At 45.4% G+C, this 72,089-nt stretch overlaps 1 protein-coding gene across 1 annotated transcript; it reads right to left on the bottom strand.

The window, feature by feature from the left end:
• Positions 1-41,335: 41,335 nt before the first annotated feature.
• On the bottom strand, positions 41,336-70,438 carry WSB1 (WD repeat and SOCS box containing 1). The gene is made up of 9 exons (XM_082246727.1): positions 70,241-70,438; positions 64,166-64,334; positions 61,644-61,912; positions 53,945-54,076; positions 52,389-52,489; positions 50,133-50,305; positions 44,755-44,868; positions 43,202-43,309; positions 41,336-41,968 (listed from the first exon to the last, which is right to left on the bottom strand). Exons 1-9 carry the CDS (start codon positions 70,278-70,280, stop codon positions 41,806-41,808), a joined length of 1,269 nt encoding a protein of 422 aa, XP_082102853.1. The 5' UTR covers positions 70,281-70,438; the 3' UTR covers positions 41,336-41,805.
• Positions 70,439-72,089: the final 1,651 nt, after the last annotated feature.

The following is a 72,089-nucleotide window of genomic DNA, read 5'->3' as shown; positions in this document are numbered from 1 at the left end:
ACTCAAGTAGTCCAGCTTAGTGGACAGAGTCAGTGCCGATTTTAGAAAATTCAGTGTCCAGCTGAACTCCTGTAGAGTTTGCACTGTAATGTCCAAGTTGGCTTCTAGAGCCGAGGAACACTCTGCACGCAGTAGCAGATCATCCAGGTAACCCAGTACTGCAATCCCCTTCTGCCGTAGCAAGGCCAACACTGGGGCAAAAACCTTTGTGAACACCCGAGGAGCAGTGGCGGCCGGTCTATAGGGGCGCAGGGGCGCCCCCCCCCCAATTTGTGGCCCAATAAAAAAAAGGAAAAAAAAATACAATTTTAAGCCCACTAGGGGCGCCGGACTGACTGGTGGCTATGGGGGGGTGGGGTTTTGCACCCCATGTGTGTGCAGCAGAGGCGCCGATTGGCGGCCTTCTGGGGGTCATCGGGGGCGCAAAGCAATGCGCCCTGACACTCCCCACTTTACTGATGTCCTGGCTGTGATTGGTCCAGTCTCCAGGACATCCCGGGTGACGTCGCATGGGGGGCGGTGCGTGCATTAGTCACGCACCGTCCCGACGTCACCTTCCTGCCCGCCGTCAGAGAGGACGACAGCGGGCGGCGTGCATGGAGGAAGAAGACATTCGGTCCGACCGAGTCTCCCGAGTCGACTCCCGAGCAGCACGCTAGGCACGGTGACGGCGCGCATGCAGGTCGAGGAGGAAGAAGACATCCGACCGAGTCCTGAGCAGCACGCCAGGCACAGTGACGGCAGTGGCAGCAGTGTGAGGTAAGTGAAGTGATGCCTCGGGGGGGGGGGGGGCACACACTGCTTAGAAGGGGGCACGCACGCACACTGGTCTCTGCATTGAAAGGGGCATGTATACTGGTCACTACATTGAAGGGGGCATGTATACTGGTCACTACATTGAAGGGGGCATGTATACTGGTCACTAAATTGAAGGGGCCATGTATACTGGTCACTACATTGAAGGGGGCATGTATACTGGTCACTACATTGAAGGGGGCATGTATACTGGTCGCTACATTGAAGGGGGCATGTATACCGGTCGCTACATTGAAGGGGGCATGTATACTGGTCACTACATTGAAGGGGGCATGTATACTGGTCACTACATTGAAGGGGGCATGTATGCTGGTCACTACATTGAAGGGGGCATGTATGCTGGTCACTACATTGAAGGGGGCATGTACGCTGGTCACTGCATTGAAAGGGGGCCTGTACTGTGGGGTTTGTGCTAGGGGGCCTGTACTGTGGGGTTTGTGCTAGGGGGTCTGTACTCTGGGGTTAGTGCTAAGGGGCCTGTCCTGTGGGGTTTGTGATAGGGGGTTTGTGCTTGAGGGGTTTGTGGGGGTTTGTGCTTGAGGGGTTTGTTCTGGGGGGGTCTGTACTATGGGGTTTGTGCCACTCTCAATCAGTGTATCCCATAATAGGGTGTCTCTCACAGTATATCCCATAATAGGGCCCCTGCTCCCTATTATGGGATATACTAGTACTGATGGACCCCTTAATATGTGATATATTGGGAGAATTTGTTTACGCACAAAATGGGTGGAGTCTATAAGGGGTGGGGCTTCTGAGAAATGGGAGGGGTCAAAATGGAAGGGCAGGGTCTTGCGCCCCACAATCTTAAAACTTCACCAGGTGCCACTGCCGAGGAGCTGAGGCGAAAGACGAAACGGTAACGCCACGAATTGATAGTGCTCTTCGCACACGGCAAAACAAAGAAAACGCTGATGCCCGACATATATTGGAATATGAAGGTAAGCGTCCTTGAGATCAATAGAGGCCAGAAGATCTCCTTGTTGAAGGAAATATACTACCATTCAGATGGACTCCATCCAAAATTTTTGAACCCGCACAAAGTGGTTCAGATCCCTGAGATCCAAAATCAGATGAACCTTGCCTTCCTTCCTGGTAACTGTAAGCAGGTATGAATAAAAACCTTGAAACAATCACTCCTTGTGCTAACAGGTCCCGCACTGCTCCGTAGAGACCCTGTAGCCACTCTTGAGACAGGCGTAAGTTGGAAGGAAAGAATCTTGCCGGAGGCAAGGCCTGAAACTCGATCTTGTAACCGAACAGAATTAACTTGTGGACCCATTTGTCCTGAATAAGCAAGGTCCAGGGATCCGAACGAAGATGTCCCCCCACCCCAGATGCGGGTGGGGGAAGCAGAAAAAACAGTCCACAAGGCTAAAACTTAGCCAACCAGGAAACATAGGACAGAAAAGGGAAACACCTTAGTCACCCTGGAAGATTTGCGGGTGCCAAACTGCACCGGAGTCGCCAACTCTGCATCAGCTGAGTCCTCCGACTTTAAAGTTTCCAGCACTGACACAATTAGGGCCTCCACCAGCGCTTTTTCATGCATGGCTGCAGAGGAGGAGGACTCATCCTCACTATTGGAGCACTCTGCGTGTGTGGACACAGACCCAGTGGGCTGACTTTCGTCCGCGGCGGCCAGATACACCTCAGATTCTGAGGAAGCAGAGGATACAGGTGAAGGCGGGGGGCGCTTCTTGCTAGGCCTCCTTTGCAGGGCCATATCTACTTTGGATATAAGTGGCTGCAGGGCTGCCATCATGGGCACCAGAGCAGACTGAGACCCAGAGATTCATCCCCCAAGCTGGAAAGTGCCAGTCTGTCACACTGCGATGGAAAGAGGAAGAGCCGACACTGAGACAAGAGGCCCCCGCAGCACTCACACTACAAGAAAATGGCCGTCAATCTCTATGAGGAAACCAAAAACATGGCCGCTGGACTACACAAACACGGCTGCTAAAACCGGGAATACAGAATCCACAGCAACATGGCGGCAACACGTGGCGCTGCACAGGACCCCGGACCCCAGGAAGAAAAAAACTCCAGGAGGGGACCCCCCCACAGCACCCAGGTACGAACACCCCCAAAATGGGGGGCGACAGCGGCACCCACCCACTACTCTCCGGTCCAACACCAGACAAGCCCCCCTAACCAAATGCACTCATGCCCCCCAAAAAAAGGCTGGGGGGGACAGGGGGCAGGCGAGGGCACCTATGCAGGGGGAACCCTGCTGTGGAGAAGGGGGAAGACATGAGGGGTAGGAAGGACACAGGAGGGGCCTACCATCCCCAGGGAGGGCCCGCGACCACCCCAGCAATTCCATAAAGGAGGGGGGACACTACTCACCATACCACGGCACCAGGCGGGCGCTACTCCCAGCAGTCCACCGCACCATCTTGGAATGGGGGTGCTGTGGCCTGAGGTACGCTGCGACTCTGATCGTGACTGCTGTCGTGACAGGGGCTATGCGACCTCGCAAGGTGTTTAACTTGCTGGCCAGCCCCCGTCCAGTGGGGCTATGTCGCGGCCAACCTAGAGCAAAGCTCTATAATAGTTGGGTTGAGCTCGCAGGCCAGACTGGGAAGACCATAAGGATCTAGAATATCCAGTGCATCGCCCAGTCTGGCTGTTGATTGTAGTTTACACAGGAACAAAAATTAAAAAGAAAGTAAAAAACTGGATTTTTGACTTACCGTAAAATCCTTTTCTCTTAAGCTCATTGACAGACACATGACTCATATCTTGATATAACTAGGGTATTGCTGCCCCCTACAGGAGTAGGACACTAGGCAGAAAAAAAGTTCTGGCTACACCTATGGGCAGTCCCAGGGGGTATACCCTCTCTCTTCCTGCTATAGGATGTTGGTTATGTAACAAAGTAGAGTCAGAGAAACCACACCAACCCAACTCAAAAATAGAGGGACGGGTACTGCGTCTGTCAATGAGCTTAAGAGAAAAGGATTTTACGGTAAGTCAACAATCCAGTTTTCTCTGTCGCTCATTGACAGACGCAGGACTCATATCTTGATATCAGTAGGGACGTCCCAAAACAGTGCCATAATTGAGGGGTGGGACAGCAGAAAAAACAGTCCACAAGGCTAAAACTTAGCCAACCAGGAAACATAGGACTCATCGGAACAAGAAGATGAGACCCACCTGAAAACAAACAGAACCCCCAAGGTAGACCAAGGGTCCCCTCCAACAGCAGCCTGCAAAACCTTGCGGCCAAAAGAGGCATCCGCAGATGCCAGCACATCAACCTTATATAACTTCGTAAAGGTATGAACAGACGACCAGGTAGCCGCCTTGCAAACCTGAAGTACAGATGCCTGATGGCGAAAAGCCCAGGAAGCACTAAGTGCCCGAGTAGAATGCACCTTAACAGGGAAAGGAGGAACATGACCCTTAATCGAATAAGCCTGCACCACCATCTGCCTGATCCATCAGGAAATAGTCGCAGCAGACGCAGGCAACCCTTTTCTAGGGCCATCCGTGATCACAAAGAGCGAATTTACGAAAAGAGTCAGTAGTTGCCAGGTACACCCTGATTGCCCGAACCATATCCAAAGTGAGCAGTGCAAATTCCTTAGGATGAATTGGCTTAGGACACAAGGAAGGCAACACAATATCTTCATTTAAGTGAAAACTGTAAACCACCTTCGGAAGAAAGGTAAGCAGGGGAATTTCCCTAATATTTCCAAAGGGAGATTTCTAGAGAATCGACAGCACCAAATTGAGGTCCCAGGGTGGCAATGGAGGGGGCACCGGAGGTACCAGGTGCAGCACCCCCTGGATGAAATTTCGCACCAGGGAATGAATAATCAGTGGCAGAAAAACGCCAAGGCTGAGCCTGACCCTTGATAGGACTCAAAGCCATCTTCTGCTCTACTCCCCATTGAAGGAAGGCCAAGATCCGAGCCATCGAGTAAGAACGTGGAGGAACCCCAAGGGACTCACACCTTGCAATATACGACTTCCAAGTATGATGATAGATCTTCCTAGAAGTCGCTTTCCTCGCTTTAAGCAGAGTAGGAATAACTGAAGCAGACAATCCTCTGTCCTTCAGCACCTGGCTTTCAACAGCCAAGCTGTCAAAGCCAGCGACCGTAAAGCAGGATGGAAGATTGGCCCCTGAGACAGTGGATACTCCCTGAGAGGAAGTTGCCATGGAGCGTCTGCGACTAGCCTGACGTACCAGACCTGACGAGGCCAGTCCGGAGCCACAAGAATGACGAATTCCTTCCGCCTCTATCCTGCGAAGAAGCCTCGGTAGCAACTTGAGAGGAGGAAAGGCATACAGCAGCTGATACTGCCCCACACGGGGCCACCAGCGCGTCTGTGGCGTCTGCCAGAGGATCCCGCTCACCAACACACAGCAAGATGCACCAGAAGGCCCAAGGTGTACCAAGATGACCACCGCCATGCAGAGCACATGGAGGCTACAAGGAAATGGCGGCCCGCGGCGGTAAAGGGGATCCCCGGGAGGGCCCCCCCCCAGGCTGACAGACAAGCGAACAGCAGATGGGCCCTGGGAAGGCAGGTAGGATCCCCCCGCACAAACGTCCATCCGTTGCTGGCGGCACACCCCAGCCCCTGTTTGCGGTCCGTTATCCAGCTACATCCCCCTGTAGACATAACACATCCCAACATCCCCAGTAGTGATGGGGGGGGGACACATAGGTGGGGGTGCGAAATGGGACAGAGGGGAAACAGGGAAGTGAGAGTCTGACCGTCCCAGGGAGGGGCCTGAGTCCACCCCAAAAACTGATAGGAGGAAAAGGGGGAACAGTTACTCACCATACCGGAGCACGTGGGCGCCAAACTCCTGACAGAACCCCTTGCCGCCGAAGTGGGGGGGGCTGTCGGCAAAATAGGAACGCTGCGACTCGACCGCAGACCGGTCGTATGCGACCTGGCAAGACGTTTAACTCGCGGGCTAGTCCCCGTCCAGCGGGACTATGTCACGGCCGACCCAGCTAGGGCCTACATGCGCTCGTTGGCCGGCTGGGGTGACCACTGGATCTCAACATCCAGCCCGTCGCCCAGATCTGGCATAATTGCTTGTAGATCTCACAGGAACAATTCGGAGAAAACAACTAGGGCCAGAGATCCCAGCAAGGAACTTAGGTCCTCACTCCTGACTAGGCAGAAAAAAACTCACATCCTATAGCAGGAAGAGAGATGGTATACCCCCTGGGACTGCCCATAGGTGTAGCCAGAACTTTTTTTCTGCCTAGTGTCCTACTCCTGTAGGGGGGCAGCAATACCCTATTGATATCAAGATATGAGTCCTGCGTCTGTCAATGAGCGACAGAGAAAATTCCATTTAAAATGGAAAAAAATGCCAGGACCACAGATCCCAGCATAGAGCCAGGTCCTTACTAGGCAGAAAAAACTGAAGTCCTATAGCAGGAAAGTATGGCAAACCTTCTGGGACTGCCCAGAGGCATGACCAAAAAGGTTTCCGCCTAGTCCTACTCCTGAAAAAAGATCAGCACATAGCCCAATGGTTTTAAGACATGGAGCTGCGTCCGTCAGTCAACAAAAGAGAAAATGGTATTTTGGGCCTACCGTAAAATCCATTTCCCTAATGTTCATTGATGGACACAGCTCCGGGTATTCATAACCATTGGGTTATACTGCCCCTACAGGAGTAGAACACAAGGCAGAAAAGAATTCCAGCTACACCCATGGGCAATCCCAGGGGGTATACTCCTTCTCTCTCTGCTATAGCCTTTCAGTTTTGTTACAAGCCGTGTCAGTCAGGAGAATAATAACTCCACAGAGGGGAGGGTGCTGTGTCCGTCAATGAACATCAGAGAAATGGATTTTACGGTAAGTCAAAAGTCCCATTTTCTCGTTCGCTCATTGACGGACTCAGCTCCTGGTATTCATAACCATTGGGACGTCCCAAAACAGTGTTAAACATGAGGGGTGGGGAAAAAAAACCGAAGGCTAAACATTAGCCAACCAGGCAACAGGAGCTCAACCAAACAACTTGAGCCCACCTGAAAAAAAAAAAAAAAACAATACACCCTCAAAGAGGACCAGGTCATCTTAAACAGCAGCCTGCAAAACCTTATGGCCAAAGGAAGCATCCGCAGATGCCAACAAATCCACTTTCTAAAAGTTTGTAAAAGTGTGCACCGACGACCAGGTGATCGCCTTGCAAACCTGCGTCAGTAACGCCTGATAAAGAAAGGCCCAGGAGGCACCAAGCGCACTAGTAGAGTTCGCCATGACAGGTAAAAGAGGAACCTGACCCCTGATGAAATAGGCCTGAATCACTGTCTGTCTGATCCATCTGGAAATGGTCGCAGAGGAAGCGGACAACCGTTTTTGAGGTCCGTCCGTGCGCACAAATAGAGGGTCTGACTTTCTGAAAGACTCAGAGGCTGCCAGGCACACCCTAATTGCCCAGACCACATCCAAGGCATGCAAGGCAATTTCCTTCAGATGTTTAGGCCTAGGACACAAGGAAGGCAACACGTCTTCATAAAAATGAAAATCAGACAACCTTTGGAAGGACGGACAGACAGGGGCAAAGAACCACCTCATCTCTATGAATCACCAGATAGGGTGAACGACAGGATAACGTTGCCAGTTCTGACACTCTGCACGCAGAGGTAATAGCCACCAAAAAGGTCACCTTCTGGGACAGCATAAGCAGGGGAATCTCCCAAATATTTTCAAAGGGAGGCTTCTGTAGAGCTGAAAGCACCAAATTTTGATCCCAAGGTGGCAACGGAGCCCACACTGGAGGGACCAAATGTCGGACATCCTGAAGAAAGGTACACACCAGGGAGTGTGTGGCCAAAGGTTGTTGGCAGAGGACTGGCAAAGCCGACACCTGGCCCTTGATGGTACTCAAGGCCAACTTCTGTTCAACCCCCCGTTGAAGGAAGGTTAAGATCAGAGCCACTGAGAAGGAGCGAGGAAGAACCCCAAGCGACTCACACCAAGCAATGTATGTTTTCCACGTACGATGGTAGATCTTCCTAGAAGTAGATTTCCTAGCTTTCAACAGTGTAGGAATTACCAATCCAGATAAACCTCTATCCTTCAGCACCTGGTGTTCAACAGCCAAGCCGTCAAAGCCAGCGACTGTAAAGCAGGATGGAAGATCGGTCCTTGGGACAGCAGATCTGCCCTGAGAGGACGCCTCCAAGGAACGTCAGCAAGCAGCCGCACCACATCAGTGTACCAAGCCTGATTTGGCCAGTCCAGAGCCGCTAAAATGACTGGAATCCCATCTGCCTCGATCCTGCGTAGAAGTCTGGGCAGAATCTTGAGTGGAGGGAAGCCATAAATCAGACGATACTGACCTAACATGGCCACCAGCGTGCCTGTGGTGTCTGCCAAAGGATCCCTTGACCGAGCCACAAACCTCTGCACCTTTCAGTTGAGCTGAGATGCCAACAGATCCTCCTCAGGAGTACCCCACCGGAGACACAGCTGATGAAACACCTCAGGATGAAGGGACCATTCCCCTTGGTCCAACACCTGCCGACTGGGTTTATCCGCCTGCCAATTCCCCCCCCCCCGGAATGTGTACGGCAGAGAGGGCTGGAACCAACCGTTCTGCCCACCTTAATGCTGGCTACCTCCAGAGCCGCCAGGACACTTCTTGTGCCCCCTTGGTGATTAACATAAGCCACGGTCGTGGCAATGTCCGATTGAATGCGCACTGGAAATCCTGAAGACGATCCGTCCAATGATCCAGACACAGTCTGATCGCTTGGAGTTCCAAGACATTGATCGGAAATCTGGACTCTTCCACCGTTCAAATCCCCTGAGCAGAATGTTTGCTGAGGATGCCTCCCCAGCCAGACAGGCTGGCATCCATGTCCATGACTCCTGTCCAATACAAGGGGAGGAAGGATTTTCCCAGCCGAAGCGCCGGAGAAGGAAGCCACCATCTTAGGGACTCCCTTGTTCCCCGACTCTGATTGTCCAGAGACTGTGAAGTCTTGTCCCATTTGGTCAGAATCTCCCTTTGCAGGGACCTTGTATGGAACTTTGCAAACGGAACCACCCCGAAGGTAGACACCATCAGGCCCAGCACACACATGCAAGTCCGGAGGATGACCATCTGATGGACAGCAGGAGGCGAATTGCAGCCTGCAATTTCTGGAGTTTGTCCAGAGGAAGGAGCACTCTGGCTGAGGCCGAGTCTAGAGTCAGGCTGATAGTCCAGCTTTGTGGACTGAGCCAGAGCAGACTTCTGAAAATTCAGAATCCAGCTGAACTCCCGCAGAGTTCGTATTGTGATTGCCAGGTTTTCCACCAGAGCAGAGGAAGATTCCGCTCGTAGAAGGAGATCGCCAAAGTAGCCCAGTACCACGATTGCCCCGTTGGAGTAGCAAAGCTAGCACCGGGGCTAACACTTTTGTGAAGACCCGAGTAGCAGAGGCGAGACCAAAGGGTAACACCACAAACCAATAATGCTCCTCTCCCACAGCAAAGCGGAAAAAAAGCTGGTGACTGGCACATATTGGAATGTGAAGGTAGGCATCCTTGATATCGATAGAAGCAAGAAAATCCCCCTGATGCAGGGATGCCACAACGATGTGAATGGATTCCATTCTGAACTTCTGTACCCACACAAAGCAGTTGAGCGCCTTGAAATTCAGGATTGGACGCACTTTGCCTTCCTTCCTGGGGACTGTGAACAGGTTTGAGTAAAAACTCTGAAAACGTTTTGAAGTCAGAAACCGGGACAATCACCCTTTAAGGAACACATCTTGTACCGTTGGAAGGAAAAAACCTTGCCAGGAACAAGAGTGAAACTCAATCTTGTAGCCGGACCGAATGACTTTGTGGACTAACTTGTCTTGCACCAGGAAAGTCCATAGATCCGGAAACCAGTGAAGATGTCCCCCCACCCCCGATACAGGTGAAGGCACACTTTTATGCTGAAGGACCCTTATCCACGGGTCTTGAGAAGCCCGATCTTATCTTGCCAGACCAGGCTCATTTGGATCCTCCTGAAGAGGCCCTGAGGTTTCGAGCCCTTGTCAGTTGACCCTGAGGGACGAAAAAACGTATGAGCCGAGGAGGAAGGCCCACATCTATGACGAGGTTCCTTGCCCTTAGTCTGCGGAACAAGTGTAGCTCCAAACAGGCAATCTTCTTGGAAAGGAAGATCAGTCCAGGCCTTTTTTGAACTCTGATCTACAGACCAGCACTGGAGCCAAAAGACACAGCAAAGGGCCCCTGCTAAAACAGAGAGGTGAGCCATCAGGGGAACCGCATCCAAAGAGGCAGCACAGATAAACTGCAGCCCCTGGACCAGCTGGTCCGCTAGCTCGGCAAAGGCAGGGGGGAGCTGTTCCCCCTCCCGGACACAGCGTAAGAGCTTAGCTCACTCAGTCAGAGTTTGCGACACTAGGGCAATAGTGAATACCGGCCCCATTGCCAAACCATTCAGAGTGTACATATGGCGGACCACAGTCTCCCCCTTCCGGTCAGCCGGAAGCATGGTTGCCTTGTTCTATCTGGAAATCGGAGGGTCCATTACGGGTGGCACAGTCCACTTTTTAAGAAGGGACTCCTCATAGGGGGTAACGCCTAATAAAGCGCTTAGGAACATCAAGGGGGTTGTCCCCACTCTTTTGCGACAATTCTGTCAAAATAGGCGGGGAAAGGAAACACCTTTGCCGCTCTGGATGGCTTCTGAGTGTTAAAGGTTACCTGCGTCTCTGTCGCAGCTTCAGCTGCGTCATCCATCTTTAGGATCTCACGCACAGATACAATCAGTGCATCCACCAGCGCCTTTTCATGCGCGGTCACAGATGTGGAGGAATCATCCTCACTATCAGAGGATTCCAGGCGTGTGGTTGCAGACCCAGCAGGGTGACCCACATCTGCGATGGCCAAATCAGATTCAGGATCTGATGAGACAGATGAGGCAGGGGAAGGGGGAGGAGCTGCTTTTTGCTAGCTCATGGCCCGAAAGCCACCTCCACCCAGGACACAAGGGACTCCAGGACCGCCGTCAGTGCATGGATGGATGATTGGGACCTGGAGGGCCCCGCAGCCTCAGAGAGGGGATCAGGAGGAGAAATATGCTCCAAAGACTCCATGAGACACCAGGGGACCCCAGAAAACGTGTAAAACAATGCTAAGAGACAACCCCCACTGTGCTGGCAGCACCACACGGTCGCCAGGAGCAAGGCACCGATCGATCCTCAGCAGAGAGGGCAAGGACTCCACCAGACCCACCACCCACAGAAACAAGCGCCTGCAGCCGCTAGGATAATGCACTACACATGTGTCGATCAGGAAGTAAAATCATCCAGGAGTCAGCACCAGGGGATGAAGAGGACCTCACTGCCCACAGGGCAAACCACAGCAAAATGGCCACCGGACTACACAAACATGGCCCCCATGTATAGGAATACACAGGCTATAACAAAATAGTGGCCCTGCATGGCAAAACGAGGCATAAAGGGACCCAGGAGGGAGAGCAGGCTGGCCTCAGGGACAGATCCAGGCAGGATGGGGGGGGCCTGGCAGGAGCCCCCACCAGGAACACCCCCCCCCCCCACCGCACATTTGAACATCCGGTCACTGGCAGCGCACCCCCGGCTCCTATCGCTAGTAAGCACCCTACCCCCCCACCCCAGGAACAGTGGCCAGACCACCCAAACAGCCCCAACATATGTGGAGGGGGGAGGGCAGGTGAGGGACTCAGCGGGGAGGGTGCCTGCGGAAAGGAGGGGAACCCAGGGGTCCAACCATCCCAACGAGGGGCCCACATTCACCTCAAAACCCTCTAAGGGGAGAGGGGGGACAACTATTCACCATACCAGGAACCAGGCGGGCACAGAATCCCCTTAATATGGAACGGGGGGGCTGGCCGCAAGGAGGAATGCTGCGACTCTGGTCGTATGCGACCTCGCGAGGCGTTAAGCTCGCAGGCCAGCCGACCTAGCACGAAGCTGAGGCCTGCACTCGCTCACTGGCCAGACTGGAGTGACTACTGGATCTAGATTATCAAGGCAGTCGCCCAGTCCAGCAGTTTCTTGTAGATCTCACAGGAAAAATTCAGGAGAAAAACTGGATCTTTATCTTACCGTAAAATCCTTTTCTCTGATGTTCGTTGACTGACACAGCTCCATATCTTCTTTGACGCTAGGGTTATGCTGCTCTCCATAGGAGTAGGACACTAGATGGAAAAAAAATCGACTACACCCCTAGGGTAGTCCTAGGGCATATAGTCCCACTTCATGCTATAGGACTTCAGTTTTGTAACAAGCAATGTCAGATACCATATCAAGGACCCCCTCGTACCCCCAGCTCAACAGGATCAGCGTGTCTAGGGACTGTGGATTCTTGTCCCATTTGCAGAGGTCTGGTATGGAACTGAGCAAAAGGAACCACCTCGAAGGTGGAGACCATCAAGCTCAGCACTTGCATGCAAGTCCTGAGAGATGACCGCTGGTTGGATAACAGGAGCCGAATCGTATGCGGAAACTTCAGAATTTTTGTCTCCGAAAGAAATACCCGGGCTGAGGCTAATTTCAGAGTCAGGCCCAGGTAGTCCAATTTGTTGGACGGAGTCAGAGCTGATTTCTGAAAATTCAGTGTCAAGCCGAAATTTTGCAAGGTTCACACAGTGATGTCCAAATCCTCTTTCAAGACAGTCAGAGACTGCGCGCAGAAGGAGATCATCCAGGTACCCCAATACCACGATCCCCCTCTGCCTGAGCAAAGTTAACACCGGGGACAAAACTTTTGTGAACACCCGAGGAGCAGAGGCAGGACCAAAGGGTAATGCCACGAATTGATAGTGCTCCTCACCCACGGCAAAGCGAAGAAAACTCTGATGCCCGACATATTTTGGGATATAAAGGTAAGCGTCCTTGACATCGATAGAGGGCAGAAAACCCCTTGATGAAGGAATGCCACTACCAAAAGCGCTGCTATAGCAGAAAGAGGGAGGTTGCCCACACGCAGGGACTCACCACCATCGACTCAGGAGGAACCCAGAGCGCCAAGCTGCCTGCCGTGCGGCGATCAGAGAGGAAGAAGAAATGCAGGCACTAGAGGCCAACCGCAGAATCACCGCTCTTCAGGCTACAAGAAAATGGCTACAGCATTGATTTCAATGGGAAACTACCAAACATGGACAGCAAAATGGCAGTGCCATGCGGCTCCCGCAGGACCCCCACAGGATCTTCAGGTACATGTAACCAGACAAGGGGAGCCCTCCCTGGCAGGGACCCCCACCAGGACAGATTTCCCAGACAAACGCTAACTGAGCAGCCGGCGGCGCACCCCCTCCCCCCTCATCATCACTTAACCCCCAATATGTAAATAGTCTGGCCACCCCAGGGGGTGGGGGGGGCGTTGAAGGCATTTGTGCAGGGGGACCCCACTAGTGAAGGGGGCCCCATTTGGGAAGGAAGGACACAAGGGGGGCCTACTAACTGGCGGGGGGCTCTGTGCCACCCCGAGAATTTACCAGAGGAGAGGGGTGCACTACTCCGGGCAGACCACCGCACTATCTTGGAATGGGGGGTGCTGCGGGCCAGAGGTATGCTGCAACTCAGGTCGTGACCAGGGCTATGCGTCCTCATGAGACGTTTAACTCGCCAGCCAGCCCCTGTCCAGTGGGACTATGTCTTGCTGGCCGGACTGGGAAGACCGTCAGGATCTAGAATGTCCAGTGCTTCGCCCAGTCCAGCAGTTGATTGTAGTTCTCACTGGAACAGACTTGATTGCAGGTTCAGAAAATAATAAAAGATAAAAATTCATTTTAAAGAGGAAAAAATGCCAGGACCAGAAATCCCAGGAAGGAACTAGGTCCATACTCCTGACTAGGCAGAAAAAAAACCGAAGTCCTATAGCAGGAAGTGGCAGTATACCCCCCAAGACTGCCCTGGGGGGGGGGGGGGGGGTAGTCAATTTTTTTTCCGCCTGGTGTCCTACTCCTATGGAGAGCAGCATAACCCAAGTGTCAAAGAATGAAAGAGAAAACATTTTCTAAAAAGAAAAAAAGGTTGCCAGGATTAAATATCCCAGCAAGGAACTAAGTCATTACTCCTAAATAGGCAGAAAAAAAAACTGAGTGGCTTTAGCAGAGAGAGGGAGTATACCCCCTGGGACTGCCCATGGGTGAAGCCAGAATTATTTTCTGCCTAGTGTCCTACTCCTGTAGGGGGCAGTATAACCCAATGGTTATGAATACAAGGAGCTGTGTCCATCAATAAACAAAAGAGAAAATCTATATTAACCTAGGTGCATACAGCATCGATCCCCTGCCACCTCTACACTGAGAACTGAGCAATCAAAGGCAGCTGGTCACTCAGCTCTCAGTCTTTGGTGAGCAGAGAGCCAGTGAGAGACTGTCAGTCAAAGCCACTCTGATTGGCCAGCATTTACTGAGACACTGGTCTGCAGAGGGGGTGGTGGCAGCTGGCACAGGCTATCAGCGGCACACAGAGTAGCTGAGCCAGCTAGCGGTCAGGCATCTGGGTGCATCCCAACATTAGAGTTAGTTGGGATCCCTCCAGAGTGTGGACCAGTTGAGGGATGTCAACTTACAGTCTGCTTTACTACTTCATCTGAATCCAATGTAAGATAGGAAATGTATTACTGGCTGGATCACCAGGTGAAGTAAAGAAAGCTTAACCAGTTGCCGACCGCCCGCCCGCCGCATATATATATTGCGGCAGGCAGGCTCGGCTGTGCGAATCGCCGTTCCTTTTAGGGTAGTCGCGGGGGGCGCGCTCCTCTGCCATCCCACCCCCACGATCTTCTGATTCTGATCAGTCATCAGGTCCAGGCCAATGATTTTTGACATGGACCGGTTGATCGGTTCGGACAAATAGCAGAACCTCCTGTGCCTGTGTTTACATCTGATGTCATCTCCTCTCCTGGAGTCCTTTTCGGTTCCAGCGTGAGAGGAGATAACTTCTACTATGAGCAGAGCCGGTACAAGGGGGGGCAGAAGGGACGGATGCCCTGGGCGATACCATTTTGTGGAGAGAGGGGGGCGCAGTTAAGTGTACTGAAAGCGGCTGGACAACTGTCACACACTGACTATGTGTGCGATTGCTCCAGCCGCTAATAGCTGCCTGCACCTTATACAACGATGTGCCGAGTGTGCTCCTGCACATGCACGGAACAAGCCTAGCTTTTCATTTGCCTTCCTTCCCTGTCAGTGGAGTCTAAAACTCCCCCTGACAGGCGCTCCGTAATCCCGGCCCGGCGTTACGTCACTTACTGAGAGGCTGGCAGGAGGCATGATGGGAGGAGGAGCATAGAGTGCTGTAACCTAGAGGAGCTGAGGAGGAGGGACTAAGAAGTACTGCAGCATCTATCAAGTAAGCTGATAATTATTTTAAATTAATAAATCAACTATTTAGATTGGGGGGGGGCTGGCGGGGGGAGGGGGGTCTGGCTGTGGGGAGGAAATATGCAGCATGGGACTTTGTTTTTATCACTGGTGTTAATTTGTAAATGCAGCATGAGTGGATTGATATATTGCTGCTGGTCACTGATACATTAGTGACCAGTGGCAGTTAATTAACCCCTTTGTGCTGCATTAGAGGCACCAATGTCAGTGTTAATTACTACTGACATTGGTGCCACTAATGCAGCACAAAGGGGTTAATTAACTGCCACTGGTCACTAATGTATCAGTGACCAGCAGCAATATATCAATCCACTCATGCTGCATTTACAAATTGAGTCAAACACCAGTGATAAACACAAAGTCCCAATGTGCTAATAAAGGTTCTTTGGTAATATCCGAACCATCTGCCACCTTCAGTTGAGTGATCCTGTGACAGCCACCTCCACCATAGATAAAGTGCTTGCTTACCAGATTGCACAGACTTTGAGAAGCGCGGTGACATCAGCACATCACTCCGTCAACTGACGTCACCGCGCTTCTCAAATCCCGGAAGGACAGGTAGCTGCGATTAGTCAGCCGGCTTGTTTTGATCCCAATGCGATTAAATGTTCTTCTTGCTGTAAGTGTATACCTTGAATAAAGTTTTTAAATATTTTACACTATACACTATTTTTACACTATGGCGGGCGAGCCTTTTGTATTTTAGGGACCATCTGTGATATTGTTTCCTGGACGGTGGGTCTATTTGCCATAAGAGGTTCCTGGGACAGTTAACCACTTCCATACTGGACCTATTTTGGCATTCCTCTCCTACATGTAAAAATCATCATTTTTTTGCTAGCAAACTACTCAAAAGACCCAAACATTATATATGTTTTTTTAGTAGAGACCCTAGAGAATAAAATGGCGGTCATTGCAACTTTTTTATATCACATGATATTTACAGCAATTTTTGCCTTTTTAAAAAAAAAAAAAATGGTTTCATGAATAAAAAAATAAAATAAAACACAACACACTAGCGTAATTTTTTTGTATATGTCATAGATGATGTTACACCAAGTAAATTGATACCAAACATGTCACATTTTAAAATTGCGCACATTCATGGAATGGCGCCAAACTTCGGTACTTAAAAATCTCCATAGGTGAAGCTTTACATTTTTTTTACAGGTTACCAGTTTAGGGTTACAGAGAAGGTCTTGAATTGTTGCTCTTGCCCTAACATTTGCGCTGATACCTCACATGTGTGGTTTGAACGCCGTTTACATATGTGGGCGCAATGAACGTTTGCATTCCCTTCTGCGTGCGAGCATGCGGGGACGGGGTAATTTAAAACATTTTTTTTTTTATTGTTTATTTTATTTTTAGCTTTTTAAACTTTCCTTTTACATTTTGTTTTGATCACTTTTATTCTTACTACAAGGAATGTAAACATCCCTTGTAATAGAAATAGGGATGACAGGTCCTCTTTATGGAGAGATCCCTTGTAATAGGAATAGTGCATGACAGGTCCTCTTTACAGAGAGATCTGAGGTCTATAGGTCCCTACATCTCTCCTCTATGCTAGAAAGACTGAGATAGAAAAAAACAAAAACAATCTCAGCCTTTCTAGCCAAGATCATGGCAGTATTTACAACTGCCAGGCCGGATGTGACGACATAATGTCATGCCTGGGCCTCCGAGAGTCATAGAGACTGCCGGGGACCATCTGGTCCTCAGAATTCTGCCATCTTCGCCCTGGGCACCAAATGATGTTGTCCCAGCACTGACTGTGAGTACACAATCAGCACACCGACACCAGTGCACATAGGCACACTTAACCCCCTGATAACCTAATTAACCCTTTCACTCCCTGTCACAGTGCACGCTATACAGTTTACAGATAAAACAAATGAAAAGGATTAAGAGAGGTGCATGGAAGCCAGCCAGCCCCCAGTCTGATGTACTCACCCTAAAGTCTGCCACCAACCATGTAGACCTGTCTCGATATAAATAAAGAACAGGGGTTTAGTTGACACGCATTTGCAAATGCATGTGTAAGCTGCAGAGCCACTACACGACACCCTGTTTTCAGAGGCGTAACTAGAACCTTCAGGGCCCTGATGCAAGAAACCATGAAGGGCCCCCCAGACCCCTGGCCGGGGCCCTTACCTTCAAGCCCAGGGCTCTTCCCACTAATCCTGGGGCTCTTTACACTCTTTGCATGGCCTTTTATTACGGTCCCGCAGCAGGTTCTGCAGTGGGCCCCCTTCCTGCAATCTTGTGGGCCCCCTTCCTGCAATCTTGGGGTCTCCCCACAGTGGTGCAATGCCAGGGTCCGGTCGCAAGTGTGACCTTTGCGATCCTGGAAGTTCACCCACTGGTTTGCTACCGGGCCCCCTGGAGCATGGGGCCCGGTAGCGATTGCAACCCCTGCAACCCCTGTAGTTACGCCCCTGCCTGTTTTATCTGCAGCGTTTGCAAATGCGTGCCAACTAAACCCCTGTTCTTTATTTCGTATTTTCCGATACAGGGATGGAGACGCTGGGCATACCTGCCGGTGTCTCACCTAAAGTCCCACATAGCCCACATTGTCTATACAGTTTACAGATAAAATTTACTGAGCACTGTATTAGGGTCACTTGTGACTTCCGTTAGTGTTAGAGGCAGTTAGTGGTAGTCCCAAATAGGTTTAGAGTCCCCACCATATATCCCCATATATCCCCAAATAAAGATTTAACCTTTAACCCCTGATCACCCCCCATTAACCCTTTCACAGTGTACACTAATTACAGTATACAATTTACTGATCACTATATTAGTGTCACTTGTGACCTCAGTTAGTGGCAATTAGTGGTAGTCCCAGATAGGTTTAAGGTCCACGCCATATATCCCCTAATAAAGATTTAACCCCCTGATCACCCCCAGTTAACCCCTTCTATTCTAGTGTACAGATCTTTTTCTGATCACTGTGTTAGTGTCACAGGTGACATCGGTTAGTTACCGTCAATTTAGGACATCGTCAGATTGCCCGCCACATATTTAGTAATACATTTAACCCTTTGATTGCCAGTGACACACACACACACACACACACACTAAACACCTCCATTACCAGTATAGTGTCTGTATGGATCAATATCTTTGATCTGATCAGAACTATACTAACATCCCCAATAGTTTAGTGTTCCTAAAATGCAGCGTTAGCAGGATCAGCCTCAACACCTGCCAGCACCTGTGATTAGCCCCTCCCCCCACCCCCAAGAAGTGCAGAATCAGCAGATTACAGTCACTTCCAATACATAGCATACTAAACCGCAGCATTAGCAGAGTCAAGCCTGATCTCTGCTAGTACTAGCAGTTCCATTTTTTGGCAGCGGGTAAAACAGTCCTTGACAACCAGGTGCTTTTTTCCCTGCGAGTCACACTAGGTACCTATAAATTTATTGGCCAAAATGTCCAAACAGAGGTACACTAGTGAAGAGGCCTACGCGATGCTGAGCATGACAGATGAGAGCGATGGGGAAGCCTCACTGTCAGAATCAGGCTCAGTATTCGAACCTGTAGACAACAGCGGCACCCTGACAGATAGCTCTGACGACAGAGTAGTGGTCCCTGCTAAGTTCAGGCGTTAGCGACACGGTTCTGTTGCTGAGGGGGGTTCTCATATGAAGTAGAGTGTCGGTATTAGTGCCACTCAACATTCTGGTGAACTGGCAAGCACTAGCAGCCTAGTACATCCCAGCACTGCAGTAACACTTGATGACGTGGTGAGTCCCATAAATGCAGTTCAAGCTGGTGCGGTGGCTAGCACAAGTAGTGTCCCGCAGCCACCAACAATTCAAAGAGCGGCCCGTAGAGCCCACTGTGTCCTTCCTGATGCACTTGCATTGAAAGTCCTGATTGGGAGCCCACCACTTCTGCAGCGCCCGTACTTTCCCCATTCACTGGCTAAATTGGATTTCAGGTGGAAACAGCAAATTTTACTTCCCTTGATTTTTAGGAGTCATTTTCATGGAAGAGCTTTACAGGTTTGTTGTGGAGCAAAGCAATTTATATGCCAATCAAGTCTTTGCCGCAAATCCAAATTTGACCCTTGCCAGAGAATTTGCAAGGAAACGTATCACGGTTTCCGACTTCAAAATTTTTCTGGGCCTATCCCTCCTCATGGGCATTACTAAAAGGAGTGAGTTCCAGTCATATTGGTCCACAGACCCAATTCACCATATGCCCATGACTAGATATGAGCAAATCTTGCGGTTCATGCACAGGGACAATGAACTCTGTCGTCCTCGGGATGACCCTGGATATAACAAAGATGATGTTGTGTCTGTAGGAAACACAGATTTAGGCGGATACACGCTATTTCTGTCCCTCCTGGCCAACTGAGTCTCTGCATCAGGAACTGTTTCCATCTCTCCCACACACTAGTAGAGTATTAGTATAGGGTACCGCACATCTCAGTCTAGGGCACGCTTTTCACACAGGGTCTTGAAAGATGTTGCCTATCACCTTTTAATAGACCCGAGCCTGGAACAGTTGTTTTACAGTTATAAAAAAAAAAAGTTAAAAAAATAAAAAAAGCCAAAAACAGTTGTCATTTTCTGGAGTTTTCTGTTCTTACTCTACTTTACTACTCTTACTGTACATAAACTGGTATACTTTGTTTTATTGTTAACCATTGTTTGCTTTGCAGGCCCATCAGCTGCCGCACTGATTTTTTTTTACTCTGACAGCAACAGCGTTTGCTCTCACCATATACCCAATCAATGATTGTAGCGCTGTAGGAGGTGATTTCACCACCACAGTTAAAAAGAGCATATATGGCGAAGCATAGGGGATGTAGTGGACAGAGGGCAGATCTCCCCTATGCGTCCCCATTTTTTTTTTTTTAAACACTTTTCTTGACCGATTATTTTTTTTATCAACGTCGATCAGTGCGAATGGAGGAATCTATGTTTTTTTTTTCCCCTTCAGGCCATGGGCTGAATAAAAAAAAAAAAAAAAAAAAAAAAACATACATGCCCCCATCTTTAGAAGTAGGTGGATGCTGGGAGCAGAGGTGGGGGACTTGAGTCACATGACTTGACTTAAGTCACCAGTTTGAGGACTTGAGACTTGCTTGACTAAAATTAATAAAGGACTTGACTTGGTATTCATGACTTGAGACTTGACTTTGACTTGAGACATATGACTCAAAATGACTTTACTTTAAGTTATTAAATATTTGCATTTTCTTAAGATTTGTTAAAGCCAAATGAATGTGCATGTTATGTTTCTGACACCAGTCACTTACAACACCTCAGTGTGTTATGATTTTTAGGACACTGGCTGTTTAACAATAGAAATACTTAACATGTTTTTAGTGACTGGTGTTGAAACATGACCGGACGAAGGATTGAGCTGTTTGAATGCCCAAAGTGTTTAATATGCCAAGAAAAAAGCACTAAGCAGTTTTGTTAATGTTGAAATTAAAACGCAATCTTTCTTGACCACTGACTTTTAACTGATTTAAAAATTGGGATTCGGATTTGGTGGTTACCCTGGAATTTGCCAACATCCCTGTATTGAGATTAAAAGAATAAAGATCCCCTAGGGGTGGGACGTTAAGTGGCAAGAACCAGAGCTTGAGTAAATGAATCAAAGTTTATTTATACAATAGATATAATAGAATTCCAATAACATATACGTCAATATACAAAAATTTGCAAAATGGTTAAAAACAAGTGGCCAAGTGATACGTCGCAGATAAAAATGGCTGAGATGTCTTGAGAGGGACCAGACGCATTTCGGTTGGTAACCTTTCTCAGTGGTCCAACAGGGAGGGATCTCAGACTAGAGATGTGGAGAATAATGTAATCAGTAGAGAAAAATAAGGTAAGATAACAATAATAATAACAATCGTCATTTACATCCATATCAATATACAAAATGTCTGTTACACCCACAAAAGGGTTGCTTTGTTTCAGATATTAGATTTATATGTGGATATGTACGTACCTTATAAGGACATCTTAGGTGTGACGAAAGAAAAGAAAAATGGCCACAAGAAATTTTGTTAAAAAACGAGACCAGGAGAGGACCTGTGGCTCGTAATATTGAAAAGACTGCCAACCATCCACACTTCCGGGTCTATATCTTGCTTTAAGGGGACTTCTCTTGTGCCTTATTATTAGGAAGTTTGGTTGAAAGACACGGTAGGAATGAATGTGGTAGTGAGAAAAAAAAAATAGGGGGGGGGGGGGCCGCACCTAACCCACAGGACTCCCACGAGGATCCCAGAGGATCAGCCCACAATGAAAGGCGTCTAGGATGAAAAAATATATATTAATAAACTGTGGTATATATGATAAAAATCTTATGATGATCTTATGATGTAAAGAGGTAAGTAGTCAGGGATATATACGTACAATAAAGTAAATTTCCATCGATAAATCCCTGAGTGGGAGTATAGTATTCAAATCTGGAAATGTAGAATCCCGCTAAGGGAATATCCTGAATGTAGGGAAGAAGGAATAATAAAAGAATGGTAAGAGCCCTATATTGTATGAATGGGGTGTACTTACAAGGTAAGGTTGGGAAATCAGAGACGGTTGGCACTGTCACCAATATGAGATAGTTAGAGGAACAGGGAATAGATTGCAAAGGATAAAAAGAGGGGATTAAGGAAATGGTATCTTGTCTCCCCTATCATCTCTCTCCACACAAGTTCTGGGAGAGAGGGGGGTCTCAACAAGGTGGTGGGAAAGAGAGAGGGGAAAAAAATTGGGGGGAAGAAGACAAAAGTTAAACCCTTCACAGTTGGGTCGTGGTAACCATAGTTAATGATTCAAAAGATATTCCAATTTTGTTTAGTAAGTGGTTAAATGGGTAAGGGGCAATCAGAGTGACCATAGCAATCAATCGTTATATTATCCAACCTCAAAGAAAAAAAGGGGGGGGGAGAGAGAAGAGTATCACCCTGCTACCAGAAAGATATACCACAAATGTGCTGTGTATCTACACCACCAAGATTGGAGAAGAAAAAAGAATAGTGTAAAGTTCAGTATATTACCAGCAAAGTATATCGGAACAGTGACTTCCAACCCTGCCTGAAAATTCTTACCTTGTATCCCCGTAGGAGATGTGTAATGGCGGCACACATTCTGAAAGAGTGTGTCCGCCTTTTAAGAGACACTGGCGCATGCGCAGTACGCCGTGAGCGGCGACCGCCCATCGTCAACGTAAGGGCCAATAGGGATCCCCCGTGTCCGGAATGCACGGCGCCGCCCACACCGAACGTGTTGGCCGCGGCGTGCGTTCCGGGCACGCCAGCGCACGTCATGTGACCGCCGAGCGTCGTCAATGACGGCGCAAGCCGGTCAATGGAAGGGGCGTGGATACGCCCCTTTGTGCGCTGTGGGGACTCCATGGGGAGGGGCAGCCCAACGGTCTCGCTGGAGAAGATTTTCTCGTAAGAGGAACAGACATAATGTTTACATAAACAGACATAGTGTTTACATAGATTCGACCATGTTATTCACATTGGCATTGTAGAAACAGAAAACAGTAAAGATGATGGTAATGATGATAATCTCCATCCAGAGAAGATACATATAAATTGTGAGACATCTGAGATTATAGTGATGGATTAATGAAATTGGTAATAGAAATAAGGAGAAGGGGAAAAGGAAGGAGAAGAAGGGCTCCTGGAAGACAATGATTTCAATCTATGGTTCCCAACTTCCTGAGGAAAAACCTTCATGGAAGGGCTTGAAACTGATATTGTCGTTTAACCCTGGGGGAATAGTAGCCCTCAGTGTGTGAATCCACCTGGATTCACGTTGTAATAGGGTTTTGTCCCAATCTCCTCCTCTGCTGCTGGGGTGCACTCGATCTAAAATAATAAAGAGAACTTTTGGAAAAATACCTTTATGCAGTCCTAGTACATGTCTCCCTAGTGGGGGATCAGGATTGCATAGGCGCATGCATGAAATATGCCTCTGTGCGTGTTTGTGGAATTCGTTTTTCGTCTTTCCCACATAGAAGTACCCACAGCTGCAGAGGAGGAGATAGACTACCCCTGCAGTCTTGCAATTTGCAAAATGTAGTGGCCTGTATGGAGAGCCATTAGGTAATCTGATATTGCTCTTTGTGTGCATGTGTTGGCAGATATTACAACCACCACATTTAAAAGTCCCTACCCGTTTACAGGGGTCACATCTAAATTCTCCAGTAAATTCACTCTTAACTAGTTTGTCTTTTAAAGAATTAGTTTTGCGATACGTTATAGCTGGTCTCTCTGTTAAGAATGGACTTAAATTGGGGTCACAGGTGAGTAGGTGCCAGTACTTGCTCACAATTTTATGGACTCGATCATGTTGTTTTGTGTACTTGGTTATAATACGTGGTTGATGTTGAATGTTGTCTGTCTGAGATACAGAAGAGGTTGATTTTTTGTTTTTGCTTTTAAAGAGCAAATCCTGTCTTTTGTGTGATTGGGCTCTCCGATAGGCCTTTTTTAAGCAGGTTTGTGAGTATCCTCTTAGGGTTAACCTAGCTCTTAGTTTGTCAGCTTCTATTTTAAACATATGTTCCTCCGAGCAGTTCCTGCGAAGACGCAGGTGCTGTCCGTAGGGGATAGAGCGTACCAAAGGAGTCGGGTGTGAGCTGGTGGCATACAGTATAGTGTTAGCTGCCGTTGGTTTTCTAAAGAGAGATGTTTTAATTTTCCCCTCATGGTCCTTCATAATCGTAATGTCAAGAAAATCAATGGAGTGAGGACTGGAATTTAAGGTGAAAGATAGATTATATTGGTTCTTGTTCATACAATTGACACATTTAGCAAGTTGGTCATTGGTACCTGTCCAAATAATTAATATATCATCGATATATCTGTACCATGCCAGTATGTGCATCACATGAGTCTCCTCTAGTAGGAAATAACGTTCCCATTCCCCCAGGTACAGGTTGGCGTACGATGGGGCACAACATGTCCCCATCGCCACGCCCTGTACCTGTAGGAAATGGGAACCATCGAATGAGAAAACATTACGTGATAAGATATATTCCAAGGATTTTAGAATAAAGTCACGTGTTGAAGGAGGGTCCAGATTGGATTGAGTGAGGACCTGTTCAATCGTCCGGATGCCCTGCTGGTGGGGGATGGAGCTGTAAAGCGCTTCAACATCGATGGCCACCAGCAGGGCATCTGGAGGAATCGACAGGTCCTCCAACAGTTGTAATAAGTGTATCGTATCTTTTACATATGATGGAAGGGTTTGTACAAAAGGATGTAAGTTTACTATTCACAAATCTGCTTAAATTTTCTGCGATACTTCCTCTGCCAGAGACGATCGGTCTCCCAGGTGGGTCAATTTTGTTCTTGTGTATTTTAGGAAGACTATAAAAAGTTGGGATGTTGGGGTATTTTACACGAAGATAATCCCAGGTGGTTTTGTCTATACAACCTGAGAGAAAGGCGCCGTCTACTAGTTCATAGAATTCAGTGAAGAATTTATCGATGGTAGTTCTAGAGATTTTTTTATACCATCTTGGGTTGTCTAAAATATTCCAGCACATTCTGGCATAGTGTTCATTGTTCATAACCACAATGTTGCCCCCCTTATCGGAGGGCTTTATGGTCAATTGGGTTTGATCAATGAGGGTGGTCAATGCTAGGCTTTCCTGTTTGTTTAAATTAGGAATCTTTTTATGCTTCGATAATTTAATTTTTTCCACCTCACTTGATACCAGCATCACGAAAGCTGCTAAATTGGTGTTAGAATTGAGTGCTGGGAATTTATCAGACTTTTTTTGGAAACGAGAGGAAGAATTTGACTGGGATTGGTTACCCAGAAGGGCATCTAGGTCAATTCGGTCAATTAGATCTAAACCGTCTTGCTCTTCAAGTAGGAAAATCAGAGTGTCTAAAGCTGCATTCTCAAGTTTTTTTGATTTAGGTTGTAACAGTTTGGGATTATGTTTTTGCGCATGTTGGCTTTGTAATAATATTTTCCGAGCAAACAGATTAGATCCTTTTTGAACTCGAATTTGTCAATATCTGTTGCTGGACAAAAGGTTAGACCCTTCCGTAGTAGTGAGGTTTGAGCTATAGAAAGTGGGTAATTAGAGAGATTGACGATATCACTATTGTCATCTACTGTTGACTGTAGTGCAATAGGTGTGGGTGTGTTTCATGAGGGTTCCTCATTTGGCACACCATCTGCCGCCATTGCATGAGTGGTGTCAGAGATTACCATATGTTTAATTTCAAGGGTATTTTTAACTGGTAGGTTGACGTTTGTCATTCGTCGTGTATTAATATATTTTTTCATCCTAGACGCCTTTCATTGTGGGCTGATCCTCTGAGATCCTCGTGGGAGTCCTGTGGGTTAGGTGCGGCCCCTTTTTTCTCACTACCAAATTCATTCCTACCGTGTCTCTCAACCAAACTTCCTAATAAGGCACAGAAGAAGTCCCCTTAAAGCAAGATATAGACCTGGAAGTGTGGATGTTTGGCAGTCTTTTTCGATATTACGAGCCACAGGTCCTCTCCTGGTCTCGTTTTTTAACAAAATTTCTTGTGGCCATTTTTCTTTTCTTTCGTCACACCTAAGATGTCCTTATAAGGTACGTACATATCCACATATAAATCTAATATCTGAAACAAAGCAACCCTTTTGTGGGTGTAACAGACATTTTGTATATTGATCACTTGGCCACTTGTTTTTAACCATTTTGCAAATTTTTGTATATTGACGTATATGTTATTGGAATTCTATTATATCTATTGTATAAATAGGCAAAAAATTTAGTAGTGCATTTGCACATCTTCCCCAGCAAGGAGTGTTATCTCCAAGGGTTAGAAAGGCTGGATTCATCTATTTTTCATGGATAGTGTAGGACCCACTGATAATGGGGTACTTTGACGCAGTAGTGGGCTTGAGCACGATATGGCCATATGGTGGGACCAAACCCCCATTTTTATTTATGGACTCTCTTCAGATTTGGTAGTAATTTCTTTTGCATTTGCGCGCTATTCTTTTTTAATATACATGTCTTTTGGTTCATAGCTGCAGCAGCTTTGGAAATACATGGGTATGCTCACCTAAATTTTTTGCCTGTTTATTATGTATTCGGTCTGACCAGACTATCGAGGTTGAGTAGCCCTCCCCACCCCCCACACACACCTGTACTCAATCAGTGTCCACCATCAAGTGGATATAGGAGGAGTCCCCTGTAGTGCATTTGCACATCTTCCCCAGCAAGGAGTGTTATCTCCAAGGGTTAGAAAGGCTGGATTCATCTATTTTTCATGGATAGTGTAGGACCCACTGATAATGGCAGACATCCCAAGTCTCCCGCAACTTGCGGGAGTCTCCCGCCTTTTGCCAGTGGCTCACGGACACCCGCAAGTGCCGTGCAATCTCCCGGCTGCCGCGGGAGACTTAGGATGTCTTCACCTCTCACAAGTACACACAGAGCTCCCAGTGTAGACACAAGCCTGCCGCCCATCCTCCCCTCTCTAGTAAACACACACATACTGCGGTGAGCACTCTGAAGTAATCTCTGGACAGATACCGAAGCAAAATCACATTCAGCTTCCCCACGCCGAGCCGACTACCTGACAGCGTGGAACGCACAAACTCACACATGCGTTCCATGCGGACTTCAAGACCCGAGGAGTCCTTGCAGGGCGATAGTTAACATGACGTTAGTGCTAGTGTTAACCTTTACCTGAAACGTCCTAACGTACCATGACTGCCGTTGGTGATGTGAATAATATTATCTGGAAATATGGCGTGGTTGATTGAGGGCTATCTCTTAGGGAAGGGTGAATGTGCTTTGCTGTTGGTATATGGTGCTGCCGAGTCCCTGACTGCCTAGGAGAAAACTGAAAAGTTTGAAGTGGGCGGGAACAGAGAGGAGAGCCAGAGAATTGCACAGAACCAGGTATATGGAGGTCTGGGATTATTTCTCTTATTACACACTGATTATGGGGCAAGTATTAGTGCAATGGAGGGTCTAATGTGCTAGGCCTTGCTGGGACTTGTAGTACAGCCCACACAGATGTCTGTAATATGACAGTCATTGCAGACTGGGGCTCATTACTGGGCTGGTGGAGACATTTCTACAAGGGCTGATCACTGGCTAAGCTGTGCTCTGCGTGTTATTAATATTATCTTTAATTTTAATATCTCTCAGAAGAAGTAAACCTTGGTATACTGATTCCATTTAATTTGAGCATCCTATAGTTGTGTTAAATTGGTGGGGGGGGGGGGTGGCGCGGGAAGGGCGCGGCGGCGCGGAGTGCCACCTCCCTGAAATGAGTTTGTGCAGGTTGGGATGTCTGTAATGGGGTACTTTGACGCAGTAGTGGGCTTGAGCACGATATGGCCATATGGTGGGACCAAACCCCCATTTTTATTTATGGACTCTCTTCAGATTTGGTAGTAATTTCTTTTGCATTTGCGCGCTATTCTTTTTTAATATACATGTCTTTTGGTTCATAGCTGCAGCAGCTTTGGAAATACATGGGTATGCTCCCCTAAATTTTTTGCCTGTTTATTATGTATTCGGTCTGACCAGACTATCGAGGTTGAGCAGCCCTCCCCACCCCCCACACACACCTGTACTCAATCAGTGTCCACCATCAAGTGGATATAGGAGGAGTCCCCTGTAGTGCATTTGCACATCTTCCCCAGCAAGGAGTGTTATCTCCAAGGGTTAGAAAGGCTGGATTCATCTATTTTTCATGGATAGTGTAGGACCCACTGATAATGGGGTACTTTGACACAGTAGTGGGCTTGAGCACGATATGGCCATATGGTGGGACCAAACCCCCATTTTTATTTATGGACTCTCTTCAGATTTGGTAGTAATTTCTTTTGCATTTGCGCGCTATTCTTTTTTAATATACATGTCTTTTGGTTCATAGCTGCAGCAGCTTTGGAAATACATGGGTATGCTCCCCTAAATTTTTTGCCTGTTTATTATGTATTCGGTCTGACCAGACTATCGAGGTTGAGCAGCCCTCCCCACCCCCCACACACACCTGTACTCAATCAGTGTCCACCATCAAGTGGATATAGGAGGAGTCCCCTGTAGTGCATTTGCACATCTTCCCCAGCAAGGAGTGTTATCTCCAAGGGTTAGAAAGGCTGGATTCATCTATTTTTCATGGATAGTGTAGGACCCACTGATAATGGGGTACTTTGACGCAGTAGTGGGCTTGAGCACGATATGGCCATATGGTGGGACCAAACCCCCATTTTTATTTATGGACTCTCTTCAGATTTGGTAGTAATTTCTTTTGCATTTGCGCGCTATTCTTTTTTAATATACATGTCTTTTGGTTCATAGCTGCAGCAGCTTTGGAAATACATGGGTATGCTCCCCTAAACTTTTTGCCTGTTTATTATGTATTCGGTCTGACCAGACTATCGAGGTTGAGCAGCCCTCCCCACCCCCCACACACACCTGTACTCAATCAGTGTCCACCATCAAGTGGATATAGGAGGAGTCCCCTGTAGTGCATTTGCACATCTTCCCCAGCAAAGAGTGTTATCTCCAAGGGTTAGAAAGGCTGGATTCATCTATTTTTCATGGATAGTGTAGGACCCACTGATAATGGGGTACTTTGACGCAGTAGTGGGCTTGAGCACGATATGGCCATATGGTGGGACCAAACCCCCATTTTTATTTATGGACTCTCTTCAGATTTGGTAGTAATTTCTTTTGCATTTGCGCGCTATTCTTTTTTAATATACATGTCTTTTGGTTCATAGCTGCAGCAGCTTTGGAAATACATGGGTATGCTCCCCTAAATTTTTTGCCTGTTTATTATGTATTCGGTCTGACCAGACTATCGAGGTTGAGCAGCCCTCCCCACCCCCCACACACACCTGTACTCAATCAGTGTCCACCATCAAGTGGATATAGGAGGAGTCCACTGTAGTGCATTTGCACATCTTCCCCAGCAAGGAGTGTTATCTCCAAGGGTTAGAAAGGCTGGATTCATCTATTTTTCATGGATAGTGTAGGACCCACTGATAATGGGGTACTTTGACGCAGTAGTGGGCTTGAGCACGATATGGCCATATGGTGGGACCAAACCCCCATTTTTATTTATGGACTCTCTTCAGATTTGGTAGTAATTTCTTTTGCATTTGCGCGCTATTCTTTTTTAATATACATGTCTTTTGGTTCATAGCTGCAGCAGCTTTGGAAATACATGGGTATGCTCCCCTAAACTTTTTGCCTGTTTATTATGTATTCGGTCTGACCAGACTATCGAGGTTGAGCAGCCCTCCCCACCCCCCACACACACCTGTACTCAATCAGTGTCCACCATCAAGTGGATATAGGAGGAGTCCCCTGTAGTGCATTTGCACATCTTCCCCAGCAAAGAGTGTTATCTCCAAGGGTTAGAAAGGCTGGATTCATCTATTTTTCATGGATAGTGTAGGACCCACTGATAATGGGGTACTTTGACGCAGTAGTGGGCTTGAGCACGATATGGCCATATGGTGGGACCAAACCCCCATTTTTATTTATGGACTCTCTTCAGATTTGGTAGTAATTTCTTTTGCATTTGCGCGCTATTCTTTTTTAATATACATGTCTTTTGGTTCATAGCTGCAGCAGCTTTGGAAATACATGGGTATGCTCCCCTAAATTTTTTGCCTGTTTATTATGTATTCGGTCTGACCAGACTATCGAGGTTGAGCAGCCCTCCCCACCCCCCACACACACCTGTACTCAATCAGTGTCCACCATCAAGTGGATATAGGAGGAGTCCACTGTAGTGCATTTGCACATCTTCCCCAGCAAGGAGTGTTATCTCCAAGGGTTAGAAAGGCTGGATTCATCTATTTTTCATGGATAGTGTAGGACCCACTGATAATGGGGTACTTTGACGCAGTAGTGGGCTTGAGCACGATATGGCCATATGGTGGGACCAAACCCCCATTTTTATTTATGGACTCTCTTCAGATTTGGTAGTAATTTCTTTTGCATTTGCGCGCTATTCTTTTTTAATATACATGTCTTTTGGTTCATAGCTGCAGCAGCTTTGGAAATACATGGGTATGCTCCCCTAAATTTTTTGCCTGTTTATTATGTATTCGGTCTGACCAGACTATCGAGGTTGAGCAGCCCTCCCCACCCACCTGTACTCAATCAGTGTCCACCATCAAGTGGATATAGGAGGAGTCCCCTGTAGTGCATTTGCACATCTTCCCCAGCAAGGAGTGTTATCTCCAAGGGTTAGAAAGGCTGGATTCATCTATTTTTCATGGATAGTGTAGGACCCACTGATAATGGGGTACTTTGACGCAGTAGTGGGCTTGAGCACGATATGGCCATATGGTGGGACCAAACCCCCATTTTTATTTATGGACTCTCTTCAGATTTGGTAGTAATTTCTTTTGCATTTGCGCGCTATTCTTTTTTAATATACATGTCTTTTGGTTCATAGCTGCAGCAGCTTTGGAAATACATGGGTATGCTCCCCTAAATGTTTTGCCTGTTTATTATGTATTCGGTCTGACCAGACTATCGAGGTTGAGCAGCCCTCCCCACCCCCCACACACACCTGTACTCAATCAGTGTCCACCATCAAGTGGATATAGGAGGAGTCCCCTGTAGTGCATTTGCACATCTTCCCCAGCAAGGAGTGTTATCTCCAAGGGTTAGAAAGGCTGGATTCATCTATTTTTCATGGATAGTGTAGGACCCACTGATAATGGGGTACTTTGACGCAGTAGTGGGCTTGAGCACGATATGGCCATATGGTGGGACCAAACCCCCATTTTTATTTATGGACTCTCTTCAGATTTGGTAGTAATTTCTTTTGCATTTGCGCGCTATTCTTTTTTAATATTGTATAAATAAACTTTGATTCATTTACTCAAGCTCTGGTTCTTGCCACTTAAAGTCCCACCCCTAGGGGATCTTTATTCTTTTAACTGATTTAAAGGTGAAAATTGGGGTAGATCAGTATTTTGACTTGATTTGTGACTTGACCAAAATAAATGACTTGACTTGCTTGAATTCTAGCAGGGACTCGACTTGACTTGCTTGCTTTTTGCCACAGTAACTTGGGACTTGCTTGAGACATGAAGGTTAAGACTTCTGACTTGCACATGTGTGACTTACTCCCATGTCTGACTGGGAGGTCCAATGGTGGGCATACCACACACTTTTTTTTTTTTTTACAGCCAGTGGTCAGCTTTCTTGTAAAAGCAATCCTATCAGATAATTAGCCACTAGACTGCTTTTACAAGCAGTAGGGACGGGACTCCCCACCCCCCCCCCATACTAGAATGGCTCCAATCATCTTTATGGCCTAAGATACCGGAAGCTACGAGTATTTCATTGACTTCAGTTTCACCAGATCTAAACAGCGCCATTGGGAAACCGGGAAAGCATCTTATCAGGGCAAGGAGAGATCTAGAGTCCAATAGACCCCAATTTTGTTTAAATAAAAGGAGTACCGGGGGGGGGGGGGGCGGGGCCGGAAGTGAATGGAGCTGGACGCCTGGATCCAGAGCTCCTGATCATCAGGGAATTCATCCGCTCTCATCCACGCTGCTAGGACTGGGAAAATCTCAAAAACCACCCTCAGAGACAGAACGGCCTCAGAGGCCCCTGAGGATACCAAGATTGCGTGCCCAGCACATCGAATCGTCCTTCGGCCGGACCCGTGGCCTATCAGTGGAGCCTCCACCATCTTTCCTCACAGACCGTATAGCAGACACCATCGGCGGGCAGGGTAGGCTCAGGAGCATCTATCTGCACAGAGGTGACCCTCCGATCCTCATCTGGCACCCCAGCAACACCCGGGGAGCCCAGTAAAGCCATCCTTCACATTCCTTGCCCGGGCCGGCCGGAGCCGCCATCTTGGATCCGGACACTGTACTCGGGGCCTAGTGATAATCTTATTCCATCCACCCACTACGGCCACGATCCCTGCTCCAAACACCACCGTTCAGTGGAGCACACAGCCCGGCATACATCGGTACCTGTATTTTAGTTCCCAGAGGCCGAACCATCCCCGTCCAGTATCTGCGGCCTAGCGATTCGGGCCTCCCTTCCTATCCCGGCCGCCATCTTGGCCCGGGCCTCGCTCCCACCACAAGCCCCTGCAGACAGTCCTGCTTGCACACCCATGCCCCTGGACTTTGCACACCCCCTGTCACCCCGCTCAGCCCAGCCAGGGAGGATAATTGCCCCACACTGTGCCCTGTGCTCTCCTTGGTACACTTGAGGCCTGCCAGGGGACCCAGCCCTATTTTCCTGTCGCCTTCCTCCCCTGCATCTCGGGCCTAGAAACTGTGTGTGCTACTACCCCTGCAACTCCGGCCATAGGACTGTGTACGCTACTACCCCTGCAACTCCGGCTATAAGATTCTGTGTGCTACTACCCCTGCAACTCCGGCCATAGGACTGTGTACGCTACTACCCCTACAACTCTGGCCATAAGATTGTGTGTACTACTACCCCTGCAACTCCGGCTATAAGATTCTGTGTGCTACTACCCCTGCAACTCCGGCCATAAGATTGTGTGTGCTACTACCCCTGCAACTACAGCCATAAGATTGAGTGTGCTACTACCCCTACATCTCCGGCCATAAGACTGCATGTGCTACTACCCCTGCATCTCCGGCCATAAATCTGTGTGTGCTACAACCCCTGCATCTCCGGCTGTAAGCCTGTGTGTGCTACTACCTCTGCATTGCCAGCCATAAGACTGTGTGTGCTACTACCCCGGCATCTCCGGCCATAAGACTGTGTGTGCTACTACCCCTGCATCTCTGGCCGAGAGCCTGTGTGTGCTACTTCTAGGCACAACATTACGGCCTAAAGCTCCGCATCTCAGGGGATAGGACAGCTCCTGCTTTACATCTACCTGACCTAACTACCCGTCCGACCAGAGATGGTATACGGGGGCACCAAATCAAAACTAAATCCATCCGGGACGTGTTAATCAAGTCATCTTCCAAAATGGCGGGCCCGCCCCCTTCCAGATCACCCCACACTCCCTCTCGTATGCATTCCTCGGCCCATCCACAGGAGGGGGAATTTGACCCCGACTTTGGACTGACCCCACTTATGCTCCGGAGCGACGCCTCACAAACTGACCTCCTCCAGCAATTTGAGCGGATGCTCACCCAGGCCCTGAAAACGACCTCAGATGCTATAACAGACAGGCTCACACATGAAATCAGGGAAGTGGGCCTCCGCACTACTGTACTGGAACAGCGTACTGAAGAACTAGAGGTAACGACGAGCAACCATGCTGAGGAGCTCGAGACCCTCAGAGAGGAGAACCTGACCCTGCAATCCCGCTTGGAGAACTTCCAGAACAGAGCCAGGAGATCCAATATCCGGATCAGGGGTATCCCGGAATCGGTAGAGGACCTTCAATCACCCATAACAGCACTATTTCAGGAGCTAGCCCCTTCTATACCAATTGAGCGATTGGAAATGGACAGGATTCATAGATCCCTGGCCCCTCGCTCTGATGAGGGACCACCAAGAGATATCATAGTGAAATTTCATTATTTCCGCTCCAAAGAGCAACTCATGGCAGCAGCCCGCAACCGAGAAGCTTTAAACTTTCAGGGTCATCGCTATCAATTCTTTCAAGACCTATCACAAGCCACCCTTGCTAAGCGCAAAGCTATAAAACCTCTCTTGCTCACCCTGCAACACCATAAGATCATCTACCGCTGGATCTTTCCCTTCGCGCGGTTCGTTTCTCCTACAAAGGTACCTCCTACCAATGTAAGTCATCCGAAGACCTGCAACATGCTCTCCGGGAACTTCACTTGACACCCCCAGAACAATCGACAGAAGGCTCTAGACGTCGAGCTGCATCTTCCTCACCACAGAAAGCACAAGCCCATGCTGGCCAAGAAGCCCAGCCAGGAATCTACAAGAGAGGCCGCTACTCTTCACCGACTCCACGTCCTGTCCACGCTCCAGAAGACTCCATGGACTGATGGGACACCATACCGTACACCAGCCTTCCAATACCTCGGCGAGCGCCTTGTTGCTCTGCCGACCCCTCTGGGTACCATGGTACTGGTGCCTCTTTGACACAGTAACTATGAACCCCACCCCCCCCCTTTTTTTTTTTCTCGTGCCAGCAGCCCTTTTTGCTGCTCAATGCACTTTTACCAGACACTTATGGTTGTTTAATAGTCTCCACATTGACCCCCCTAAGCCAACCCCAAACTACCCACGGATGGGTTGTAATAGTTCTCACTACACCTTCTGGGCAAGCTTACCAATAGTATGCCTTGCCGCTTTATCTTCCCCCCAACACCATCGCTGCCTGTTCTGAGTGCATTGATATGCAGTAGGCATTCGGGGCTTAATTCCCTGGTTGCCTACTTCTGTTTATATAGTTGGGTATAACTGTCCACCCTAGTGAGTTTTATTGTTCAGAGTTTACTGTATGACTGACTGGAATTACTTACCTCATTACATTATACTTTTCTTAGGCTGTCCTAGACCTGGGGACTGCTCACTGCACCCCATTTTCTGTCCACTAGAGCCAGCCCTGATTGGATTGGCATCTATTGGACCCTTCAATTCCTCCCAGCGGGATCCACAGTTCCTTCCGGAGGACACTTTTAGGTTTCATTAACCTCTCAAGACATTCCCTAAGCTTCCCTTCCCCAGGTTCCCTATCCTCCCTTCCCATCCCGTCCTCCCTCCCGGGGAGAGCCTCCAGCCCCTTGTGCCCGACTCCTACCTCCCTCTCCCGACTTCCAATCCTCACCATGTCCACCTTGAATGTGCAAGGCTTCAACTCCCCTTCTAAAAGAGTGAAAACTTTCCGATCATTTTCCTCACTATCCATTCATGTGGCTTGCCTTCAGGAGACACACTTTTCATCGCAATCGACGCCCAAACACTTTGGCCACCAGTATCCACAGGTCTACACGGCCTCTGCCCCCACGAAGCAACGCAGGGTACTGATTGCGTTTCATAGAACTACTCCATTTACGCTTCAGAAAGAGATCAAAGACCCGGAAGGTCGATACCTCCTCCTGACAGGTCAACTTCTTGACTCTGAGGTCACAATTGTGTCCTACTACGCCCCTAACAAAAACCCCCAGGCCTTCCTCTCCCAGCTCCTGTCCGTCTCTACCACGCACAAGAGCGGCACACTCCTGCTCTGCGGCGACTCAAACCAAACGCTCTATCCCCTGCTTGACAAATCCCCTGCCCCTACGACTCCACAACGACTCTTTTCAACAGCTCCTTAACCAACACTCTCTCTTGGACACGTGGCGGGAGCACAACCCCACGCGGCGGCAATACACCCACTACTCTCATCCACAAAGTATTTTCCCGGATTGACCACATACTTACCCATGTGGGCACATCCCCACTTATCTCCGCTTCCACCATTATACCGTGCTCTTGGTCTGACCACGATGCAGTGATCACCTCCTTCTCCTCCATGGTGCCTAAACCTAATCTTCGCTCTTGGCAAATCAATGACAGCATGTTGGCTAACCCTACTCACCAACTTGAAATAGAACGAGCCATCACCGACTACCTGACTACCAACTCTCTTCCAGACACGTCCCCCTTGACTTTGTGGGAAGCCCACAAACCCGTTATTAGAGGGGTCTGCATTAGCAGGGCCTCTTACATACGCAAAGAAAAGCGTCTCCTGCTCCACAAGCTAGAAGCAGCCTTTTACAAGGCCTCAGCAGACTTTCAGGCGACCCCCATGCCTACCACGAGACAGGCTCTTGACAAAGCACGTCTGGAATTAGACCTCCTCCTGTCGGAATCGGTGGAACAAACGCTCCGAAAATCTAAACACACTCTCTATATGAAAGCGAATAAACCTGATACATTCCTAGCTCTGACACTGCGTAAGGCCGACTACACTCCGAAACCTATACGTCTTAAACTGTCCAAGGACACCTACTCCAGCAATCCCCTCAAAATCCTCCGCAAATTTCGCGACAAACTCTCCGCATATATAAGGACCCCTCTGGATTCGATCAATCATGGCTAGACGCCCTACTATCTTCCGTCCAACTCCCTTCCCTATCATCCACCCACAGGGAAATGCTGGAACAGCACCTCACAGCTGAGGAACTGCAGCAAGCCATAAAGTCTTTGAAACCACGTAAGCGCCCAGGCCAAGACGGCTTTTCCGCTACTTATTATAAACGCTTTGCTCCCATTCTGATCCCCCCTCTGGTGGGGGCGCTCAATTCCCTGCTAGATGGGCACCTCTTCCGGGAGGAGTCACTAACGGCTGCTATTTCTATGATTCCTAAACCCAACTCCGACCACACCTCTTGGTCTAACTTTAGACCCATCTCCATACTGAATATAGACATTAAACTACTAGCCAAAGTCCTCTCCACCCGTCTCAATACCGTCATTTGGTCATTAGGTCATGCAGACCAAACGGGCTTCATCCCGTCTCATGTCAGACGGGCTACTCTCCTAGCCCACATCGCTAGACAACACTGCATTCCCTCCTGCTTCCTCTCCCTTGACATATGCAAAGCCTTTGACTCCTTATCCTGGCCTTACCTCACCTCAGTCTTTGGGGATTCGGCTCGCATTTTATGCAGTGGGTGAATGCCCTTTATCGGAACCCAAGAGCATATGTACACTACTCCGGCTTCCGGTCGGACTCCTTCCCCATTGAAAGAGGAACACGACAAGGCTGCCCCCTCTCCCCCCTCCTATTTGCCCTAGCTATTGAACCCCTCGCTATTCTTATACGCGCTGATCCTAACATTAGAGGGAATTGAGCTAGGGGGGCATCACCATAAACTCTGCCTCTTTGCGGACGATGTCCTCGTTTTTCTTACTGCCCCCCTGGTGTCGGTTCCTAACCTCTTACGTACCCTAGCAATCTTTGGCTCCGTCTCGGGCCTCGTAGTTAATCCTCGAAAATCGCTAGCTCTTATGCATTTCTCCCGATTGATGTCCATACCCATCTTAGGTCCTCACTCCCGTTCCCTTAGGCAACCTCGTATATCCCCTATCTGGGGGTGAACCTCACAGCTGACCCTGCTGGGCTCTACTCCGCTAATTACCCCCACATGCTGTCTACACTTACAAACCTCATGTCTAAATGGTCCCCCCTGCCCCTATCTTGGATGGGGAAAATCACAGTGATCAAGATGCCCATTTTACCCAAACTCCTGTACCTCTTTCGGGTTCTCCCTATTCAGGTGCCGGCCTACTTCTTTCGCATCTTACAAAAACGAGCTTTGGACTTTATTTGGAGCAAATCTAAACCTCGCTTACCGAGACCGACGCTATACCGCCCACGAATTTGCGGCGGGCTGAGCGTACCGCATTTCGCCAAATATTATTACGTAGCACAACTAGCTCAGCTCCCTAAATGCCACGAAGGAAATTCCAATGTGGGTTTCCCTAGAAGCAGTGGAATGTGATCCATTATCTGTAGCCAATCTGCTCTGGCTACCACCCGCACAACGGCGGAGCGTCACCAACCCAATCACGAAACAGAGCTTGACCATCTGGGATAGACTTAGCCGACGCTTCCACCTGCAATCTCCTCATAACCCCCTACTCTCTTTTCTCCGCAATCCGTCCGGCCTGGTCCTCACAGACTTCCTTCTCCGCCTGGACTAGTGCCGGCCTGATACAGGCCCATCAATTCTCACCCCGCGCACCTTCTGTCCATTCCCTACCCTGCAGGGAAACTTATAATCTCCCCTCCGGGGAAATATTCCGCTACCTACAACTCAAGCATTTCTTTACACAAGCTACTCCGATTAGGGAGAACTCCACCACCTTCTCGCCCACATACGTAGCCAAGTGGGAACGTGACCTGCACATCAGACTTGATCATGAGGACTGGATACAAATCTGGCAGGCTACCAAATCGGCATCCCCAAATATTGTTGCACTCGAAACAAATTACAAGGTCCTCACCAGATGGTATTTGGTTCCTGCTAGGATCTCTAAATATGTGCCTCAGTACTCCCCACGTTGCTTCCGGGGATGCGAATCCCCAGGTACCCACGCACATATCTGGTGGGAGTGCCCTGTGGTTCAAGCCTTCTGGTCCAAAGCGCACAAAACTCTGTCTACCATGTTAGGCGTCCCTCTTGTCCCTGACCCGACATCTGCTCTCCTGAATCGCAAGCCACCTAACCTTACACACCGTCAATTCAAACTTTACCTATATGTCACGACGGCTGCAAAAGCAAACCATCGCGAAAGCTTGGAAAACCCCCACACTCTCATCTGGCTATGCTACACAGGGTTACCCAAGCCATGCTCCATGCTAAAACGGAAGCAATTTTGTTAGACAAACTGGCCCCCTATGAGCAGCTTTGGCAACCCTGGATTAACCATTGCCTACCTCCTGGCCTTGACGACAGCCTTGTACTCACCTGATTGGGCTTAATCACTTCCGGCTCAACTGCTCCCTCCTGGGCCCCTAGCAGGGTTCGGAGCTCCCTCTGGACACCTGCAGCTACCCCCCCCCCCCACAACCCTCCCCTACTTACCCTACTTTTTTCCAGACCTGTCAACCCAGCCCCCCCCCCCCCACTCGGCCCCTGGCGTACCCACTTAAGAGCTATACCTTGGTTTTGGTTGAGACCCCTTCTGTGTGTGGGTCCATCCACGCAGCGTGGCCTCAGCCACACCTACAGTTTGAGCGTACCCTCATTGCATCTCAGACGGTACGTCGGGTCGATCCCATTTATGTATTGCATTTTGTTACATGTTCTTTGCATGTTATATACAGCAGATTTGTATACAGCAGTTTTGTATCTCAATGTGCCTTGTTTTATCTAGGCACGTACCTACTATTTTCACTGCATATTGTTGTACCATGTTTCTTTTGCCTTCAATAAAAACCGTTTAAAAAGAAAAAAAATAAATAAATAAAAGGAGTACCCGTCACTACATATTGCTATCATAGGGGATATTTAAATTCCCATTCAAAAAGAAAAAAAAAAAAAAAAAAAAAAAAAAGAAAAAAATGGAAGGTGTCAAAATAAAGCTATTCAAGCAGCCCTGTCTCCCTGCGTTTGCGCGCAAAGGCGAACGCAAGCATCGGTCTGGTGTCATATGTAAACAACAATTACACCATGCATGTGAGGTGTCACTGCGAGCAGGCAGTAATTCTTGCAGTAGACCTCCTCTGTAAATCTGAAGTGGTAACCTGTAAAAGGTTTTTTAAAAATGTACGTAGTTTGTTGCCGCTGCAAGGGCGTGCCCAATATTAAAGCATGTCATGTTTAATATCCATGTACTCGGCGTAAGAACATCTTTTATATTTTACCAAACAATTGGGCAATATATAGTGTATTTGTGCATTAAAAATAAAAAAATTTTTTTTTTTTGCAAAAAAGTGCGTTTGGAAAATCTCTGCACAAATACTGTGATGAAAAAAATTGCAACACTCACCATTTTGTTCTGTAGGGCCTCTGCTTTAAAAAAAAAAATATATAATGTTTTGGGGTTCAAAGTAATTTTCTAATAAAAAAAAAATATTTTCATGTAAACAAAAAAAGTGTCAGAAAAGGTTTGGTCTTCAAGTGGTTAGACGAGTGAGTGATGAATGGCATAAGCTTCTAATATTGGGCATAAAATGCCAGGACAGTTCAAATACCTCCCAAATTACCACTTTTGGAAAGTAGACGCCCCAAGCTACGTGCTGAGAGGCATGTTGAGTCCATGGAATGTTTTATATTTTGCCACAGGATTTGGGAAAATTACAATTTTTTTTTCACAAAGTTGTCACTAAATATTATGCTCACACGTCAAGTGTAAATGTGGAGTGACACCCCAAAGACACATTCAGCTGCTTCTCCTGAGTACAGGGATACCACATGAGAGACTTTTTGGGAGCCTGTGTACGGGACCCTGAAAACCAATCACCGCCTTCAGGTTTTCTAAGGGCACAAATTGCTCATTTACTTCACTACCTATCAGTTTTGAAGGCCCTGAAATGTCAAGATGCACAAAACCCCCCCAAATTACCTTTTTTCGGAAAGTAGACACCCAATGCTATTTTCTGAGAGGCATGTTAAGTCCATGGAAAATTTATTTTGCAGCTCTCGCTTTGGAAAATAAAAAAGTATTTTTTTTTTCTTTTTTCAAAACCTTTTGACAAAAAGCGAGAGCCGCAAAATACTCAAAATGCCTCCCAGCAAAAAGCTTAAGGTGCTTCCTTTCCGAAAAGGGGTCATTTGGGGGGGGGGGGGGGGAGAAGGAGGAGGTTTGTGCCATCTCTGCATTTCATGGCCCCCGAAACTGATAGGTAGAGAGTGAAATCAACAATTTCCGCCCTTAGAAAGCCTGAAGGCAGCCATTGGTTTTCAGGGTTCTGTACGCGGCTAGACTGCCAAAAGCACTGCAAGAAAGGAGATGAAAAAAAGTAGAAAATTTAATTCTCTCTCAAAATTTGTTTTTTTTTAGTTTAGTTTGCAAAAAAAAAAAAAATGCAGAGGTGATCAAATACCACCAAAATAAAGGACAAATTTTGTTTGGATACAGCATTGCATGACCTCGCAATGGTCAGTTAAAGTCACGCAGTGCCAAATTGCCAAAAAAATTGGCCTAGTCATTAAGTGGTTAAAAAGGAAACTAATGCAGCCACCACGTTTAAGCTGTGATGCAGTGTATTTGTGTGTTTAACACTGCTTTATTATCAAGATACCCATTTTAAAACTTCTAGACCAAAGTTATTCTTGAACTGTCAAAAGATGCTTTCTCAAGTTCTCTTCATAAAGTGAATGGAAGATTAATACCCAAATGTGTAAATACAAGCATACATTGTCAAACTGAAGTAATAACCGTACAATTAAAAAAAAAAAAAGTTTATTTTTAGACCTTTTGGCATAATTAAAAAAAAAAAATATATATGGTTAGCATTAGGTGCACTGCATACATTCGTTTAACTTGCAAGTGCAAACAGTAGAAGGCAGTAGAGAACACTTTGCTCATCTTTGGCAGCCAACCAAAATAAGCCCCTTAAAGATTTTCATGAGGGCTCACGTGTAGAATATTGCAATACAGTCTAACCCCACAAATGCATCTCTAAAAACATGTACCTAACTATTGTGAAGACTGGAGAGATTAAAAAGAAAAAAAAAACCTAAAGTCAAAACTAAAAAAGCAAGTAAGTAAATCTGTTAAAAAAACTAAAAAAAAACAAAACACAAAATGAAAAATGTAAGTTAGGGGAAAACTCACTTAGGTCACCTCTTTTCTACAACAGCACCACTGTATGGATAGTCCCAGTGCATATTTTGCAGCACGCACCTAGCAGACCCTGGTTCATCATACACAAAGATAGAACAAAGACATTCTAATATAAGCCATACTGGAAAAAAGTTCTAAATATTTAAGCAACAGAAATGCACATAGCAGCTTACACATGTATTTACAGTTTCACAGTTGTACAGATTGTGAGTCCACATTCCAATTTCAACTTGTAGGGATGTAAAACACCCCTAAATCACATTTAAAGCTCAGCGTGATCAAAAATGCATCAATAAGTTTAAATACTGTACTTTAAATATTCAAATAGGTTGTAACATTTAAAGCATAAATGGTGTAATGCATTTGGGTGTGTTGCCAGTTTTAACTAATTGAACTGGTTGATGGAATAAAGTTCCTCATATGATTTGGTACGTAAGAAACTCCATGATTTTTGGAGGCACTGGCAGATTCTGGACTTGATTTGTAGTCATCACTCTTCTTATTGCCATACGACATAAGTGCTGAAGGCTGGAAACATAAGTGGGAGTAGCCCAGAAACATGCATTTCCATCCTGAGTTCTGTAATTAAAAAAGAGAAAGTGAGTGAATACCTGGGAGGTCACAGGTGCCAATTCCCTTTTTTACAGGCATGTGCTCACTAAAGCAAAAACTGTTTTGTGAAGTGTGGGATCTAAAATATTGGTGGTATACATTGTTAAAATGTAGGGCACTCTTTACCACTTAAATGTGTTTTTTTTCTGCTGCTGGTAAAAAAGTAAGGATCTGCATGTTAAAGCCTGAACATTTCTACCTTCATGCATTCCTTGCATGAAGGTAAATGTTTAGCCAATTGTATCCCCCCTCATGACCCCTTACACATACTGGAGTCCTCATTCGGTCCAGTGTTGTGCCTGTCTGCAGTGTCTTTTGTCTCATCACTTACACAGGCTTTGCTGAGGCACTGGAAGCCATTGGCTTCCGCTGCTGTCAATTAAACCCAGTGTGGAGGGAGCAGGGCCGAGCTCCAGTGTGTCTATAGACACAGAAAGCGAGCCTGCACAGGTGCCCCTATGGGAAGCAACTGGCTTGAAAGAGGCATGGGCCTCGAAACATGTTGCTATGCCCTCCGACATCACTTCCTGTCCTCGTCTGTGCTCCATCGATCCACACATACTGCTTCGTGGTAACTCCAGCTACCACACTCCACCCCTCGCAGAGGCAGCAGCTCCATCTTGGGATCTTGGGTGCCACCTTCTCCCAGCTGCAGTTGCACCAATGACTAATGCAGGACTTCATCCATACACTGGGTTGCCATTTTGTGCTGTGTCAACCTTGCTGCACTTAGATTAGCACCCCCTTGCTGTCTCTTAGCTATTGTAGATGTCATTCAGATCATATCCAGGGTATCCACTAAGTTTTTTGATGTCCTCCCCAGTTGGAAATCCTTTAGAGAACCATGACGCGCATACTTCCTCTTGTTTCACGTGAGTTGCTAATGGTCTCTCTTTAATAAATGTTTATACATCCACTACACTTTGCTCTTTTTGTCAGGGAAAAGCATATGCCTACATTAGTGACACTGATCAGTGGCAGTACCTAGAGCATGCATGCTAATTTAAACTAGCAGGCTTGCGGCATCAGGGGTTCCTAGAAGATTTCAGAGATGACTGGACACCAACACTCCAAGAAGATTATGCAAGTAAAGAGGTGTTGCTGCAGTAAAGGTGGGTGATAATACAGGTAAGGTAAGGCCAGCAATAACTGACCAAAGATAGGAGATACAGTTAGATACAGTTAAGCAATCTATCTTACCCAGCAGCTAGAACACTGCCATCAGTAGAAAAGGCACAGCAAAGACCTTTATTTAGAGGTGCAACTTCAATGGGGTATGTGCGATCAATGCGCCAAAATCTCACCAACCTAGAACAGACAGACAAGAATTTTACCGAGGAATAAGCTGCACAAATATGTAAACACCAAAGAAAGAAAGACATTTTCAAATGGTTGTATTAATGCAAAACACTAACTTACCACTGACTTACATAAAGGTTGCAAACCACTACCTGCAACCATTTTTTTTTTTTGATCCAATCCAGCTTAACCACTTCTGGACCACCCGCCTCTGTTTTACGTCGCTACTTTAAAGTGAGCTGCCATAACCCCGGTATTGTTTTAAAGGACGGGCAATCCTCTCTTTCACATAAAAGTGGTCCCAGAGGCAGATTCGCCACGGGATCACTTTTATGAGCGGCTCTCCCCAGTCGTTTCCCTGCTTACCGGAGTTGTCGGGGGGGGGGAGGGGGGTTTGAGGGGAAGAATGATCTGGTCCTTTCCCGTCCTAGACAGGAAGTCGAGTGAGGGCATACGTCACTTCCTCCCAACGGCCTTAAAGGGCCTATATTTTTCCATGATGAAAAAAAATGACTTTAGTGTAGATTGACCCCAGATCTCACATTAAAGAGGACTTGCCCTGCTTTTGTCTATTACAAGGGATGTTTACATTCCTTGTAATAGGAATAAAAGTGATCAACAAATTTTTTTTTTTTTTAAAAGGGGCAGTGTAAAAAAAAAAAAAAAAAAAAAAAAAAGTGCCCTGCCCCCCCTCGAGCTTGTGCGCAGAAGTGAACGCATATGCAAGTCGTGCCAACATATGTAAACAGTGTTTAAACCGCACATGTGAGGTATTGCCATGATTTTTCAAGCGAGAGACATAATTCTAGCCCTAGACCTCCAACTCTAAACTGGTAACCTGTAGAAATTTTTAAAGTGTCGTCTATGGCGATTTTTAAGTACCAATGTTTATCGCCATTCCCAGAGCGTGTGCAATTTTGAAGCATGACACATTAGGTATCCATTTACTCGGCATAACATTTTTCACAATAAAGAAAAAAATTGGGCTAACTTTACGGTTTTATTTTTTTTTAATTAAAAAAAGTTTTCAAAAAAAAAAAAAAAAAAATGTGTTTGACACATCGTATTTCCGTATTTTCTAAGTAAATTTCTAACAAAAAAACACTCATTTTAACTTTTAAACAACAAGTGTCAGAAATAGGAGTGGCCCATAAGTGGTTAAGGGAAGCATTTGGTGTACAAATATCCCAAATATGGTGGACTTGTTTTGTAAAGGTGTACTCTCAACATCAGGCCTGCCATCCTTAAGCCTTCCTCCACTGGTAAATTACTGATGTATAACAAGCATGTAGGCAGTGGAGTGTCAGGACACCTGGTATGAACACGTGATAATACCTCTCTTACAATGTTTCCAGAAATTGTAAAAACAGTATATTAGGGCTCATTAAGTTTATGCCATCATTACAAACGCACATCCATAGTGTGCTATTACATTAAGAATATTATAGACATACCTGTCGTCAGCAAGACTTGCAATGTGTACTCCATCATGACTGAAAGAGACAGATCTCACCCATCGCCCATTATCTCCCCCTGCAAATATAGGTGTGGGTGGAGGAAATAAGTGCCTGTAAAAAAAATTAAACACTTTTTATTTAACTGGCCTCATGGGCATATTGCAGGTTTCTATGCATTTTAAATTTGCTCTAAATTATAGAAACCAATGCACTATATGGAACACCTACATTGAAAAGAAAAAAAAACAGCAAATATTTCGACTTTTTTTCACTTTAAGTTCAGGACTTCTGCCCAATAACTACATGCCTGCTCCAAGTCAGTTAGGCTCCATGTACACGGGACGTTGTAAATGGCCGTTTAGGAGCAGTTGGGCGTTTTTTTCAGAAGCCCCTGAACCCATCTACATTTTATCTCATCTGTCCATGTACACAGGGTCGTTTACAGTCATTTGCAGGCAGTTGGGTTCAGGGACGTTTTTTGGAACGCAATTTGCGTTCAAACATGCGTTTCAAACGCAGAAACGCGGCGGAACGTGATGAACACATGTTCAGCCACGTTGCAAGTTTTTTTTTCTCTCTTTCAAAATCAATGGTTCCCTATTGATTTGAATGGAAGTCGCACCGCAAGTCGGATCAGGATGATCCGACTTGCACTGTGAGAATCTTGAGGGGGAACTCCATGCCAAAAAAATGGGAAAAAAAAACTGCGTGGGGGCCCCCCCCCCCCAGGTTCCAAACCAGGCCCTTCGGGTCTGGTATGGAATTTGAGGGTAGCCCCACGCCAAAAAAACGGTGTTGGGTTCCCCCTCATAATGCATACCAGGCCCTTATCCGAGCATGCAGCCCAGTAGGGCAGGAAGGGGGAGGGGGACGAGCGAGTGGCCCCACCCCCCCGGACCATACCAGGCCACATGCCCTCAACATGGGGGGGTGTTGGTGCTTTGGGGCAGGGGGAGCCCTGCGCCCCCCACCCCAAAGCACCTTGCCCCCATGTTGAAGAGAGTCATACTGGATCTTTACCCTAGGGTCTATGTCCCCTGGGGGATTGAACGAAGATCTTGAGATCCAGGGCGTGCTGTAACTCCATACAGCGCGCCTTTATTTCCTCTCTCCTGCATGCGTCCCGGTTCTCCTGGCCCTATGTAGCCATTTCTGCCCTTCTCCCTTTGGCTCCGCTCTAGAATTGCAGTATTTTCACTTCCCCTCGAGGGGCTCACATGCATATGCCGTTGTACACATGCCCAGGTGTGCGCATGTGCATGGGGTCCCCCACACACGTGCGTGTGTATGTGTGTGCAGTAATATGCACGTATATATACGCACTGATGTGTGTTGGATAGACATTTCATCCCTTTCCCTCCCATCCTAACCAATTACCAGTGCACGGTCTATAGTATAGGTACCCTCACCCAGGGTTTTCCATTAGCTCACTGAGTCATGTTTCTCAATTCTCCAAGGTTTGTTTTTAGAGGAGGTATAGTACGCGTAAATTCGCGTCCAAGGTTTTACACGCCATAATCAATAAGTCACATTTTATACATATATATATATATATAGTTTTTAATATAGATTTTATAATAATGAATTGTTTTAGCATATTATTTATTTTTATATATATATATTTTTTATTCACCATTGTATATACTGTTATTGTATATTAAGCATGTTTCTATACGTATTTATATGTGATTAAGGCTGACTCAGCAAGTTGCATTATCGGTCTAATAGTGTGTAATAATTTTAATTATACTTTTGTAGTCTATCATATTTGATGCTTTGTATAGCAATAATATCATCACTAGTATCATTTGTGATTTCCATTTTTTCCACTTTGGTGAGCACTCGATTTCCATCCTAGTGGATTTTCTATTGGTTATTATTTTGGTTCTGTGATCTACTCCATCCCGGCCCGTATGGTGCGGGTTTCATCATGTAGGGGCGGAGTGTGCATTTGTCCTCTTCTTGCGGTGTCCGTGGGAACGGTCTGATGGGGTGGTTGTTGGATAGGATGACTCCTCTCCGCCCCTTCGGACCCGGAAGTTATGCTTCACCGCCCGGAAGGTGTGACGGGCGGAAGTTGTCACCATCTGGACGGGCGGAAGTGATGTCATGCGGTGGAACGCATGGCAGTTCCCGGGATGAGCGGCGTGCGTTCCACCGCTATAATGTAATACAATGAATATTCAGAGGCATTAAATCAACAGCGGACCACTAGACCACCAGGTAATGTGCCTAATACTATTACTCTTCCTGCACGTTCATTGGATTACTCTTGACAGTCCATAATCTGTCACATTAGTTTGACATATTGCCCGCCTGCAGGAACTGTGTGTATTTACATATATATATATATATATATATATATATATATATATATATATATATATATATATATATATATATATACACACATATATACATACACATATATACATACACACACACAATGACATAAGCAATGCTCTGATTACTATTTTGTGCCGGATTGTTCCTACATCACCACAAGAGGACGACTTAATGCCCTGTACAGCATGGACCGAGTCATGTACAGGTCTGTCTTACTATACTATCCTAAATGTACTATTTGGCATGTAATGAAATGTTTATGATGAATTGAGAAGTTGTTGTGGACTGATCAGCTCACCAGTGGAGTGAATGGTCGCATAGGGCCAGCAAATTACAATTGAGATCCGCAATGTTTTTGGGCAAGTAGTTGTGTAGCCACGCCCATTTGGGCGATATCTCCTCCCACATCCCCAAGGGTCATGTGGAGGCCTGGTCCTCCATACCATATTTAAACAACGGACTAGACCATGGTCTCCAGGCTCTGAGGAAGAGGCACGGCCTCGAAACGCGTCAGCCCTCTGCTTCCAGTAAAGACGTTGGACCTCTGCTATGAGGCGGCTTTATGGAATTGATGTGTCTGAATTTCACGAATGTTTGTGAGTAGCTGATTTTAACTTTTATCTAATAAACTCGTTGAGGATAATGCGCTAGGCTGGTGCGCCCTTTTTTTGTTTTTGTATTACCTCATCCCCACAACCCTGGCCGGTGGTTGTGGGGGTCTGCGGGCAGGGGGCTCATCGGAATCTGGAAGCCCCCTTTAATAAGGGCGCCCCCCAGATCCCAGACCCCCTCCCTATGTGAATGGGTATGGGGTAGTAGACTGTACCCCTGCCCATTCACCCCATAAAAGGCAGTGTATGTAAATAACGACAGGAGATGTTTTGGAAAGTTTATTAAAAATCTTCATCTGTTCTTCTCTGCTCTGGTCTTCTGCTGTTTTGCCGTCCGCTCTTCTCTTCTTCCTCCATCGTCTCCGGTGATTATGCCGGTCTCTGCAGCTTAATATATAGCCATTGGGGGCGTGGCCCCCGATGACGTCATCGGGAGGCCCCGTCCCCTCATGTCACAGATGGCATCATCTGTGACATGAGGGGGTGGGACCTCCCGATGACGTCATCGGGGGCCATGCCCCCAATGGCTATATATTAAGCTGCAGAGACCGGCATAATCACTGGAGACATCGTCGGAGGAGGAAGAAGAAGAAGAGAAGAGCGGACGGCAAAAGAGCGGACGGCAAAAGAGCGGAAGACCAGGAGAGGGAGAAGACCAGGAGAGGGAGAAGACCAGCAGACCCCCACAACCACCGGCCAGGGTTGTGGGGGGTGAGGCCCTTGTCCTCATCAACATGGGGGCAAGGTGCTTTGGGGTGGGGGGGTGCAGAGCTCCCCCTGCCCCAAAGCACCAACACGCTCGCTCAAATTCCATACCAGACCCGAAGGGCCTGGTTTGGAACCTGGGGGGGACCCCCACGCAGTTTTTTTCCCCCATTTTTGGCGTGGAGTTCCCCCTCAAGATTCTCACAGTGCAAGTCGCGACACAAGTCGGATCATCCTGATCTGACTTGCGGTGCGACTTCGATTCAAATCAATAGGCTCCCATAGGGAACCATTGATTTTGAATGGAGGCAGAAAAAACGCTGCTAAAAGCAACGTGGCCAAACGTGCAATAACGCCAATGGAAAAAGCTACTGAAAGCACGTTTAACAGTCAGCTGCTTTTTCCCGGCATCAGAACTAGCTTTGCAGCACGTTTTTTCTAACGTCCCGTGTACATGGAGCCTAACTCATTAAGAAATTAAGACGTATAATAGCCAGAAGCAAAAAAATAAATAAAACCACAGCACCCATATAGCTATTGCTACATAATTACATTAGTTTCACAATTTACTTTTTAAACTCTTGGATCAGTCTCCTTCATAACAAAAATGAGTCAGAAAGGGAACTTGCCCAATAGATCAAGTAATAATCTGGACAAAAGAATAAAGTGTTTGAAAGCAAACTATAAAAAAAAAAAAAAAAAAAAAAAGGAAGAAGAGCACACACCCACTTTGAGAACAACCTTATTGATCAAAAAATGCATTAGAGAGAGAAATAAAATTAAACCCATTATATTCAAGCAAATAGATCTATTAAAATTGTATTTGTTAAAAATGAAAGGTATATATCCCCCAGACTAGGACAGGGAGGGTAGCATTTTGAGCCAGTCAAAAGTTACTGCACAGTTTAACAGTGAGTGCTTCCTAAAGTAAGTATAGTGCTGTTACTCAACTGTAGCACAGCTGCAGAGAGATCTAAGGGACCTTCAGTAGGCAAGATAGTTTCTATTTCTATTTATGTACTTCAACTAGGCAATAAATGTGCCTTGTCTAAAGCAAGCTAATAAGCAGACATCCGATCCGTCAAATCTGGACACTTGGAAACCCTATTTTCCATCTGTCCAGCGGATCAGATCGGATGAGAATGGACAGACGGTCCGTTCCCCCCATATAGATGCATGGGGACCTGACAGCTGTGTCTCCGCACACAGCACGGAGAACAGCTGTTATCCTCCTGCTCAGCGGGGGATTGGCGGATCGATCCCCCACTGAGAAAAATAGAGTCCGACGGACTCCATGTGTGAAATAGCCCTAAAGCATCCAGCAAATAAATTCATGGAACCTGTACATTAGCGCAGCAGAAGCACCACTTATTTGGCAAATATGTTTACAACAGCTCCTGGAAAAAGCTAGAGGAAAGTTGGGTACCTGTCAGAATAAAAATGCAATGAGCAATGGTGATCCCAACAAGCTGCTTCCCCACATCTTTACCCCTGTATAGGTGACTGCCCCTAAAACCAAATCTAATATAAATCACTGGCCTAGTACAAGCTGGGCAGCACGACATAAGACTTCTGAATTGAAGTAGGGGGTTTACAGAGTTAAGCGTAGGATTACATAGCTTTACTGCAGCCCAAACAAAATGAAAAGTGTTAGCAACCGTTTGCACTACTTTCATATTAAATTGTAAAAAAAAAAAAAACAAATTTGCTTACCCTAGTTCGAAAAGAATACACCCAATATGGGGATCCCAAACATAAACCCTGGTATCATAGGATGCAGTAGCCAACAAAGCTCCATCAGGGGAGAACTCACATGCTACCACATCATTGTAGTGCCCTTCTAGCTTACGAATCATACTGTATTTATCCATGTCCCACAGAAACACCTGAAAGGAAAAACAGTTGTTATAGACATGAAATGGGAAGCACACTAGCTGACAGATCTATGAAGCTAACACTATTTAATAATCAAAGTATTAATTAACCAACAAAAATACTGTAACTGCTCAGTGTCATACCCAATAGATTAATGGTATAACATTAAAAAGTTAAGCATGCAAGAACTAAAAATTCAGCTCAAGTTAACAGGTTACTGCTAAAAGCAAGTTCTATTAAATGCACAATATAAGATATAAATAGTGAATTTATTTGGCTTTATGGCCAAGGAACAGATGGGTTCTTTATTACAACCCCTGTTTTCATTGTTTTACAAAAATAAAGCTATTTGTACGAACATAGTATAAAAGTTATTATATGGTTACTCCAGTTGTACTCCCTTTGAGAGAATAAGTTCACTTGTATACAAAAGGCTTGCATCACCAACGTGAGCCCAGGAAGACAAACAGATACTGCAAGAAAAGAGAGAATTGACAGCCAAAAGAAATCACTTTTGGCAAACAAGACAAGGACAATACAGACTAACACCTTACTTTATTTAACAAACATTTAATTATCAAAATGTATATAGTCTCACAAGTCACAATAAAATATATAAAAATGTGACTATTGTGCGATGCCTTCACAAGTCAGACTATAGTATTGCAGTGAAAGCAGAATATAACCTTCATATAATTGTAATTTATAACTAGGAAAATGCTTACAACTGAGTTATCAACTTCTATTTAACTGAAGCATTAGACAATGAAAGTAAATAACAATCTAAAAAGTACGAACAAATGAAAATAAAAGAAAAGAAAAAAGAAAGAAAAAAGCAGAAAGTGGACATCAACCAGCACCTGCGTACGTACAGTACACCTTGCAGTCGCAAGCAAGGTTACTTCGTCCTATGGCATTGGTCGTCCCCAGCCTGGTAGCCAGAGATGCCACTCTCTGCCCAGCTAACACCACTGTGCTCTCCTGTGTGTGGTGCCAACTTAACCTCAATCACACCCACATTGCTGCCACCACCTGTGACAGGGAAAGCAAGAAGCTTATGGAAAACACACAGCCTATAATAGCAAAAGGTTAAATATGCATATCAATTATCAAATACATCATATAGCCTACAATTTTACTGCTCCTTTGAAAAAAATAAAATAAAATAAATCTACATGCATAGTCTAACTACAATGCCAATATTATTTCATAAAATAAAATGCCTATATCTATTACAGAACAAAATATACATTAACTAGCGTGCATCAGTTCAGCTGTGCCATATGGGCTAAAAAGGAGCAGTAGCCTGCACTGTATTCAGATTTTGCAGTATGTATCATTTCTGGCAGCTGCTATTAATATAGAATTACCAACATGATTTGGAAGGAATGTGCATTTCCAGAACTATTTAGTGGCTCATATACACCTTAGATCTAAAGCCAAAAGTTTATTTTAATCTTGGATAGAGTAGAAGATGGGCAACATCCTTTTTGCCATCTGTCTCTAACCACTGAGATTTTCTTTTCACTTCCTGTCCAATAGACAACTGGAAGTGAGAAAAACTCTCCAAAATGAGGAAAATCCCCTTAGGCAGTTGTCCTTTTAACAAATACTCCATTGCTAGGTTCCCCTCTCCTGTTGTTCTAGTGACAACAGAGATTTTGGAATTTCCCTTACAATGATCAGCAGGACAATTGGCAAATCTCCCAAGTGAGGATACAAACAGCAATAAAAATCTGACATGTTCTTAAACTTCTACACTACCCAAAACTAAAATTTAAAAAAGTTTTGGCTTTGGATATTCTTTAACCATATTAGCATGTGCAAAGCAAGGGATGAGTCTCATGACATAGGGAATGGATACTGCCAATTTTCACTAAGATATTTGAAATGAATCAGCTTGCCAAAAGCAATGCAAAATTATGGATTTATGCCATTTTTAAATTTTCATAAAAGTTAAATCATGCATTCAAATGCTTCACATCAAAATGCTAGATAACAAAGGACACTGAGCAAAAAACTTAGGCTAGGATTTTAATTCTCATTTTAAAAGGATTCATAACTAAAATAAAATTAAGGTACTTTGACACCTACTGCTTTACCAGCTCCGACGGAACATAAAATGGAGGAATCAGGGGAGAATGCACAGCAATACACCCAGTTTTGGTGTCCCCTTAACACTTTCATCATGTTTCCTGCAAAAACATATAAAGCAAAATACAATTTATTCTTCAATAAAGAAACATAGCAAAAGACCAATTGATAGTCCAGTTGTGGATGAGAATATGGGAAGAAGTTAGCTTAGTCTCATATGAGCTTTACATATTAAAAGAAAAAGGGGGGGGGGTCCTATATTAAAACGTTTGGCAAGTCAAAACTCTAAAGTTTTAGATTGGGGAAGGATTAGAAGAAGGATTAGAACCCCTGCTGGATTTTTATGGCTATCCAGGGCTCTCCTTACTTCCTGACCAGTAAAACATCAGGACAGAAAGTGAGGGGGGGGGGGAAGAGCCCAGGAGACCAATACCAACCAGACAAAGGTTATAACACTATCCCACACAATCCAAATCAAAATTGATTTTGGATTTATATACACTTTATTATCTTACTGTCCCTTTGATAAGGTCCTACGAAGGCCACAGACATCAGATGGTGGTTGGGTGCGCATACATGATGAAACCATTCTCAAGGCATATTAGATAACTCCACAAACTTGAAAGCTCAGCCATCTCAATGTGAAGAGAGAGAAGCGGTTGGTAAAAGTCTAACAGCAGGGGAACAATGGCATTTGGGGAAAATATTTTAGGGGACCACCAATAGTATTGAGACTAAAAATAAACCCAAGGAGGAAATGTTTATCTTTCCTTCCCCACTATTTCTATAGGCACCAGTAGCCAAGGGTATTCTGGGTATGGAGAGTCAGGGGGGTAGCAAACTCATAACACAATCTGGATGCCTGAAGATTTGCCATGTTTTGCATTCCTGTATGCAGTGTAAAACAATTTAAGGTTTATTTAAAAAGGCAATTTTTTTTTATTTTTTTTATGTAGATTACTTGTCAGTTTGTATTGCTGCCTGTGCCCCTTTACATTAGATTCACCCTCTCCATTTGTCCCATTATCATTGAAGGTAAAAAGTAAAAAAAAGTTGAAGAAAACACAGATTTTGGGTCATCCCCATAAAAGTAATAGGAAATCTTCCCATGTAAACACTAGTTCTGGTGGCCTGGGGGCCCCCAAGGAATTTCCTTAATTTGCAGGAATATCCCCTCACTTCTCGTTTGGCTATGGGACAGGGGCAGGGAAAAAAAAAAAATAAAAATCTGACAGGGGTTCTTACCCTTCCTTGCTCTATCCAAAATTAAAAAAAAAAAAAAAAAAAAAAAAAAAAAGTTTTACCTGTAGTTCTACTTTAATATTAACCCAACAAAATACATTATCTACCATGGGCCTGGGCCTGTTAGCCTGCTTTGGAGAACAAACGCAAATCAAAGTTCAATTTTTGTTTAGAAATGCTGATCTAGAGAACAAACTCAAAGCATTTACCAAGGAATTAGGAAGATCTTCAGTTTGCTTTCTTAGAGCATTTAAATCAAACTATTTGTTTTGGCAATTAAGAAGAAAAAAAAAAAAAAAATGTTGGAAACCTACCATCATCTTTCAGGTCCCACACCCTGAGCGTTTTGTCTCTGGAAGCAGAAACAAGTATAAGGCTGCCATCTGGGGCAAATGTCAAATCTCTTACAATTTCATTATGATCCATCAGATTAAGGAGGAGCTTCCCTGAGAAAGAGAAAAGGTTAAAAACATTTTACAAATGACAGTAATAGGCATGTGCTTATTTTTGCTAGGCATTTTCCTTCCATTAATTACCATCTTTGAAATCAATACTATGCCATGTATGTCTGCTGTAAACCCTTTGCTGGGATTACCACATCTACATATCAGAGAACATTCACCTGATCCAACTGTTTACTACCAAAATGAGGAACGTTTGTAGGCCTGTGTGTAATTAATTTTGCCTGTAGCTGAACCTGCTCAAGGGAGGAATAAACATCCCCACTGATTATTTAAATGTCCGAAGTCCCGATGAAACCAAAAGGTTTCTCTCATACAGATGGCTCAGTCCTTTCGAAAATAGAAAGCCTGAATTTTAGGAGGAACCTCACACTGTCCTCCCCATCCCACTTTTTCTTTTATAAATGTGTACTGTACCTTGCCCTCAATATTGGTAGGGTACCATGTCAGGAAGGTGGGGGAGGGTGCATCAAAGCATGCTGGGTGTCCTGACTAATGTTACCGACCAAGCGCAAGCCATCTGGGTAATGCTACCGTTGCAAAGACGTCAGATCCCCAGTTGATGTTGATTTACAATCAGCGATGGGTTTGGGACAGACAAAGCAGGCAAATATGGTCAGTTTGTTCAACTGTTTACTGAACTGAATACAAGCTGGGGTTTGGGTCAAACTCATCTTTAACCAGAAGCAAAAAAAGGTCCTCCTTAGCAGAGATTACAGGAATTATGAACACAAATCCAGGTATACTAGAAAACTCATTTTAATAGCCATATAATGGAGTTAAATCGGTCTCCTAACTGGGGCTGCAACTAACGATTATTTTCATAATTAGTTGGCCGATTATGGTTTCAATTAATCAGATAAAAAAAAGAAAAAAAAACACACAAAGTGTGGCGTATATTATGTAAAGTTTAAAAAACAACAATTTATTGTTGAATATCTCTATGCAGTGGTAAATACAGATAACCAGCTATATTTTTGGCTAAAGATATATCTGTGCTCAAATCCCAATAGCTTGTACGTGTATTTAAACTATCAGGTGCTAAAGGGGTGTGACCACATATTAACCCCACTTCAGCCCCGGAAGGTTTTACCCCCTTAACCACTTAAGGACCGCCCGCCGCAGTTATACTGCGGCAGGCCGCCCCTCCTGTGCAAACAGACGTAGTCTGCAGCTAGGGTGTGAGCGCGCGCGTCGCCCTCCCACTCGGCAGCGGGGATTCTGATGCACAGGGCAGGCGGCTCCGATTGCCGCCTGACACCACCGATCATTCCTTGCCGAGAGAGAAGGGTCAGCTGTTGTAAACACAGCTGATCGTTGTTCTCTCTGGAATGATCAGAGCTCCTGTGATCCTCCTATATAGGAACACAGAGGTCTCTGATCATTTCACAACCCCCGCCCCCATACAGTTAGAATCACTCCCCTAGGCAAACATTTAACCCCTTGATTACCCACTAGGTTAACCCTTTCCCTGCCAGTGTCATTACAGTAACAGTGCATATTTTTGGCACTGATTACTGTAGTAATGTCACTGGTCCCCCCAAAAGGATCAAAAATGTCAGTTAAGGGTCCAATCTGTCCGCCGCAATGTCGCAGTCCCGCTAAAAATCAAAGATCGCCGCCATTTCTAGTATAAGTATGACAAATCTTTTCCATAGTTTGTGGGACGCGATAACTTTTGCGCAAACCAATCAAAATATGCTTTATTGCGATTTTTTATTTTTTTACTAAAAATATGTAGCAGAAAACAAATTGGCCTAAAATGTTAAATTTTGATTTTTAATTTTTTGGGGGGAATGTTATATAGTAGAATGTGAAAAATATAGTTGTTTTTTTAAGAATTGTCACTATTTTTTTGTTTATCGTGCAAAAAAAAAAAAAAAGGGAGGTGATCCAATACCACCAAAAGAAAGCTCCATTTATGGGAAAAAAGGACAATTTATTTTTTAGGTACAGCGTCGCACGACCGCGTAATTGGTTGCTAAAGTAATGCGGTGCGAATTGCAAAAAATGGCCTGGTCATTAAGGGGCAAATCCTTCCAGTCCAGAAGTGGTTAATGACCAGGCCATTTTTTGTGATTCGGCACTGCGTTGCTTCAACTGACAATTGCGCGGTCGTGCAATGCCATACCCAAATGCAATGGATGTTCTTTTTTTCCCACAAATAGAGCTTTCTTTTGGTGGTATTTGATAACCTCTGCGATTTTTCATTTTTGCGCTATAAAACCAAAAAAAAAAAAAAATCCCAAAAAGCATATAATAATTGGTTTGCGCAAAAGTTATAGCGTTTACAAACTACAAGATAGATTTGTGGACTTATTTTATTAGTAATGCTGGCGATCACCAATTTTTATATCTATAGTCTGCGTTTAGAAACACTTCAAATCACTCTTCTCCTTGCCAAGACTACTTGTCCCATGAGGCTTTGCGCCTCAAACATTAACAAGCTTACTGACATGTATGGAGGGTGTACCGAGCTGCATGTGTGCTGCACTGTGTATATTGACATATATTGGATGGTGTATGTGTGCTGAGCTGTATTTTCTGATATGTAAACAAATAATGCATTTTGTATGCAGGCCAACCAGCTAATCGATTATGAAAATAAAATGACAACTTTTCATAATCGATTAGCTGTCGATAAGTTGTTTCAGCCCTGCTCCTAACAGATAGTAGCAGACAGCAAACGAATACAAAGATAAAGGAAGATGCTGGCTAACCATTGTAGCTTACAATAAATGGAAAAAAAAAAAAAAAGTTCTCAGCCACTTCGGTAGTCAAACATTCAAATTATCCAAAGCTCAAAGTGCATTGCCTACTATTTACTTTCTGATACCTCCAGGTTATCAGACTGATTGAATTGCAAACAGTAGGCACAAAAGTGTATCATGAAACCTTTAAAAACAATGAATCTAAAAAGCAAACACAATAATTTATCACAGTTACTTTGTGGTTCACCTTAAAATGAAGTCACACAGAATCACCTTGACATTCAGGAAATTCTTTCCAACTTTCAGATACAACCTTTTGCAGGATTTTACTCATAAAAAATTGTCATGGGGTGAGCCTATAGTTTGTACAACTGTCTGCATTCTAGATTTACTTCATGAGAAAAACATACCATTATCTGCCTAAAATGGAAGCTGCCTGTATCATATTGGTCCACTGGCTTCAAAACCTTTAAAGTGTACAGTATTTTAACTTTTGCAGTCGAATAGGAGAAACCCTCATTTTGTGTGCCTATTTACACAACATACATAAAAAATATTTCCTACCTTTCTAGTTGTTTCTTTGGTAAAAGGTTCATACATAGGAATTCTGAAACTGCTTAGAATAGCAATATGCCATTAGCAAAAAGGTTTTTTTTTTTAAATGGCAAAAACATAAAATCAACCAAGCCTTAAAGTGATTGTAAAGGCTTTAAAATAACAAAACATGCATGTTCTACTTATCTGCTCCTAAGAGGGGCACCGAACCTCCTCTTCTGGGGTACCCCATCAGTGCTCTTGGCTCCTTCTCCGAGTGCACCCATAGTAAGCGGCTTGCTATGGGGGCACTCATGCGGACTCGATTCATATCCCGGCTGTGCGCATATATAGACAGAGCGTGGCTCAGCCCCCCCGCCCCTCCCCCTCCCCTCCCTCCTCAAAGGATTTGACTGACAATGGCTTTCACTGCTGTCAAGAGACGGGTAGAGCTGCTGCAGACAAACAGCGCTGGATCTAGATAGAGCTCAGGTAAATATGTTGGGGGGGGGGGGGGGGTATGGATTCTTACATGCATTGAGATATCAAAAAGGACACAGACAGTGTGCACATCTAGTTCATCACTGATAATAAAGATCTGTCAGCAAAGTACAGACAGGGTTGATTATAGTAAACATACCAGCCCTCCTTAAATATATATAAAAAAAAAAAAAAAAAAAAAAAACCTCCAGTCTTGGAGTTTTCAAAAAACAGCAAGTAAAAAAGTTAAAACAGCAACAACTTTTACTTTTTTTTTTTTAGCATTAGGTTATGCAAATGAGAACATGTAACAAATTTAAAAAAAAGGGGGTTATCTCTCTCTATTTGGCTGCAAAAGTGGAAACTTTAAAATCACTTGCCTAGTACAAGTAAGCAGATTGGGGTTTCAAACGTTGGTTTGAAATTTGCCTGTTCTAGGTCAGCGAGTCAGAATCTATTAAAGCCAGAGACACTTGCACAACCTTTTATAGGAGATCAGTAATAGCAGGTATATGGTTTTTTTTTCCATACTGGAAAGAGCAAACTTTATTTACATAGTGCTTACATATATCTACATCAGCAAGCTCATAAACTGTTAAGACTGCTTTCAATACAATCCCATGGAAGAGAGAACACAGATACACTGTAGCATATGAAGAGAGGAGACAGTGTTGTCTAGGATTATATTGCATGCTGCCTGTTTATTCTGTGTTCTTCATTCAGTATATGAGGGGAAACATGCAGTTTTAGTCTCTCCTCAGCCTCCTTGAAGCTATTCTAACATGCACTGCTAAGAGAGAGTAAGGCAAGGTTTTAACCCAGTCAGTTTCTTTTTGCCATCTGTCTTACTGGGGAGATTTCCCATTACTTCCTGTCCCATAGCTATAACAAGAAGTGAAAGGAAATCCCTCCAAAGTGAGGGAATCCCTGGTTATCACCAGAACTAACATCCTCACTGGGAGATTCCCCCTTAACCCTGTACAGGTGACAACCCAAAATTTGGGACTCTTAGACTGTCACGGTTAGTGATAATGGTAAATCAGGACAAAACAGAGGGTGAAAGATTTTTTCCCTTATACTTTAACACTGCACATTGATATTTCTGGGAAGAGACCTTACTGCCTTCAAGACATGGTCATCAAAAAAAAAAAAAAAAAAAAAAAAAAAAAAAAAAAAAAAAAAACTCTCCAACAAGACCAAGAACCCAAACAAAGACATTAATATAAAGCTGAGAAAGTCTACAAGTTTATTTTAAGCTTTGGCTGGAGTTCAACATTAAGTATAAGCTGGGGATTCATAAGTGACTGAACAGTATGACATAATGGTCACAAGAATCAGCTACCCATGACAACATGCCTGTGGCTAGTGAGTCACAGGAAAAAAAAAAAAAAAAAAAAAAAAACACAAAATAAATAGATCACAAAATAAATAGATCACAAGTGTAAAAATGTAAGTTTTGATGAGCAATGTTTTCAAGTATGATCTGTTTCGAACGAATGAAGCATGTGGACCACAAATACAATGTAAATATTTTAAAAATGTTTGTTATGGTTAAAATGTGTGGCAAATTTCAGCTTTATGGCAACACTGGAATTTTCCTTTAACTGCTTGCACACAGGCATACGGTGTCACATGATCCATATTTCATGTGGACAAGTAGCAACAATCAGGATTAACTGCCAGCAAAGATACATCATGCCAATTAAGTGATTTATAGAAGTCATATGTTCTACAAGGGAAGGGAGTGGACAGCTCAAATACATAGTTCATATTGTGTCCCTGGTGTTCTAGTTAAAAGCATCTTTTGCGAGCTGCTGTTCTAGGCCATGAAAGGATGATGTGACAATACTCATACATACGCTGCTGTGAAAAAGTTTTAGGCAGTGTAAAAAAAAAAAAAAAAAAAAAAAAAGCTGTAAACTAAGATAGCTTTCAGAAATAGAAGTGTTAATGGCTTATTTTTATCAATTAAATTGGAAAGTAAATTTACAGAAGATAAAATGTGTCACCACCCTCTTGCTTTTAAACCAGCATCAATTCTTATAGGCACACTTGCAAACAGTTTTTAAAGGAACTCATTAGGTAGGTTGTTTCAAATATCTTGGAGAACTAAAGCCCCGTACACACGTACCGAATGTCGACCGAACGATCGGCGGTCTTTTGTCCGGTGCTGTCCTGTCGGTTGAAAAGTGCTAAAGACTGCACACGAATTTTGTCGGCCAACAACAGCCGACTGCAGAAGTGATATCATGTGATGGTTAACTTTCCGTGTGTTTTTTCTTCTCTGAGCATGCCCAGTCTTGCTCATGTGCTGTTAGTCGGCCGAATTCTGTACTGACTGGCGAACAATCGGCCGTTCTGGTGACGGACAACAAAAATTTTATAGCCTGCACACCCGATTCTGTTCGGCCGAAAAGTTGCAGTCGGTTGTCGGAAGCATCATACTAACAAGCCGACAATCGGCCGATCGTTCGGCGGCTGAATATTTACGGCCGACGATCGCTATGTGTGTACGGGCCTTAACTAGAGATCTTTGGTGTATCTAAGCTTCCTCAAATACTTCTGTCTCTTCGTGTAATCCCAGGCAAAATCAATAATGAGATCAGGGCTCTTTTGGGGCTAAACCATCAATTCCAGGACTCCTTGCTCTTTACACTCAAGATAGTTATTTATGACATTGGCTTTATGTTTGGGATGTGCTGCTGCAGAATAAATTGGGGCCAATCACACGTCATCCTTAAAGTATGGCATGATGGATAAGTATCTACCTGTATTTATCAGCATTGAGGACACCATTGAACCTGACCAAATCTCCAACTCCATTTGCAGAAATGCAGCCCACACTTGCTAGGAACCTCCACCATGCTTCACTGTTGCTTGCAGACACTCATACTGCTCTCCATCTCTTTGGCAATTTTGACTCATCAGACCAGAGCACCTGCCATTTTTCTGCACCCCAGTTTCTATGTTTTTGTGCATCGTTGAGTCACTTAGCCTTGTTTGCAAGTTGAAGGTATGGCTTTTTGGCCAAAATTCTTCCATGAAGACCACTTCTGGCCAGACTTCTCCAGACAGTAGATAGGTACCCGTTTCCTCCAGTTCTATGCTGATGGCACTGCTGGACATCTGACGATGATGAAGGGAAGTAAGCATGATGTGTCTTATCTGCTGCATTCATTTTCCTTGGACGACCTCTGCATCTATGGTCCTGTGCATTGCTTGTTTTTTGTGCTTTTTCAAAAGAGCTTGAACAGCGCATCTTGAAAATCCAATCGGCTTTGAAAGGCTTGCCTGGGAGAGACCTTGCTGATGCAGTATAACTACCTTGTGTCTTGTAGCTGTGCTCAGTCTTGCCATGATGTATGACCTGCGACATGAAACGTTCTTCCACAACCTCACTTTAGTAGCAGAGTCTGGCTGTTCCTCACCCAGTTTTAAGCCCCTGGACACAGCTGTTTCTGTTTAATGACTTTTTCAATATACATGTGAAATTGACGATCAGTAGCACCTGCTTGTTAGAATGGATTTATCATACACCTGACTAATCCAACAAAATCCTTGACTTTGTGCAAGTGTACAAAGTGTTCAAATAAAAACTGATGCTCGTTTGAAGCCAAAGGGTAGTCACACCAAATATTGATTTCATTTAGATTTTTTTCTCTGTTCGCTCACTTTGCATTTTGTAAATTGATGGAAACAAAATATATTTTTTCAAAGCATTCCAACTTTACAGCCCTTCGTCAAACCTGATCAGAAATCTAAGTTTTACTACTGAACTTTCAGTATATGAAATCACATCTATGAAAGATACAAGGAACTCAGGCTACCTGTATAAACATCCCAGATCTTGATTCGCCCATTGCCCAGCCCTGTGGCAAGGAGAAGTTGGTCCTGACCAAACTTGAAGCGGTGCCATTCTATATTCACACAACGACTCTGCTTTTCTGGCACCGATGATCCAAAAGCCAGGCTCCACACGATATCCCCACAGTCTATTGTATGCTCCTGTGGTTTGTTCCTTTGTGCTACATCACTGTTCTGTCGCGACAACCTTGCATTTGTCAAGTTAACACTATTTTTTGTATTGCCAGCAGCACTGAAAAAAAAAGTAAAACATTGATGAATGAAAACCTAGCTAAAAAGGTCACACTACAATATCTATAAGAATCTGCTTTTTGCCCCCAATTGCACCATGTAACAACAGGAAGCAATCAGTGTGTTTCTTTATTACTTTGAGAACAGCTCTCATTCTAAACAGCTAATAAACAAATATTTCCTGCACATAGAACTACCAGCTTGTCATAATGTAGCATTAACATATTATGAAAGCATATCTATTGCATTACACAAGCCTACATTAATCAGCCTACTATAGACAAAACGTTTGCTTTTGGCTAGATATACACTAACAAGTTCAGCTACAGTTTATTAAGAGGACATGGGGAAAGCCTCATATCCGTAAAGGACTGTCTACATGTACTCCTCCCCTAGAACACATGAGAAATGTCAAGGAAACCCGAGTCCCTATTACAAGCAGTCTGTGAATACAGCCAGGATAGGAAAAAAGCCACGTATACTACTTGCCCTGTTCAAGTACAGCTTTGTGTGATGAGGTACTGTCAGCAATTAATGCGCTGCACCAATTCATCATATTGTAAGCTGTGCATTTTCACAATCCCTAAAGCCACCCTTCGAAATAAAAATGCAGACAGAAGAGAAAGGTTATTTCAATGTTAAATTTCAGTCATTTAAGGAGAGCGTTTAAACTGCTTTTTTCCCCCATCTGGAAAAAAATCAAATTGCTGTACACAGTGCACATTTCCTGTTACACAAACCTAATTATCTGCGCTGTTGCCTGCTTATTTCTTAAAACACTAATTTTTCCCCCCCACAACATCTATTCTCGGTTTACAACCTGAACTTATCCTTATCCGACCAATTAGCCAAAAATTTGGCCATCATTTTTTGACTATAGATAGCTGCTAAAGGTAATTGAAAAAATAAGCAACCTCTGTTTAGGCACATTATCAGGCACTAATCTAATAGAAACTCCACCATTATTGTTCAATTTGGCTGGCCATACATTATTCTTTTTCAATTTACCTTCAACTATGTAGTGCAAGGGCCTGCATGAATGCATACAAATGAAAGTGTTTAGGTATGACCTCATTATTTGGTTTTGGTAAATCTAAAAGGAAAATTGTATAATGCATGGCCAGCCTAAAGCCCCGTACACACAGGCCAAATGCCAGCCGAGAGTGGCCGGTTAAAGAAAAAAAAAAAAAAAAAAAAGGCCGACATTCAGCCTGAGTGTATGTCGCACATGCATTTTGGAAAACCAGCAGCCGACCGACTCCCGATCAGCGCTCTCAGCCAATGGCAGGATCATTAGTACAGTGTCTCCAACCCGATCGGCCAATTTTTTGGCGCAAAAGAAAAAAAAAAAAAAAAAAAAAAAAAAAAAACTGTTGCCTGTACCCGACTTTACCCTAGTTCCAGTAAAAAGATGCAATCTGATTGGCTGCGCTTTTACACCATTTGCTGCCAGTTTATACTTTAAAGCCTAACCCAAAAATCCACCCATGCAGTGACACCCCCTGCCCCCCTTCACTGCAACAGAAACTAGCAGTAATAATTGTATACTCCTGGCCAGGGAATAGGAAAATATATCCATGCAGCCTCATCAGCACACATCAGTGAATGAGAATAAAATTACTTCTTTACAAAATTTTATAACCGAAAGAAAAAAAAAAAAACTTTGACCCCAAAAATTTCAGGGTTTTTGTTTAGCAAAAAAAAAAAAAAAAAAACCCCAGTGGTGATTAAATACCACCAAAAAAAGCTTCATCTCCAAAAAAATGATAAAAATTTTGTTTAGGTACTGCGTTGAATAATCAGGCAATTGTAAAAGTGCGACAGTGCTGAAAGCTGAAAGTTGGCCTGTGCAGGAAGGGTGTGAAAGTGCCCGGAATTAAAAGGAAGCTAGAGTCAACTGGAACTGGTCGCAGCACTAGAGGGAGCCTGATGGCGCAAGGTGTAAAAAGTATTTATGCCTTAATCTGGCCATACATTATACAAATTTCTTTAGATTTACTTTTAACTATGTAGTGCAAGGGCCTGCCTGATTACATAGAAATTAAAAGTGTTTAGGTTGGACCTCATAATATACGATTTTAGCAAATCCAAAAAAAGGAAAATAAAAAAAATTGTACATTCTATGGCCAGCCTTAGTCCTTCGCCCTAGACTAAGCAAGTATTTAACCCCTGAAGTCCCCACTTAACAGATTTACATGCATACATATTTCACATGGAAATCAACTGCATAAAAAAAAAAAAAATAATAACTTACAAATTCTTAAGGCACTGAGACCAAGGGACCAGTTTCACAATTCGATGACCCTGAGACCAAGCGAAATAAGAACCATCTGGAGCAAAAGCCACTGTCCAGTTTTCACGGCCATACTTCTGTTCAAATGGAGAAGTCGGTGATATAAGTTCCCCAATGGTCCGTGATCTTACTGAAATGAGATCACAGATATTTAGAATAATCAGAGATATTTACTTATTTGAAGTCAAAGAAAAATAAATAAAACAAAGTCTTTATACTAGTGGCATGCTTAGAGATTCCCTTTAATAAAAATTAAACTATGATGGTGTTACTCATCACAACCTGGTAATCACCGTGAAGCTTGCAAATCACTGTAGTAGTTGGTGCCATTACAACGCATGACCGCAAACTTTGGGATCCAGTGCCGAGCAGCAGCCTTTCTGTATAGTAACCATAGGGGGACACTCGCTTGGCACTGCTGCCATTTACAGAACAAGCTGTACCCCCCCCCCCATATATAAAAAGTGTTCTCAGATTTGGAGAGGTGGGGCAGTGACATCACAATCCCCACATTATTCAATCTTTGACCCCCTGACGTCACGCGGCGGACGCTGCGCTCCAGCAAGCCACGAGAGAACCACTGGTCCCAGAAGACAGCAGCCAGCTTCCTTCTGTCCTCCAGTGCCATCCACCGGATAGGACTCTTCCACCCTCTCCTTCCTTTCGGAATTGGCTGCCTTGGATTGTCCGCTCACCGCTTGACCTCTGAATGAGCCACTTGTTACCTTCTCTCCTGTGAGTTGCTTTACACTTGTGTGCCGATATTTAATAAATCTACTGCACTTAGAGGCGCTTCCCCTGTTTCTTTCCCACATCAATCAGCGAACACTTTGTATTAAAAAAAAAAAAAAAAATGAGATAGATAGATAGATAGATAGATAGATAGATAGATAGATTGATACATACACACACACACACGGCATTCTGGTAAGGGCAACTGTTCCAAATGAGCAACCCCTGTTGTCCGTGTGCAGTGGGGCAGCCGCCTTGGCACAACCCAGAGGATTGCAGTCATCACTGTAGAAGTACCAACTACTACATTGTCACCTTCCACTGGGATTAGTCATGTATGATGTACGCATTCTTACACTGTGCCAAGCTGGACTAACGTAACTATGCAATAAAGATCATACATGGAGATCAACTTTAATTCCACTGAAATGAAAGCAACTAGGCAATTTAAAACAAAGTAAGGTATGAAGCTAAACAAGTCCCAATCATGGATATTTATTGTGATAATACAGGATACACTGAACAATTAGGAAAATGTGTATTAAATAAAAAGAACAGCAAACTAAATCACACGATGACCAACATAGCAATTTCCATCCTCCATATAGCAGGATAGCACTACTGCTTGGAAAAGGGTGGTGTTCAGGGAGGGGAGTGCGTGCCTGTGTGTGTCATATGGGGGATGGGAGAAGGGAGGGTAGGGGGAAGGGTAGAAATGAAGGGCTTTGGTTGGACAAATGTCAAGCAGCAGAAATCGGTGAAGTAAATTCCACATAAAAAGAGGGGGAGGGGAGCATACAGAATGTGCAGACATGGAAAGCATAACATATACAATGGCATCTCAGACCACAACAAGCGTTACAGTCAAGTAAATCAAATGTAACTCGTGCAAGCATGTAAAAAGACAAACAAAATCTTTAGTCCACCAATGCACATTAAAAAAGCCTTGTGATAAAATGATTAGCCCGAATTGTAATTATCACGGTAAGAGTTACAGTGTAAAAAAGAAAGCCATAAGATGAAGCACTGTGTTAGTGTACCAATCATATATCAGATAGTCCTTTTCATAAAGTAAGTTACTATCTGGCTGCAGAACCCAATGAGAATTAAAAATAAAGATCCTTATTTGTGTGGCCATACACCGTAAAGATTCAAGAAATCGTTTATCTGATTATTTGACAATGCTAACATGGAGTCAGCTTATTTCATTCAAAATGTAATTTGATTGTCATACCAATTGATAGTGTTAGAACACTAACATTTGATTTTTAATTCTTACAAAAGAACACAAATACAACGCCAATGATTTTTCCTGGATTCCTTTCAATCAGTTAAAAATGTTTCATCCCAAGCCTGCGAATTTTGTTAATTTGATTGAAAAACAATCATTGATTTGTCCTTATCAGAAAATCAAATGTCATAGAAAAAAAAAAAAAAAAATTGGTGTATGGCCAGCTTTAGTCCTATTTATTGAATGTACAGGTCGGGGAGGTCAGAAAGTGAAGCCAGTAGACAGCCCAGCAGCTCTGACACCCAATCTTCCCCAACTACCAGTGGGCATGCCAAACTCCCAAACAGGATTGCTGAGTCCTGCTATTCTACACATACAGCAAGTCACTGGGATTGATTTACTAAAACTAAGTGCAAAATCTAGAGCAAAGAAACCAATCAGCTTCCAGTTTTTTTTTTTTATGGTTGCATTAAGGTGAAAAACCTTGAGGCTTTGCATTCTACCTGTGCTGCACCTCCCCCCAGACCTCGATTGTTCTTACCTGAGCCAACACGGGTGCCCCAGGGAAAGCCACTTTCTGTGGAGGCACCCGATAAAGAGGGGCCTGGAATGCCGGCGAGGGACCCAAGATAACGAGGATAGGGGCTACTAAGTGCAAAACGATTGTACAGAGCAAGTAAGTATAGACATGTTTGCTATTAAAAAAAACTGGGGTTTACAACCCCTTTAAATGAACAAGCTAAAGTAAGAAGCGGATTGGCTACCAAGCACAGCTGCACCAGGTTTGGCACCTAGCAGTTTTAGTAAATCAACCCCAGTGTATTCATTTACTGAGGATCCGCACATATCAAATGCCTGGATCCTTGCCTCTTACACATACGTGACAAGCAGCCAGGAGGTGTATGTGTGTGTGGATCATTTCTCCAATAAATGGGTGTGGGGGATGGTATTAAAGTAGAAGTCCACCCTAACACTAAAATCTCTGCATCTATAGATCTCCTTGATCTAACACTAACCTATCTAGCCCTGTAAAGAAGAAATCAGTATACTTACTTTTTTTAAGCTGATCCAACCCGATCCCACGCTGAGCTGTCAGCTGCGGCTTCGCTGTGGAGGGGGGTGCAGAGGACACAGCGGACAACGGAAGCCCCACAGTCAACGGAAGCCCCACAGTAAGGCCCCTTTCACACTGTCCGTATGTCGGACAGACTCCGTTTATCTCAGCGGGGGATCGAACCGACGATCCCCCGCTGAGCAGAAGGATGACAGCTGTTCTCCGCGCTGTGTGCGGAGGCACAGCTGTCAGTTCCCCATACATCTCTATGGGGGAATCGGATGGGAACGGACTGTCGGTCCGTTCTTATCCGATTGACGGATGGAAAATAGGGTTTCCATCCGTCCAAATTTGACGGATCGGATGTCAGCGGACATGTCTCCACTGACATCTGATGCCCCATAGGGATGTATGGGGGGACCGTTCAGATCCGCCAAAAAAACGGACAGGTGGATCTTAACGGTCCGCCTGTGTGAAAGAGCCCCAAGTCTATGGATGATGTCACTTACCATTCATTTCACAGCAGACTAACCAATCAGCTTCAATCTTTAGCTTGTTCACTTCAGCTTTGAAAATGAAAGCCAGAAGCTGATTGGTTGTCACGCACAGTGGCTCCAATCTTGCCGACACTGGTGTGTGTGTGTTGATCGCAGAGCGGAGCTAGGCTTCTCATCGTCACTATGCCATCAGCTGCCATATGCATGATGATCTGGTCTAACAATTCTTCACAGAATCAAGTAATATGATCAGATCTATGAATTATCATTGACAGTGTGACAATCAATTAAATCAAGACTATTTTGATCCACCTAGATGGAAAGTCTAATAATAGGAAAGTAGATAAGTTAATTGTTAAAGCGGTTATAAAGCCACCTTTGTTATTTTAACCTACAGGTAAGCCTAAGATAAGGATTTCGTTTTTTTTTTTTTTTTTTTTTTTTTAGGCTTTAAAAAAAATGCCACTAAACTTCTCAGGGTACACGGACAGATAAGATAACAGAAGAGAGTTCAGGGGCTTCTGAAAAGAAAAAAACACCCAACTGCTCTTAAACATCAGTTTATCAGCAGCAGTGTACATGAGGCCTAATGCTGGCCATACACTAGCTGAAAAATCGTTTGAAAATCTGTCATCTGGTCCGTTCCTTTTTCATCCAGTTAGGGCTTTTTCACACATGGAGTCCGCCAGGCAGACTCTGTTTTTCTCAGCGGGGGGGAATCGATCCGCCGATCCCCCGCTGAGCAGGCAGATGACAGCTGTGTCTCCACGTTGTGTGCGGAGACAGAGCTGTCAGGTCACCATTCATCTCTATGGGGGAATCGGATGGGAACGGACTGTCTGTTGTCATCCGATTCACCAGACGGATGGAAAATAACGTTTCCATCCGTCCGGTTTTGACGGATCAGATCGGATGTCAGCGGACATGTCTCCGCTGACATCCGATGCCCCATAGAGATGCATGGGGCGTCCATTCAGATCCACCAAAAAAACTGACAGGCAGATCTGAACGGACTCCCTGTGTGAAAGGGGCCTTAATCGACCCAAACAGAAAATCTGTTTTAACTTTTCAGAGCTGAAAAAAATCAAAAAGGAACAGTTTGGAAAATTCTGCCGACCGAACGATAAATTGAAAGATTAATGTGTTTCTCGCCCTGTTTGCACTAGGCATATGTGACAAACAATGAAAAATGGATGTCCAATGAACAATTTATCGATTAAAATTTGGTCATTACATGATGGCACGATCGTCTGCTCTCACGGCCAAGTGTTCTTTTTTTCGAAAAGGAGTTTGAATGATTTTTTATATAGTGTATGGCCAGTATTCGAGTATGGAGCATTGTTGGATCAGACATTAAATCTATGTACACAATGGTATATAAAATGAATAAATGGGCAGCATGGGGTTTATTTACTAAGGCTCCGTTCACATATAGGCATTTGGGATCGCGGCCAGAATTGCCACGATTCTGAAACATTGCAAGTCGCCCGAGCGATTGCCATGGCTTGCAATAGCACCACAAATGCGGCGCGATTTTGTCGTAATTTTCACCCAGCGAATCGCCGGAAAAAAAATCGCTCAAACAGAATCACGGGACGTCCGACGCCCAAAAGAAGTTCTTCTAATTCTTTTGGGCGCCAGGCGACCCGCGATTCTGTTTGCGCGATACGTACCATTGCAAGTCACAGAAATCACTTTGGCGGCCCACAACTTGCAATGTTACGGAAACGCGGGCAAAATCACAGCAATTCTGCCCACGATCCGAAAAGCCTATATGTGAACAGAGCCTTAAAGCGGTAGTATCGGAGTATACTTAACTTACCTACAGGTGAGCCTATGATAAAGGTTACCTGTAGGTAAAATTAGTATCTCCTAAACCAGAACGGTTTAGGAGATATTCGCCCTGCATGCGCTCTGAAGGTCCGGCGGACTTTCAGAGCTCCTTGCTGGAAAGTGAACTCCGGCTCGCATGCGCGGGAGTGACGTCATTGCGGCTCCTGCCACTTACAGCGCCCGAAGAGACGCCGAGGGAACATGACAGCTCCCTCAGCGGTGTCCAGGCAACCGTGTCAGGGCTATGTTCTAAGGCATTTTATAATGTGCTAGTATACAATGCATACTAGTGCATTATGCCTTTGTCCTGCAGGGGTTTTTTTTTGTGAGGATACATCCGCTTTAAGCTTGAGTGCGAAATCAGGCTCACTTCTACAGAGAAACCAATCCACTTCTTCAATTAAAGTTTGGCAACGAAAGCTGGAAGCCGATTGGTTTCTATGCAGAAGGGAGCCTGACTTTGCACTCTCCAGCTTTAGTAAATAGACCCCAGGAGTGTCCAATGGCCTTGCAGCATTGTAGAGGTACACATGGGAGGAAATCATGTACATCCAGCTCAATGCAACCCCCCTCCTCCCCCGTCCCAACACAAACCATTCATCACACGCCGTATTACAATCAAATCCGCTAACGTGACAACCCTTCCATGACTTACTTCACTAGCATAGCAGAGCCAAGGATCTACTCACCTATTTCATTTTCGTTTACAAAGTCGGGAAAGCTTGCCATCTAAATAGAAACCAGACGTCGAGGGAAGAATGTATCTCGTGAAATAATCCTGATAATATCAACACAGCGCTCTCAATGCAATCTCCACCAACCGAATGCTTTCCCCCCTCCTGGCCGTTCCAGACGCTTACACGCTAACAAATGACTGCAAAATGGCTCATACAGTCCGGAAAAACGGCCAGCTAGGCGGAGCAAGCACGTCTCCTTCCTATTGGATGTAAGGAGCGCTCGAGGCGTTGGCCGCTCCCTGGGGAATGTTGTAAAGGCTGCCGCCATGTTCTCTGTGGGCAGGCTGCCAGTAACTGAGACGTTTAGTAATGTGAGTGGAATGCAGGCTCGCTTACCACACAATATCCAAAGGTTATTAGGGTTTATTAAAACGAACGTATGCACTCTTGCCCAATGACCTAGTTGAATGTCAAATAAATTGGTTAATTTGGTACAAAAGCATGAGGAGATAGAAGCAGCAGTGGGCACAGGTCGTGTTACAGTAAGGTGACCAGATTTTTAAATGAAATCTGGGGATATATATATATATATTAGGGCTGGGGAATATAATCGAAAGATCGATGCATCGCGATTCGACCCTTCGCGATTCTGCATCGATGCGGGCTGCCGGCATAATCGATTAGGAAATGACGTCATCAGCCGCGGCCACGCCCTATCGCGCAAGGGAGAAAAAAACACAAGATCGGCAGCTGATTGGTGGGTTAGTGGCGGGAGCTTAATAAAAAGGCTCCGCCCCTCCCCTTCCGTCTCTTTAACCCGGGCCGAGGCGCAGCAAGACATCCCCCGCGTGTATCGGCGTCCCACCTGCGGCCTTGCAGCCAAGAAGCCAGCCAAGCCAGAAGCCAGTCCAGTGAGTCCACACTCCACACACAGGAGCGAGGAGCCCCAAGTGCGTCCCCATCGCAGCCAGCCGGCGCCGCCAGCCTCACCTCACCTCACCGTAGCCGACAGGCCCTGGAGGCCCAGCCACCACGCCACTGCCAGTGATGCCAGCCGCCCGCCACAGAGCCCAGAGAGCAGCACAGCACCTGTCCTCCTCTGCAATGCAGTGCACAACAACCCACACAGTCACACAGCAGGTATGTCCGAACAAATAATTGTGTAATCATTCATGGGGGTCTCGTCTGTATCTCTGGGGGATGTCATTGTCTGTGATGGGGGGGGGCCTGGGACAGGGGACGGTCGGTCGGGGCCCGGGGGTACTGTTCTGCTGTGGCAGTCTCGCAGCCAGGGGGCTCTCTCTGAGTGTCAGTGGGGGCCTGGGGGTCTCTGTCAGTGTCAGCTATGGGGGTCTGGGCAAGGGGGGGACTCACTCAGTGTTTGACAGTGCTGTGGGGGATTGGGGAAGGTGTGGGACATCCAGGTCTCTGTCAGTGTGGGGGTCTGGGCAAGGGGGGGGACTCACTCTCAGTGTTTGTCAGTGCTGTGGGGGATTGGGGAAGGGACATCCAGGTCTCTGTCAGTGTCAGCTGTGGGGGTCTGGGCAGGGGGGGGGGACTCACTCACTCTCAGTGTTTGTCAGTGCTGTGGGGGATTGGGGAAGGTGTGGGACATCCACCCAGGTCTCTGTCAGTGTGTCAGGCTGCAGTGTCAGCTCAGCTGTGGGGGGAGGGGGGTCTCTGTCAGTGTCACTGTCACTGTCACAGGCAGCTGTGGGGTAAGGGGGGGCCCCGGGGGTTTTGGCTCAGTGCATGCATAAGGGAGTCTGACAGACAGACAGTCATATTTTATGAAAGATGTTGCTTGGTTGACTTGTTGCGGCTTAGTTTACAAGTTTTTTTTTTTTTTAAGCACTGACAG

The sequence above is a fragment of the Pelophylax lessonae genome (genome assembly GCF_965119305.1).
Source record: "Pelophylax lessonae genome assembly, chromosome: 2".
NCBI classification, from domain to species: Eukaryota; Metazoa; Chordata; class Amphibia; order Anura; family Ranidae; genus Pelophylax; species Pelophylax lessonae.
The sequence above is the reverse complement of the archived record's forward strand: the minus strand, read 5'-3'. Positions and strand labels throughout refer to the sequence as shown.

What these genes read in the sequence shown, in the direction of transcription:
- WSB1 (XM_082246727.1), bottom strand. Translation starts at nt 70,280, where the DNA reads ATGGCAAGCTTTCCCGACTTTGTAAACGAAAATGAAATAG. An exon ending in TCTCAGTGCCTTAAGAATTT is followed by an intron (nt 61,913 to 64,165) that starts GTAAGTTATTAT and finishes TTTTTTTTTCAG; the next exon opens with TGCTGCTGGCAATACAAAAA. An exon ending in GCAAGTCTTGCTGACGACAG is followed by an intron (nt 43,310 to 44,754) that starts GTATGTCTATAA and finishes TGTCTGTTCTAG; the next exon opens with GTTGGTGAGATTTTGGCGCA.